Below are 72,089 nucleotides of genomic sequence, written 5' to 3'. Positions count from 1 at the left end.
TTTCACTAGACTCTTCAGAGTTCCTCCTCGAGATAAATCACACCGGATGATTCGACATGTTGATACAAAAATTTCAATGTGATGAATGCATAAAAAAATTTAAATTAATTCAAATTACAAAAATATTAATTAATTGTTTCATGATTAGTGGATAGATTATCTCATTAATAATTATATTTATATTAAATGAGAATTCGAATCGCGTTAATATATAGTTTTACCATAAAACTCTTATATATGCGTGGGGTATTATTACAGATGTGATGGTTTTATAGGATGTTGTGCCATCTTCCTCCCAAGTGTAATGCCTTATTTAAGTTGTGTAATTTGTTGTAGGTGTTAGTTTGCGGATGAATGTAGGATTATAGGTGGAGTTGCTTCTTTTAAATGACATATCCTAGTTTTCTTTTGGAGTATGAAGAGGTGAGTGAGAGTGGAGGTGAGGGTAGGCTTTCCATCTCGATTTGTTATTTCTCAATCACTCAGCTAGCATGTAATTATTACTAGTAAGAAGAGTTGTTGATGAAGAATAGTATTGGTGTTGGTATTTGCATGTAGGTGTGTAGCCTCAGTCTTCTTTTTGATGCGGATTTATGAAGGAACAAAATGAAATACATATATGAACAAAAACATGGAGATACAATGAAAACAAAACTTCAATTAATTAATAAAAAAGTATAAAAAACTATTTACATGTAGAAAGGAAATGAACGGATGATGGTAGCTTATATTTGAAAAGAGATGTGGTGGCTACATGACTTCTGAACTGTGTTACAATTAGGCTTGAAAGAATATTTATTACTGAGAAAAAATGAAAAACCATAAACATCCAAAAACCTAATCCTGGGAGATGAAGTGCCAAAAGTTTGTGGGCCCCATTGGGGTAGATTGGTACATCAACTTCCTACAGTCGTAACGTTGGCATACAATATCTGTTTGATGCATATTATACCTCGTTAGAAAAATCTATCGAAGGACTATAAATTTCTACTATAAAATTGTGATGCAAGCTATGGTTTTCCAGTTTTCCAAAAAACGTCATTTAGGGCCTCAAAACAGCTCTAGAAGTTCATGACCCGAAAAAACTACCAAAAATAGTAAATTGCGCTATAATTAAGGAAACTGAAAGAAACAATGGTGGGGGCCCAAGTGGAATAGGTAGGTGGCCACCAATATCCACTTGGATCTTTCCTCCCCCATTACGATGCAATGATCCCCATTGTGTTGAGTGCCTCCATGAGATGGGGAAACTTTTGCGGAACTTGGTCCCTGGTGAGCCACTTGCCTTGGTGCAACGTTGACAACCCGGTATAGTTGGATCTTCTGCTAGCAAGTGTTCTTGATCTATTTCAACCTGCAATTGACCTTAGAATTTCAACCTTTTCTACAGAAAGACAGACGTTCCACTTGTGCAAACTACAACAGATTAAAGATTCGGTCAATGAGGGAATATTCTCCTTTGTTATGACTTTCCTTCTCTCTCCTTTGATTCGACTTCTTCTTCCTTCACTTGGGTGAAAATGATACTTGTTTTTGTGATGAATGAATGTGCTCCAAGTAGGTCGAATAGGTCTCCAATATATAGTTGTCTATGACGGTTGAATAGGTGCCACTTGGAGGGCTAAACTGACTTCTCCAAAGGGGGCCGACTTGGTCATCTTGTGGACATATAGACTCAAAAATAAAATTCTATTTCTATTTCTTTTAAATGTCCAAATGGGATATGACACAAATTATTTTTCTTTTGACTAAAAATAGATTCTTTTGACTCTAGCATGAAGAACATGTTTGACAAATTATAATAAATTTATCAATAATAAATATATATTATGAAGACCGAACCTAGTTACAATTTCAACAAACTTAGTGATGATCATTAAGGGTATTGAATTTCTTTTAAACATTTTCTTAGCTAAAACCTCTCTTTTGTCATGGAGAAAAATCTAAAATTCCTTATTTTCTGAGTGATAATATTTATTTCATGCAAGGAAATAGATCAATGACCCAAAACCCATAAACATACAACAAAAGTGAAAATCTATTCACCTACCCATTGAGAACCATGGAAAAATAATTTCAAATAACATAATTTTTTTAAAATAATGAAGATGAATCAACATATATATACAAATAATAATTATTAATAATGGTCATTATTATCAATTTCATTTAATTAAAATAAATGCTCTCAGCTTTAAGGAAAAATTTAATTAAAACCATAACAAATCTCAATTTTTGTGAAATAAATACAATTATAATATAATAATGATGATAATTAACATTCACTAAAACCGAAATAATCTTTCAAACTTTGAAAAGTAAAAATGATTTAAATTTCTTTAACATTTTATTCTTATATTAAAAAAAAAATTATCATAATTTTATTAAAAAAAAAATTATAGTGTCACAAATATTTTGAAATATAAATTTAACATGAATATAAACTAAAATAATTTAACTTCAACTTTCTTAATATCATATTTACTCCAATATGATGTATCCCAAATTAAGATGATATATCCCAAATTAATATCTAGTTAAAATATTACATCTATAACATATATTTACTTCAAAATAATATCTATGGCCCACACATACACCTTGATTGACGTTGGCAAAGTACACCCACGTTTTTTCAAATTGTGAGCATTTTTCTTCAGTTTTAGTGTGCATTGGTAATGTATAATGTCAAGCACGCAGCATTTTTTTATAGCGTCCACACCTAATCTCTAAACCATTTTTTGTGCCAAATCTTTCCAAAAAGGTAATCAATATGCGAAAGTTTAGTTTCTACTAATGGTTTAATTGTTCTAGTTTGAGGAACTTTCAATAGTAGTTTATTCTCTATTAATTAAGTTTTAGAATGAAGAATATTAGTCATTCAATTAACTATTGTATTTAAAATGAATTAAATGAAATTGTAATTTTAGTGTAATTAAGAATCAAATGTTGGGTACATATTTTTTTGGTCAATTGTCTACATGTGTAGCAAAGTTGTGATTAGCCTTATTCGCAAGGTGTTAATAATTTTGGTGGTTGAACTATTGTAGTATATAACTTCTACTTGTCTTAATATGTGTGATTATTTTTTATTAATTGGTTATTATTGGTAGAGTTTTAGTCTCCACAAGGGGTATGTTCTTATTAGTTAGGAGGTTGTTGAGGCCTAGTCGGCTGAGTGATCCAGGTGGATATAGGTGGTTGTCCATCTCAATAGTTTTTCTACAATTTTTTGGGTCTTGAACTTTTAGGGCAGTTTTGAGGCCCTAAATGACATTGCTTTTTATGTTGCAAAGCCTTGTCGGAACATCTACCTCTCAATTAGACCTTCCAACAGGTTATTGAGTATACCAAGCAGAGATTCTATGCAAAATATACAATCCTGGGAATTTGATGTACCAACCAACCCCATCGAGGACTAAACCTTCTAGCATTTCATCTCCTAGGGTTAGGTTTTTGGATGTTTAGGGTTTTCTCATTTTTTCTTTATGTTCAAAAGGGCCTTTCAGCCTCATTGTAATTTGCTCTAACGAATGTGCATAGTCATCACATTTCTTCTCAGAGATAAGTTACCACCATTCGAGTGCGTTTGTTTTGTTCTGCATTTTTATAGCTTCAACACATTATTAATAGAAGTTGGTTTTTACTATATCTTTGTGTTTTTATTACAAATCTATATTTCATTTTGTTTCATTCGTAAATATGGGTTAGTGGTATTAGAACGACTTTCTCTTAATATGTTTCTATATGCATGTCCCCAACGAGATCAAGGTACAAGGAGTTCGGACTCAAACCACTTGAGCCTTTCCAATACCATCCTCATTGACCTTGACGAGCTCCCATGGTTGAAGAATAGAAGGACGAGGGAGGAGGAGACAATATTAAACTATTACTTGAGGAAGCTCTCACACAACAAAGGAACAAGATGATGGATCATTTTCCCAGATCCTTCAATGGTTTCCTGCAGTTAATGCATCTTCATCAAGCAACCACTGTGGATGCGCCACCCCTTTCAAGGTACAAGTTAGTTTTGACATTCCTATATTTGAAGGCCAGATAGATGCAAATGCTCTATAAAAATGGTTAAATATGCCAAAAGGGTATTTTTTGATCCACCATTTTTTTGATAGAAAAATATTACTTTTGTGCTCCTTAAGGTTGTACTCCATATTAAGGATTGGTGGGAGACTTACCGTAAGCAAATTGCCATAAAGGAATCTACAAAATTTTATAGTCGTACCCACTTAGGGCTCTTTTAGGTATTTTATTAAGGATCAATATTACCTCGTTGGAAGCTAATCTGATCAATACATGATATGGACAACACTGCAGTAGGAGAGTGACCAAATAATGCGAAATTTCACAAATATCTTCCATACCTTGCACAACAAGTTGGTTATCAAAGGCTTTGAGTGACATTCGGTGCTCAAGTATTACAACGATCAACACAAATACATCTAGACAAAAATGAAGTTTCTGGGCATCTCCTCATTAGGTGTGGTGTACTGATATGTTGTCAAAATCGAGTATAAATTTGAAAAAAAGAAGCAAGAGTTTGGATCTGTGAATTCCTCACAACGGAAGGAAGGCAAAGGTACCCAAACCCGGAGAAACAAAGGACAAAGCCATGATGGACTGCCCCAAGAAAACCCTTCTAAGATGCATATAAAGAAGGGTAATTGGAAGATCAAGAAAGACACAAGAAAGTGGTGTGAATTCTATAAGATCGCTTGGCATAACATCAATGAATTCCACTCAAAGCAATTGCTTATAGTTGAACTAAAAGTATTAGAGTTAGATGCAAGTTTCAAATATGAATCAGATATAGACAAGGGGTAGTGGATATTGATGTAGAAAATAGTTCCATTGTTGCTTCCACCAAGGTCCAACCAAATGAACCAAAATAATTGTAGGAAGGTGAGCACCTTTCTCACTCATAGATCTCAGTGAAGGGTGCTCCACTGCACTTTTTTGTCGATAGGAAAAATCAAAATAACCTCATATTAGTAGAGGTATTTAGTCAGTTGGACGTTTTGATAACACCACACTCACAACCATACACCATCAAGTGGCTCTACTAAAGGAAAGATATTTGCATCACATACCCTATGGAAGCAATCCCTTCAAGGATGAGGTATTGTGTGATATTTCCACCCTTAAAGTTTATGATGTTCTTTTAAGAAAACCATAAGTCTTGTGGAATCATCATATTGTATATGAGCCTATACCTTACAGTGTTATTATTACTTTTAGCAAACAACTGTACAAGATACTAGAGGTATCTCTACCTACCATCAATTTTTTTATCTCCACTAAGCAATGCAGGAAGATCTTCTCTTAGACTGGGAATTTTGTCTTCTTCTTGGTTCACTCTCAAAGCGAGTAGAAGGTTACGAACACATTCATGGCCTGCACATAAGGCATCTCCACGCAACAACAACAAGTGGACAAGGTCATGGAAGAATACAAAGACATCTTTTCCTCCCCCATTGGGGTACCTTTGAACTATCAAGTCAAGCATTTAATTGATCTGACCCTTGGAGCACCTCTACCCAATGAGGCAACCTATCACCACTCTCTTTTAGGAAATGAGGAAATCCATTGTTGAATTCAAGAGATGCTCCAAAAATGGAACATTCACTATGCTTCTCACCTTGTGAAATTCAAATTGTACTTGTGAAAAAGAAATATGGGACCTGGAAACTCTACATTCACTACAGGGCCTTAAACAAAATCATGGTCAGTTATCAATACCCAATTCCCTGAATTGATGACCTTCTTGATCAAATCAAACCTAGGGTTAAGTTCTTTAGTAAGATTGATATGAAGTCTAGCTACCACCAAGTCCCAATAGGAAAAAATGATGTATGGAAGATTGTTTTCAAGTCTAAAGAAGGTAATTTTGAATGGTTGGTTATGCCCTTTTGTTTGACGAATGCCCCAACAAATTTCATGAGGTTGATGGATGATATCTTGCGGCCTTTCACTAATTCTTTTGGAATGGTATATCTAGATGATATCCTCATCTTGAACAATAGTTGGGAAGAACATTTGCAACATATTTTGTTGGTCGTTCACATTATGTGGCAACAAAAGGTATATCCCAACTAAAAAAAATGCTCCTTCAAAATGAACAAAGTCCAATACCTAGGATACACTGTTGATGAGCATGGTGTGCATGTGGATCTAGCCATGGTTCAAGTAATTTGTGATAGGCCATCCACAACCACACTAACTGAGTTTTGGAGTTTCTTTGGCCTTTCTAACTTCTATCATAGGTTCATGTTGGGATTCTCCCATATTGCATGGGACTTTAACAAAGTGACTGAGGGGTCACAACATAAAGCTTTTGATCATCTGAAACATTGCTTGTACTCAACTTGTTGTTGCCACCACAACGCCCTCCAAAACTTCATTACATTCAAATTTCGGAGCTTACCTAACTATCATATCAAGTGTCGCTTTGGTTTTCAAGTGTTGCTTCATGTCATTTTACATGTTTCAAGTGTTCTTGTTCATTCCTAAGTGTCGTCACATTGTTTAGAACATCTATGGTGTACTTCATGGTTATAACAAACTAGTTAGTCATAAAATTACACTTTTGGTCGCAGTTGTACACACTTTGTCTATTGTACTTGGAGAGTGTTTGTAAACTGACATTTTGATGTGTATTTCTCAGTATTTGATCTTGTTTAAGTTTTACTGATGAGTTGGTATGTGTCGCACTTGATTTTATGCCTAACTCATTGTGTTTTCCTCTTGTCTTATCCTTCAGACTTAGACAAATTTTGGTTTTGCACAAGTTGGCCCACCAAGGCTAAGAGGGCGCATAGCACACTCTTAAGGCTTAGTCAAGACATCTTCCTTATTTCAACTGCACCCTATGCCCTCCCAAAGTGCATAGTGCACTTTGAATCAACTACCTTTCCTTCCCTTTCTGAACTGCACCCTAAAGCAAGCCTCTCTCTCAGCCAAGCACATGGCGCATCAACAATCATTAGTCAAGCCTTCCTTCCCTCCTTGATATGTACCCTGCGCCCTCGCCAAACCCTCAGATGAGCGCATGGCGCATCACCAATGAAGACGGATCCTCCTTCAACCTTTAAGCTATACCCTACGCCCTCCTTATGACTTAGGTTTTCCCAGTTGAGTGCATGGCGCACCAAAAAGTAACATTGAGCCCATTTCATCCGTCAGATTGTGCCTTGTGCCCTCCCTCAAGCATGTTCTTCTTAGTTGAGCGTACAATGCATCCTCAAGCCTCAATAACTTAGCCCTTGTCCCTTGGCAGTGCACTTTGCAACCAGAAAGCTTTCTCCTCTCTTCCCAAGTGCACTGATGAACAATGATCACAAAATTTGCATGAAATATGTTAGAATAGGAGGTTTTTGGGCTTCCGTTTGCTTGGAATGAGTGATATTAGCTGTAGGTGTTCCAGAGCAGCATGGAAAGAATGCATGATGATATTTTTCAAAGGGATCATCTTTAGTAATTATTCAAGATCGAAGAACACATAACAAAGAGCATTGGAATCTTGATGACTAAAGCAGCTCATAAAGACTCCATATGACCTAACACCCTTTGGAAGGTAAAAGCAAAAACAACATGAAAATTTCCTACAAGATTGAAGATACAAGTGGCAACATTGTCACCTCTCAAGAAAGTCCATGTCATCAGTCAATATGATTCCAAGTCATCAATGTTAGTGACTTATCATGTTGTCACCTCATGATGATGTGGAAATGATGATGTAATTATGTGATTATTGTAAATAAAAAATTGGAACTCCAAGAGTCATATATGGACAAAAGAGCCATACGAAGAAGTCCAAAAGACACATGTAATTCCAAAATTCATTTAGAAGTTCAAGAGTTGTATAGAATTCCAAAAGCCATGAAGAAGTTGAAAAGTCATATTAGAAACTCAAGAGTCATGAGGATATGAAAGGTTATGCCTCTAGTTATAAAAGAAGCCTCATTACTCAAGAAAAATAATTTTCACCTTGGCTTCTCCTACAAGGAATTAGAGAGATATCGATAGTTCTTTTGGAGAGAAACAATGGCTTTAACACTCCACTATTGGAGCTAGCGGTGTTCATTGAACTCATGTATCTTAGAACTTTTTCTTAATACTTGAAATCATTTAGCCAACATATTTTCATGCATAGATTGTAGATGTTTTGAAACAATTCTTCAAATGTTTCTGGTTTATGTTGCCTTACATATGTACTAAATAAATTGAACTATTTCGATTGTTTGGTTCTTAATTTGTTGGAAATGTGTTGTGATTTTTACAATGATCATGGCATATATGTGAACTATTTTGCTTGATGACTAACGATTCTTCTTTGTCTATGTGTGTGCATATTTACTAGATTATTACTATTACTTTTCTTTTAGAGATTCACTTTTGTTCCCTGCAGTGAAAGAAACTTGATACATTTACAATCGAACATATCATAAGGAACACTCTCTTACTCATTCAGAGGTACATACACATTACTCTCTCATGTTAATTGCTTAAGCCAAGGAAAATCTTTAAGTTAATGGCAATCATGCCATAATTTCGGATGAGACTCTTATACAAAACAGTGTGAGGTCTAATTGGGACTTCATATCAAGGAGATCCCTTATATGTTATTGGGATCCAACACCGTCAACACAACCCTAGTTCTTTCCTTACATGATTTGTAACTACCTTTTAAGATTGAGATAGATGCCTCAAGCTATATTGTGGCTTTAATTCTCACTCAACACAGTCATTTGGTGGCCTACCATAGTGAGACACTATTGAAATTTTTAATCACCTCACCTATGAAAAAGAAATGCATTATATCGTACAATCTTGTTTCCAATGGAAGCATTACGTTCTCAAGAAGGAGATATTCATCCACACTGATCACAAGCCTCTCAAGTTCGTACAAAAAAGGAAATTTGCATAATGAATGCCATCAAAATTGGTCCACATACTTGTATTATTTTCATATCAATATCTAATATATGACTAGGAGAACCTATCACATCGCTAATTGCCTCATTTGACCTCCATTTGTAGCACTAACCATGATTCTCCACTTTTGCAAACATGATTCCTTTGGGTAGCCCCAACTGATCTATGAGTTATCCTAACTTCGCTACCACCTGCTATATGCTAAGTACAAGCACGGTTGTCACTGATTTTTATCTACAAGATGGACCATTATTCCATATGGGTCATCTTTTTGTTTCTTCAACCAAGGATTCAAAACCAATTTGGGAAGTTCACTACAAATGGATGGCAACACACTTTGGTGTGGAAAATACAGTGTATGTGCTACAAAAGTATTTCTATTGGTCGAAACTTCAATAAGATGTCAACAAATATATCAATTCTTGAACTTCTTACATCATTTCCAAACCAACCATTAAGAAGCAAGGTCTACTACCCCTTCTCCTACTCCCACTAGGTGCTACAATCCATCTTGAGGGACTATATGTCTAATATTCCTTCAACCAAGTAGGGAAATGAATGTCTCTTCATGGTTTTCAATCGATTTTCTAAGATGTCCATTCTGAAAACCTGTAAGAATAATATGAAATCGAAGGCCATTGTTAAGCTCTTCTCTGATTGGATGGGGGTACACTTTGGGATACCACATACCATCATATCAAATTAGAATAGTAGGTTCCAAAGCACATTATGGTCAAGCCCCTAGTCATTGTTAAACACCAAGCTCACAAAATCAACTACCTTCCACCCCTAAACTAATGGCCACACATAGGTCGTCAACACGATGATCATGCATATCCTACGTATGTATAACTCCAAGCATACATGTACATAGGATGAAATTCTCCCTTATGTTTAACACAACTATAATAGAACCATCCATAGCTCAATTGGCCACAACCATTTTCAAGTGGCCTTGGGATTTCAATCATCGGGTCCTATTATTGTAGCACTACACCTTATTTATACATAAGGGTAACTTCCCATGCTCACTCTAAGGCTGAAGAATGCCACCAAATTAATTGAATGGATTCAAAACATTTGTTATAGGTCATTTTTTCACATCTATCCAATAGGCCTGAAAACTGGATCAATCAACATCCATGAACACTTTGTCATAATCCCTTTGAAAATCCATAAGCATCATTTCTCCAAAAGTATGAGTTTTTGGGTCTATTTTCTAAAAAAACATGTTTTCAGGCCTAGCGTACTGTGTGTTCTTATCCACTATCATTGGGTGAAAGTTTTATACTTGAGAACTACCTTTGATTAGCGCATGTTGCTCCCTTTTGCAGGTGCGCTGATTCTAGAAATTCAGGAAAATTAAAAAATATTTTCAAAGCCTCTTCTTCCAAAAGCTTCTAAGGTGGTTTTAACTATTTACCATGGATAGAGATCTAAAATTCCTATCTGATCATACTCTAAGGATCCTATCTCTTATTCCTTGATCTTATCCTCCCTCATATGTGGATCTCAAGCATAGATTGGTAAGTCCTAAACTACCACTTTCACCCTATATATTTACTGTCTCCCATAGAGTCTAGGTCGGATTTTGGAGATTGCTTGTGCCCTCTTGCTGCTGCTTTGAGCTTAATGAGTCATCAACCATTTATGCGTTAGGGTTGAGTGTGAAGGTTTTCTCTGTGGCAAGGAAGGATAAGACAATTGGGGAGACATCTACAAATTCACCTTCTATATATGGTTGTAATTCTCTCCTTCATTTATTAATACAAAAAGCACTTTGTTTTCCAATACTTGTGTCACGTTGATGCATATGCATTTTGATGTAATATTGACTCATTGAATAGAGATATTGGATTATGTTATGCAGATTTTGGAGTTCCTTTGCTTGTTTTAGTCATTTGTGCAGGTTATAATTATAACACTTGGAGCTAGAGTTGGAGCCTACAATCAAGTAGAAGAGGAGGAATTACTAGAGATTCAAGGTAGGTCTCTTTTCATATTTCAATCTCTCTAAGGAAAACGTAGATCTTTTTGCTCTATGTTGTTCTAAATCAGACCACTAGATCTAGGGAGTTCATTTTTGTCCACAGAAGTGAATTTTCCATATAACAACATCCATCAATAGCTCCATGCTATTTTACAGAGAGCCAATACTAAGTGCAAGAAGTTCCATGATTAACACCAGGTGCCACACAAATTTTAGGTTGGAGACAAGGTTTGGTTGCATTTGTAGAAAAAGCGCATTACAAGATCCCAACAGAAGCTTCGTATTCTTTCCTATGGATCTCACACTGTCACCAAGGCTATGGGTGAAAATTATTTTGAGCTAGCTATTCCTCCCTTCCTTGGCTTATACCCAATGTTCAATGCAGACCTCCTTTGACCATACTTTCCCCAATTATTGGACACATCAGAGATAACCAATAAGTTTACACTACCAGAGTTGAACCTTGATTACATGGAACAAGAAACCATTGACCAGATCATAGATACACAGGTTAAGGGCTCTCACCAACAAAGGATCCATATTTATTGGGTTGCCAAAATAGGGTAGCTCCTACACAAGGTAAGTGGCACACCTAGGGCCAATTTCAACAAAATTTTACCCATCTAATGAGGACATTCAATGCAATGGGGATCGTTTCTTCCTAAGGGGGGAGGACTAATCCAAGTCGATATGGATGGCCACCCACCTATTCAATTATCTCAAAGTATAATTCTCCATATTGGCAATTTTTCTACATTTTTTGGATCTGTATTGAGGCCTAGTACGAATGTGTACTTCCCAACTAGAAATTTCCAATACGGTACCAAGTGCTCAAAACAAATATCATATGCATATGTTTTTACCCTAGGAAGTTGATATACCAACTAACCCTATTAGGGCCTAAAAATATTTTGGTGTTTCATCTCCTAGGGTTAATTGTTTGTATGTTTATAGTTTTCTCATTGTTGCTTTATGTTAAAAAGGGCATGTCGGCTTCCTTGTAATGCACTATGGAAAATGCAAGTAGTTGTCACATTGCTTCTTAGAGATAAGATACCACCATTCGAGGGAGTTTGTTTCATTCCAACATTTTACAATTTTATCACATTCCATTTATTAATAGAATTCAATTTTTACTGTATCTCTACATTTTCGTTATAAATCTATATTTCATTACATTCCCTTCATAAATATGGATCAATGAGAGATTATCTCCAAGTAGTCTGCTTCCTATATTGGTGTGTCGTTGAGATATTCTCTTAAATAAATGATTGTATGTCCATGGTAGTCTATCTTCTTGAGACATCATTTTTGTATTTATATTTGTACTATTTGTGTTGTTTAATAGAACTCTCCACACATATGTTTGTGCAATAAGTTATACTCTCAAACTTAACATGGTATAAGAGCATGTTTGGACTTGACTCCCCCACAGGAAGGCCCAATATCATGGGAAAGTAGAATAGTTTGTTGATTATTACTATTATGTGTTGTAGCATGAATTTTTATGTGTCCTTGGTTTGTATATATGATGTTCGACCATTATTTTATAAGGTTTTCTGAGAAGTTGCAACAAAATATTGTTGAGATCAATTTGCAAGTATGAGAAACCAAATTATGGGATTGGTGAGACTAAGATTCAACCAATACATGGACAATAAGACATTGATGCCACTAATATGCTATTTTTCAAGAGGAGCAGAGCCATTCTAGAAACCATAGTGGAAGTCGTACCGAAGCATCTAGAGTGATTGCAGGGAAGTGATCATAACCTAATGGTTATTTCGAGATTCATTGGATTGGAGATTAAAGGTATTACATATGATGAAGACTCTAGAGTAAGCGACCATTGGGCTTACGCTGATTGCCAACAACTATCAAACTTTGAGGAGCTTGTATAAGACTTAGATGGTCATGTACAAAGTTATTGTTATAGTCGATTTTAATGATGGTGTCCATTATTTCATTTGATGCTCAAAGTGGCAGTGATAACAAGAGAAGACAGTTTCTTAGGAGGTCAAATGCACAAAGATCACACAGTGATAGAGGTAAGAGGAAAAAAAGTGTATGTGCTCAATGGAGAGGTGGATCCACATGTGCCAATGGACAATTTGATGCATGAATTTGATATAGAAGTTGTGACAAAGTCAAGGAAAAGTAATAAGTTGCGACATGAAATATGCAAGTCACACCCTATAGTGTTGACATGTCAATAGTATGCATCGAGCCAGATAATGGTAGCAAGTGTAGGATTTGGAAAGAGATGTGGTTGATATCTATCATTTACTTAGAGCCTAGATCAAGACCGTGGACTTATAACTATAGTTCGATTATTCATGAAAAATCAAATCCACTATTGTAGTAATAGAGAGGAAAAAGGTAGTTAGATCTAGAGTGGAATCATAATTTGCATATGTAGAAAGAAATATTGAAGAACTTCATTCCAATGTAACTAGCAAGGAGGAGACATTGAGATATTCAAGGTCATGGATGAGGAGGCTAATAGTGAAAATGCTTTCACTAATCATCATCCACGTGAGGTATGTCATGGTTGGGGTACCTTGTGATGAGAAATGTGCATTGATTTATAGTGGAGACCACAACTATTTATGGGATCCTTGATGCTGGTATGAAAAGATGATTCTAGATTGTTGGTTGGTGCATGAGGAGTTTTATGTTAATTTTACTAAATTTTTGAGTAACAAATGTAGTGATGAGTTGGTAAAATTGACAAAGATGCTCATGGATACCATCTACAATGGGATTTGTTCACAAGAATTGGTCTAATGCTTCAAGAAAATGAAATAATTATACGGTATGATGTAATTTGGGCTTAATAGTACCCTTTGGGACTAAGTGTTGATAGGAAATTGATGGGAGCTACATATAGGATTGTCAAGAGATTTGTGGTCATGGAATTTATGGATGTGATGATGTTGGAAGCTTGTAGATTGGTCAATTCATGAGGATAAATTTATCATTGCATGCAATGTAAATGAAATTCTTATTTTAGTGAAGTTGTGGAAGGGATTGGAGCATATTCCTATCTCAATGAAAAACTATTTTAATCCTTGGTAATGGTGATAAATTTTCTTAATTTTGGGTGATTGTATTGAGTCATTATTAGGCTATATAACTCAATATAGGTATAGTTATTTTGTTAGAATCGGATACTCTAACAAATGGCAGGAAAGTAAGGAGATTCAAGACTATCATTCAATTGATATGCCAATTATGAAGGTGTATATGCCCAGTGTGTGAACCATTGTAAAAGAAGATGATATTATTTTCATGTGTGTATATTTTACTAATGTATTTAGTGTTGCAATGTTTGGTGATGTAAAGTCATTCCTGAGTCTACATAATAAGTTTTGAAGTTAGAAATGAGTTCTATCTCTGATCTTTTGCTCCATGAGCTATTTGTATAATGGTTGCATTATAAGTCCTTATTGGCATGTGCATAGAGAGTGTAAAACTAATATGGATACGTCCCGTATATAGACTACATACCTAGAGAATTGGTGAATATAGAAGATGGCACCCATGTATCTCGATAGATGGAAGTAGATCCATAGGTATAGCATGGACACTTTATTATTTCTAAGATGGAAGCAAGAAACATTATTCCCACTTAAGAAATGGATATTTGTTATAGGTTGAAGTTTTGGAGGGGAATGATGATTTTGCAGCAAGGAGGATAGAGAGTTGTTGATGTGTCTTCATGTCTTGTTATGAAACAACAAGCTTTTAGCCAGTCTTAATGTTGCAACTCTTCTTCATGCAAGGACAACAAGGGTCATTTGTTCTTTTGAATGGAGAGAATGAAAGAAATTGCTCAGTTTTATCTTCTCATTGAATATCCTTATGTCTCAGCTTTGTCATATACCAAAAATATCAGTGTTTCCCCACATATCTCCATTATTTCCTTCTTATCATTATCTTCGTTATTCACGTCATATATCTATTTTCCTTTTCATCAGTAAGTATTAATTTCATGCAGAAATACCTTACCTCCACTTCTCCTTTTACATAGTCATTTACCCCCATTTTCTAAATTGTTTAGAAAATTTACCCCACTTCATACACCTCCCACACACTCCTTCCTCCACACATAACCATTTTCAAATATTTGTGGAAGGTTTTCTAGACCACATCCTCCACAAAAACCACAACGCTTTCCTCCACACATCATTACCTCTGCACAACCCTAACTTTCACTTAAACCTTTTCTCTGCACACTTCTCACACTCCATTACTTAGTTGTTTTTACCTTCATTTCTTTTCTCTGCACACAAATTGTTTTATTACTTAGTCAATTTTAACCTTATTTAATTTTCACCTCCACATAAACCACAACCCTTTCCTCTGCACACCATTACCTCTGCACAACCCTAACTTCTACACAAACATTTTCTCCACACACTTCTCGCAATCCATTACTTAGTTGTTTTTACCTTCATTCCTTTTCTCCACACACTTTTTTTATTACTTAGTCAATTTACCTCTGCACAACCCTAACTTCTACACAAACATTTTCTCCACACACTATTTTTATTACTTAGTCAATTTTACCCTTATTTAATTTTCACATCCACAAAAACCACAAACCTTTCCTTCACACACCATTACCACCACAAAAATCTAACGTCAGCACAACAATTTTTTTCTCTAGACACTTCTCACACTTCTCACACTCCATTACTTAGTTGTTTTTACCTTCATTCCTTTTCTTAGCACACTTTTCACACTCCATTACTTGGCTTTTTTCTCATATAATTTCTCTAGACACTTCTCACACTCCATTACTTAGTTGTTTTTACCTTCATTCCTTTTCTCCGCACACTTTTCACACTCCATTACTTGGCTTTTTTCTCATATAATTTCTATCCTAAGTACCTTTGGAATATCTCCTTATGACACATGGAATCGAACTAGACATATCATGGGGTGACACTTGTAAGGAAATAATTGGAAATAGATGGCTAGGAAATTACATAGCACTATAATTGGGCAATGAGACAGAAACCAAAAACTACATCACGTGTGAGCTACACAAGGTCTCATGACTCTTTCTACTTCAAAAAAAAAGTAATATAAGAGCCCATTTCTTTAAAAATAATTATGAATTCCCTCCCATAATTCATGTGGGATCAATAGAGTTGAATTATAAATAAAAAATCCAATATTTATGTGGAGCATATCAATGGTTGTTGAGTCATTTTGTGCAAATCAATAGTGACTCAGTTATGAACTTCCAAAGGTCATATATTGAGTTCCAAGTGTCTATTTCAACAAACGAGAGCTCATTGGAAATCTAAAGAATGAAGAGTGTGATGGGAGTGGTCTCCAAGGAAAAAAAATATAGATATCATCTTGGAAAAGTAAAATAGCATTCATGAAAAGTTATATTCATTTCACCAAATTATTTTTAAAAAATTATTTATAGAAAGGGAAATCTAGAACATTTGAAGTCGGAACTAGATTGGAGAATGAATTCCTAATTGCGTAATTCTAAAAATGGATCTTTATTTAGTTAAAAAAAATGAAAAAAAAACTATAAATTATTTTTTAAAACAAAGAAAAGACTATAAAGAAGATTCCAAGCATAGAAGGGGACGATCAGGGCAAAGGAAAGATTTATTCTCTATTAGGTTGTTGCCAAAGCCATTTTTTCTCTTTCAAAGAGTTTTGTGAATAAAATAGCTTGAGTTTCACTTTAATCATGATGCAGGAGCATCTACCAATTAAAATAATTTTAACTCCCTTAGATCAAAAAACCAATTAACTAAAGGAAGTTGGTTTATTAATTTCATTTTCAATTGTAATATTTTCCTAGTTGTAATGTAAAAGGAATATGAGTTGTTAAGAAGTTAGTATGAGTCTCATTAAAAGGATATATTAAGAACATGTATAGCTAAGATAGGGATTTGCTAGATAATATAGGAAACATATTTCGTTTGCTGAGTTGGTATGAGAACTCTAAGGAAAATAGATTTCTTATGTAATTGGAATGATTAGATTAGGTAATTAGCAAGTGAGAGAGAGGAGTGTGAGGAATATTTAATTAAGGAGGAATACTATGCAATATTATGTAATTTTGATTTGTTCCTTCCATTCTATAATTAATATATGAATTTGTTTATTCTCGGTGCTTACAAAAACCTTTGTGTATGTGTGGGATTTCATGTTGGAATAGCCAAATTGGTTTTATTTGTAGGTTTGAGAGTTGTAGATCCCATATTGAGGTTCATGATCTTGTAACAGAGTGAATCTGGTATTATATGTTGATTTTCTTTGTTGAATGGTGTTAACTTTCATGTGAATTTCTTCATTTAAACTACACCGTTCCAATCTGCGGCAACCAAATAAGATCTGTTAAAAACTATGACATGAAATTATCCATTGACAAAATTTTGTCTATTGGCCTCTCAGGCTTTGGATGCTTTGTATGTAGAGTTTGTAAATCTTTCTCACAAGTTAAATGTTTTGATATGTGAATTTCGACAATACACCGTCAAAAAATGGTGACCTGAAAAATTTTGACACTAAAAGTTCCCATCTATCATCCATCGGCCATCAGTTTGGTGTGTACTATTTGTTGTCAATATGTATCATCCAACTCAAAAATATTATTATGATATGATAGTATATTGGGTGCCTATAGAGGTTATTGTTGAAAGTAGATCTGATATGATCTTTATCGGATCATTGGGTTCCAATAATGCCATAGAATTCTTGATACCTCACAGATGACCTGACATCTGATTTATCAGGATATGTCATCTTCATATGATGGAAAAAGTAAGCGTTAAATATTGTAAAAGTTTGTTAGTAGAAGCATATTAGCCTTAGTTTCATTTTTTCTTTAAATGAGACCTAACACCTCATCAAAAAATTCTTGGTCATCCCTTTGGTTATATGTGTAAAAAATTGAGGTAAGCACCTTGAAATTAAAAATTTGAGGTTTCTCCTATTTGTTATAGTAATTGTGGTGTTTCAATAGAAAGAATTGTTCACACTATCTTAAAAGAACTAGGTTGTTAGCTAATAAAAAACACAAGAATAATAGAAAACTTATATGATCTTTCTTTCGAAGAGATTGAAAGAAGGTCTGATCAAGGGCATATAGAAATTAAGTTGTAGATTTTCAATTTCTCATGAAGTTTAATCAAAATCACAAGAAACAAACCTACTCTACTTCTTTGCAGACATTAATAACAATTTAGAACAGAAATCTCACACATTCAAGAAGCAACAACACACGCAACAAGTATTTTTATCTAGGGAAAGCAATTTGCTAAATACCCGAATGTCTGCTTACATTAATCAAATGAATAAAGATGTATTAGAATTTCTTTGCTCAATTGAGCTCACCCTGCAGGTGCACAACCTATCTCTCTGCACATTAAAGGCCTTTGACCCAGACTTAGTCAATTTTTTTCCTTGTCTTGAGCTCCTATTTCCATGTGATCTTCCTTGACGAATTAGCCCCTATTATTTTGGAAATTCCTCTAATTGAATTGCAAAATTCCTTAGGCTGGTCATCGAACTCCATGCAACACTTGTACACTCAAGACTAGTCTAGAACTGATGTTACACTACCTTGGAATTTTCACCTCAACTGTGTTACACTCCTATACCAATAGGTGTCATATTTCATGATTGACTGGTTAAGCTCTATAATATGTTCATTCCTTTCCTTGTTGCAAAGGTTTTCCATATTTTCAAAAAATCAAAAAATCAAAAAAAGTTAAAAAAATGTAAAGAGAGTATACCCTAAAAGAAAAATAAAAGGGTAAAAAGAATAAAATGGTCAAAAGAAAAAATGAGAAGAAATGAACCCCAAACAAAGAAAGACCAGGAAAGTGTGCAAGTCCAAAATGCCACTACTTTTTCATTTTCTGTAAATAAACATTGTGTGCAGCTTGTTAACTTTTGCCACCAAGGATAATTTTAGGGGCGAATGTTCGCCCTTTGGCGAAATTAAGGGGTTTTAAATTTTTAGTGGGCGAATATTTTGTATCATAGTAAATTTTTACAAATCACCTTAAATAGCCCACCTTATTTTAAGGGAGAGGGTAAAAAAGGTAAATTTAGCCCTTGAAATTAGCACTTACAACCTTCCATTCGCCCATTTTCAAGAATAGGTTTTATTTAAATGAATCCATTCGCCCATTTTCAAGAATAGGTTTTATTTAAGTGAATCCTATGGGTCAAATACCATATTTATAAAAGAGGTATGGTAAATTAATAAAAATATAAATAAATGAGAGGTATGGTAAATAAATAAAACATTTTTTATATTTACTCCATAAGTCACCTTATATACATGTAAGGGTGTAAACAAATAAAAATATTAAGTAAAGTGGAGGTATGGTAAATAAATAAAACGTCTTTTTATACTTACTCAAACGGTATGGTAAATAAATAAAAATATAAATAAACTAGACGTATCGTAAATAAATAAAACCTCTTTTTATATTTAGTCCATAACCCTCGTTCTATTTATGAAGGCTCAAGAAAGAGGTTTTATTTAAGTGAATCCTATGGGCCAAATACCATATTTGTAAAAGAGGTATGGTAAATTAATAAAAATATAAATAAACGAGAGGTATTGTAAACAAATAAAACATTTTTTTATATTTACTCCATAAGTCACCTTATATTTACGAACACTCAAAAAATGGGTTATATTTAGGTGAAACCTATGGCCAAAATACTATGGGACAAATACCATGGACTAGATTGTTATTAATACCATGCAAAACGCCATTATTAACCCTAATATTAGAATTAATAAAAATAAAAATGGCATATGGTATTGACCCATGGTATTCACCAAAATGGCACATGGTATTGACCCATGGTATTCACCTGGAATGTAGCCTATTTAAATGGGGGAATTAAACCAGCATGTAGCCTATGCTAAGATTCACTAGGACTTTACAAAGTTTTATTATTTAGTGAAAGACTCGCCAAGATCTTACAAGATTTTATAATTGAGTAAAATATTCGCCATGCCTGGTGAGAGATTCGCCAAAAAATTATATATACATATTATATTATTGATAAAATCGCCTTCCATTTTTCCTATATACCATGGAGATTTGCCCATTTATTATATTTATAAATTTAGGGGGGGTTCTTAAAATTTTCCCTGTTTGCCACAATTGATTAATGGCCAAACAGCTCAATCTTGGCTAGTTCATGTTTCAATTTCATGTCTTAGAGATAGAGAATAAAATCTGTCCAAATTGTTTAATCTTGGCAGATAAGTAGATAGGTAGAGAAGCAAAGGAGCTCAACAGTTTAATATGAGCCCTTGGAAGTAATAAGTGTAGACTTAGGTAGGCTTCCCATGCAAAAGAAATGAAAAGTTGATGAGGGTTTGCCAGTCCAAGTGCACCCAAGTGAAGAATAAAAAATGCTAGGCAAAGTAGGCAGGGTAAGTAGATTGGTGTTGCAGAATGATACTTGTGATGGATTATGTTTCAAAAAATGTGTGTTAATTTTCACTCCCATCACAAGTGCCAGGCAGATATTTTGATATAGCTCAGGCGAGGTAGATTTCATAACTAATTTCCCTTCAGGTTTTTTCCAAAATCATTTGCTAATTTCCCCCTAAAGTGAAAGCCCTATTTTACTTAGGAAATTGACAAATATTCCTCATAAAACCGCTTTTTTAATCCTAAGCCTAAGATTATAACTTAGCGTTGTCGCTTTCATTTATTTTTTCATATTAACTCTTAACACTATTATATAAATCCCATACACTGATTCCCATCTCGTACTATGTAAAAATATAACAAAAACCCCGCAATATTAAATATCCCCGCCCTGATTAAATTATAACCATAGTCACTGTATAAAGCAAGGGATTAATAGATTTATTTGGAATTTATTAATAACCTCCCCGTGCACTCAAAGGATTAATTAACCCCTGGTTGATTAATAACTAAACCAACCCCGCGACCAATAAAATCACGCCCGACACCATTAAAAGCCTTGGTTTATTGTGCCGGGCCCGCTGCTTAACTCCCTACCATATTCCATGAGCGCCCACCATCTCATCAACCCTCATCCATCTGACGGTCGACGATCATTTCACGACCCCCCTAGGTGCCGAGTGTTAACTCGCGGGGGACTGGTGGTTTTGGCACCGTACCAAGGACATGCGTCGATCTCCCGCTATGCTCGCTCGCCCTCTGCCCGAAACCACCCAACCCCAAAGGTGGTGCGGGCAAAACCACTTACCACTGCCCCCGCTGACGCCAGCTATCACCGCCATGTCACCGCCACATCATCTGTCCCGTACCCCTGCTTACATCATCCTCCCGGTCGAATCAAATTTTCCCGCCAAATCTTCGTTTTTCAAATAAAAAGGGAAAAGGTCATTCTTGCTATGTTTTTTTATTACAGCGCCCCATGCTCTCCTGCAGAATAAAGTCGTTAAGGCCGCATTTCCATGTTTTCTGACTAGAAAGGCTCCATCAGTGAGCTTGCGGCCTCAACCAAGCTGCCAGTTATAGTTTTCTTCCTCTTTAATTCAGTTCGAAACAACACCGAGGGACTTCCAAACTTGCAGAAAAAAGAAATAAAGGGATGAACAGGGATATTTGCTACCCTAACCAGTGAGGCCTTCAGAGCCGCAAATTGCCAGAGGAAGACAAGTTAAAGTGTATCAGTTCAGCATTGAAGGCAAAGTAGATCAACATTAAAGAAATATTAGATCAAAATTAAAGACACATCATATCAGCATTGAAGAGTATCAGATCAGAAGTCAAAGTGTATCAGAGCAATTAAAGTGTATCACATCAGAATTAATGCACAGTTAAGACAGGTAGTCGGCGCAGAGCTACTTCAGAAGGCAGCTGCAAGTCGAACCCTAAAGGTTTGCCTCTAGCACAACATCAGTTATCTTTCTTGAGTCGCTCCTATGTTACTTGTAAACTATTTTAGGCTAAAATGAGATATTATCTCATAGCTATTATGAGATATAGGTTGTACATATTTTGTTGTATAAAGATTCCCTCCATTACAATTTGGGAGGAGTCTGTGGTGTGTGGATTTCCTAGACTGTGCTGTAATACTGAAATTTTGGAATAAATAGCCGTTGGAAACATCTGTTGTCTGGCCTACTAGAAGAAGAATTGAAGTAGAGGACTAGTCACATAATTCTTGAATCAACCTCCGGATCAATAAGTCCCCTATATCTTGTGTTTTACAGTTTTCTGTTTCATTATATCATCTGTGTTTCATAATCTGAATGATAAAGAAAATGGTTAATTCAGAATTTGCTTGATTGCACTCTGTTTTCAGTCTTTATTGCTCTCTGTTTTTTCTTTAGAATTAGAATAAACAATGAACTCTTAATTGCTCATGTTTCCTGATTCTTTCATGTTTTTTATTTGCTAAGGAATTCTTAACTGCTCCTTATCAGTAATCATCCTTTTTCCCTCTTTTAATATGTTGAAGGATTCTTAACTACCCTTCACCCATTTGAGGTCATTCCATCTGTTTCAATCCTTCATTTGTTCCCTGTTTGACTACCTTGCTCTGTGAAGCCATCCTCTGTTAAGAAACCAAATCCAGAAATCCATCTTCTTTGACTCCATCATGCCCAATGGACTGAACTATTCTGTCTTACCTCTTTCTTCTATGGAATCTCACCACCCAAACTCAAAACAAAACCCTTGAACTTCATAATTATCCTAATACCTTTCAAAAACAAAGCTAAATCATAAAGAGAGAGCCCTCTCTGGATACAGATTGGCTAGATTCTGTATCTAAAAGATTGGTCTGTGGTTACATTGGCAGTATTCCCTTTCTTACAACTTTGGGGAAAAACCTGAGTGATAACAAACTAGGTAACTTGAATTATATGCATTCACTAGCTATTTTGGGTCAATTGATTAGTTAACTAGATGATCATTGAGTTTGACTGAAGTCCCATTGATTAACTGACCTTCCACTAGTTCCTCCAAAAGTTGGAACTAGTTTAACTAAAAACAACCTGAGATAACTGAACTTGATTGCTACAAATTAGAAATCACACATGCTGAACTGAACTCTAACTCCTCTAACTTGAATTTACTAAGTAAACTGGGTGACACAAGCCATGTCACACAAGTTAACATTTTCCAAGTTGTCTGTTGATTTTGAAATTAGAATTTTCTCAATTTAATCAAGGTAAAATCAAATTGATAATTTCTTGCTACATTTTTCAACACTCCCTCTCAGCAAGAAAGGGATTATCAACCACCCCAATCCTACACCTGTGGAACTCGAACTTCCCTCTTGACAAGGCCTTTGTCAAAATGTCAGCATCTTGTTCCTCTGTTGGAATGTACTACAACAATATTATTTGCCTTTATACACAATCCTATAAATGGTGATACCAGATATCTATATGCTTGGATGAATCGTGAAAAATAGGAATTTCATAGATCTTGATGCAAATATGATTATCATAGTGGATCAAAATTGGATCCATCATCTAACCAAACAATCCAACAAGTATATTTCTCATCCAAAGTTCCTCACTTGTTGCTTGACTGGCATCCATGTATTCTGCTTCTACCAAGCTGAGTGTCATAGATCTTTGCTTCCTACTGTACCAAGAAACCATTGTGGACCCAACATTGAAAATTCCACCTGATGTACTCTTTTGGTTTGTTGGAATCCCCACCCAATCTACATATATGAAGCCACATAGCTTCACTCTCTGCATCTATATGTACCATAGTCCAAACTGGCTAGTGTGTCTGAGGTACCTTAGAACATGCTTAGCTGCCCTTCAAAATAATTTGGTTGGCCTAACCATATATTGGCTCAGCTGGTTGAATGCATAGCACATGTTTGGTCATGTGTTCACAAGATACATTAGTGAACCCACCAACTACCGGTAAATAGTAGCATCAACTTCCTCACCTGAAGTGGCATCCACCTTCTTCTAGTTGGTCGCTAGAGGTGTCTCCATGGGTTTGAAACTGTCCATGCATAACCTTTGAAGTTTCTCACTAGCATACTTTCCCTGACAGACAAACAGTTCCCCATCACCTTGCCATACTTCCAATCCGAAGAAGTAGTGCATGAAACCCATGTCCTTCATTTCAAACTCTTGCAAGATTTGATCAACTTCCCATTACTAGTTAAAATAAAGTAATCAACATGTAAGACAATAATCAACAATTTACCTTGTACCAATATATGATAGAGGTTTTCATCCGATTCACTTTTGGTGAAGCCCGAATTGATGAGATAGATTTTGATCCTAGTGTACCAAGCATGACATTCTTACTTGAGACCATAAAATTCTCACTGGAGTCTGCACACATAAGACTCCTGATCAAAAGTATTTAAGACTTATGGTTGTTCTCTATGCACCTCCTCCTTAATAACTTCATTGAGGAATGTTTTTTTTACATCCATATGGTGGATCTTCCACCCCATCTATGAAGGCAGAGCAAGAATTGATCTAATGGATGAGTACCTTGCTATAGGAGAAAAGGTCTCCTCATAGTCAATACCCTCAACTTTAGAGTACCCCTTGGCCACAAATCTGGCCTTTTACTTCTCTATTCTTCCATCTTCTACATGATTTACCTTAAATATCCATCTCTAACCCACAACTGATTTTTCTTCTAGTTTCAGGATCACTTCCCAAACATTGTTCTTTACAATGGATTCATATTCCTCCACCATTGCATCAACCCATACAGGTTTCTCTACTACTTCCTCGAAAGAAGATGGCTCAGCCTCTACAAGCTCAGTCATTAGAGCCATGTAGCCATTGTATCGATATGGTGACATTCTCTTCCTACATCGTTTTAAGGAAGAACGCGCATTATCCCTCGCATCTTGCATAAGTATCTCAGATTCCTGGGTCCTTTTCATGCCTGCTCTAGATGGTTATGCTTGAGTGGTTGTCTCCACTCTCTTCTCCTCAATTTGTGTCTACTCCACAACTTCTTGAGGCTCCTCCTTTGGAGCTAAAAGCTCCTCTTCTAATGGGATCTGAAGCTCCCTCTCAAGAGAGCACCACATCGATTTATCTTCATCAAATTTTACATCCATTTGTAAAACTATCATTCTGAGGGATGGAAAGTACACACGGTAGTTGTGGGGAGTTTTTCTGTAACCCACAAATACCCCCAATTCTACTGTCAGCTCTAACTTATTTCTTGATTCTTTGGAGACATGGCGATAAACAGAGGCTCTAAAAATCCTAAAGTGTGACACATCTGAATTTTTCCCTAAGAAAGCCTCCTTTGGTGTAATCATGCCCAGAATCCGATGAGAAATCTGGTTCTGTAAATTGACTATTGTGTTGCATGCCTCGACCCATAAATGTAGAGGTAGGTCTTGATCATGCAACATCTTCCTCATTTCTACCACAATGCTATGATTCTTCCTCTCAGCCACCCCATTCTTCTGTGGGTCGTGGGTTGTTGTAAAAAATTGTCAAATGCCTTCTTTTGCACATAAATTTTTAAATTAATTCGACATGTACTCACCTCCATTATCACTCCTTAGAGCCTTCACCTTCTTATTGTTTTTTCTCTCGACCAGTGCCTTGAATTCTATGAACCTGGAGAATGTCTCATATTTCTTCCACATGAAGAAGATCCAACACTTCAGTGAGAAGTCATCAATAAAAATGACAAAATATTTGTGTCTGGAAGTGGAGGCTGTTGAGAAAGGTCCAAAAACATAAGAGTGGATCCTTAAAAGCACTGCATGTGCTTTGCTATCCCGATCATGGAAAGTGGATTTTGTGTACTTCCCCAAGGTACGTCCTTTGCATATATCATACTACTCAAGTGCTCCTGGGGAGGCCTATGGCTATTTGTTGCATAATCTTCAGTTCCCCATGATGAAAATGGCTTAGTCTTTTCTGCCAAAGTTCATCGACATCGTGGTTCTACACGTTCTCCGTATTTGTGCTAAATGCAGCACAATCTTCCACATCTAGCTTATACAGGTTCTTCACATGAAATGTGATTTGCTTCACTTATCCTGTGGCTACGTATCTTAGGAATTCCTTTCCTTCATTGAAGATCACTTCATAACCATAGTATTCCAAAACTGCAACCGAGATCACTAGATGTAACAGCCTTGGTGAAAAATTCATGTAATAAAGGTTAATAAAGGAAAAATAAGACCATAGTTAAGGGACACTTATTCAAAGCTCAGTTTTGGGAAAGTATATTCTATTGGGGATCACTAGATGTGTGTTTTGGCTAAGGAAAATTGTCAAAGGCTAAGGCAAAGGCATTAAAAGGAAAAAAGACATTTTTGGAAAATTTATTTATGAAAATAAAGGAAATTAGGAGAAAAGTAAGGTGAATGGTCACAGGTTGCATGTGAGGAGGAAATTGAAGAAAAATGATGGAAAATTAAGAAATTAGAGGCCTCATGCATAAAAATGCTTCTAAGGATCAATTGGTAACCTTTTGTCAGTTCAATTTTGGAACTCTCTCATTATTCTCTCTCTCTCTCTCACTCTTGGTCACTTGGAGTTTTCTTGGAGCACTCTAGCTTTGTATTAAGGAAGGAAAAGCAATCAAAGGGAAAGGAAGGAAAGCAAGGATCAAGGAATGAAAGCCAGATCAAGCAGCTTTAACAGGAATACTCGCAAGTAACCTTTTGCATGTGTGATTTCCTAGTTGGTTTGGACATGCATGGCTTTGCATGCTAGTGTATGGTTCTCTTAATATCAGTGGCATGGTTTTTTTGGGTTATGGCAGTGGTCTTTAGCCTAGCCTTGCTTTTTTCTGGATACCATGGTGTTGGGATATTTATTTCGGTTTTGAGCTTTGGTTTAGCAGATGGATTTTGGAATCTGGGACGGAGGGGGTCTCGAGGTTCATTACCAAAAGCCTAACAATCCCTTGAGCAGTTTTGGTGGGATACAACGTAAAGCCTTATGGAGAAGTATTAGTTTAGGGCCTAGTGTACTGGGTTTGGATTGTGGTAAAGCCTGAGAGACAAGGAGACGAAAAATTACTCAAGGATAGTGATGGATTCTCGATGGCATTCCAAGTTATGTTCGGTTGTGATCAAAGCATCGATTTTGGTGTGAGAATGGTTTGATGAGGGTGGAGGTGGTTTAACCTCTGAATTCCCTTAGCTATTCTTGGATTGGTTGTTCTGTGAGACCCCACATTCATGCTTGGAATATGGCACAAGGGTGACTGGTTGAAAGAGAGATTTGGTTCAACCATGTCTATGGTAAGGTGGTATGTGGAAGTCCCGAACTTGGTTAGATTTTCCTATGATTAATAAAATATAAGTTCTCTTACTTTTGCATTGATTTATATGTGGATTTAATGGTTTTCTTATCTATGATATTTACATGGTTTTATGCTGGTTATAAGCATGGTTAAATGATTGGTTCATGTCATGGTTATTTCATGTATTTACTTGTAATTGTTAAATGGATGGATGCAAGACCTAATTGATGATGTAGTAGTTCAATGGAGAAGAAGGTGATCCTTCTGGTTATGTTTCATAAGTTGTTTAAGTCATTTATGCTATGTCTTGTATCCTATACCTATAGGTTGCATTGATGCCAAGTGTTTGACAGAATGTTAGTCCCAATTGGGGATGCTCAGGCCTAGTCCTGAGGTTGATTTTGATTGATCAACATTGTTATTATGTCTTTAATGAATTCTGAAGGTTGTAGCAAGTTTTCGGAAGAGGTTGAGATTCTAGGCTAGAAAAGTGGCTTAAATCCTAGGGTCGGTGGTAGAGAACTAGAAATTTTGGTCCATAATCACTGGCAAGCAGGCTTGTGAGAGCGAGTTTAGGTTTTTGGTCGCTTCCTTGCCCATAACATGAGAACAATTATGGCCTAAGAGATCCAAAATAGCAGTGGGACCTAGGGACAGGCTGTCTGAGTGACTAAATTGTCTCCTGAGGGTTTTGTTTATGATGTTGGATGATTGTGCATGATGTTCCATTGATTCCACTTCCTTAAGGTCACATAGGAGGCCAAATCTGATCATAGTATCCTCTCGTCTCATGTTTACCCCAGTTATCATGGTTACTTTGGGTAGACCTGGGAGGGGGTGTTACAAATTGGTATCAGAGTATGGTTCACCCCTCAGACTAGATGGGCAGTGTGCATTAGTCATGCATGAATGTCAGTTTCATGTGTGTGTCCTACACTTGTGTTCCATGTGCTTGTTCCATTGAATCATGTTGATCATGGTTGTAGTAAGTTTATCATGAGGAATTTGATGTGATTTTGTGGAATGTAATGTGAGAAGTATATGAATGGTTAATTGATTATATGTAGCTTATATGCAACTTGATTATATGCATCTTGATTACATTCTTGTATGTTGGGTTGCACTCTTGATTGTTTTATTACATGTAGCCATCTTATAGGTTGGTTACAAGAATTGATTTCTTATGCTTGACTACATGTGGTTATGCATATGTGTAGTTGATTAGGCATTGCTTATGCATGTTGACGGTTGCATGTGGCAATGTGTACAATAAAATAATGGTTGTTGTCATGCATCAGGTCATAGCATGAACTATTGATATGGCCTTGCATTGATGACTAGACCCTACCTAGAAGGATGTTTATGTGTTGATGCATTTATTCGATATATGTCTATATGCTATTATGATTATGGTATATATGTATCAAGCTAATTTGATGATATTGCAGGCAAGGCATCCTCCTCGAATTGTGCTAAGGTACGTCAGTTTATTGTAATTGGTTTAGATGACCTAGTATGCCTTGCAGGAAAGAGATCAAATGGATAGCAAGGTGGTAGACTACATAGAATCTCCCTATGCATTAGATGAGAAGCATGGTGTGGGGCATTCTTCTGATTTGGCAAACACATTAAGAATCTTGCGGGAAGAAATAAGGAGTTGCAAAGCAGACAATGATAAAATCAAGTAGGCATAAGAGACACAAGTAGAGGTGAATGTAATACTACTTCAGAGTTTGTCATAATTCTAGTGACAGGGGCCACTTCAGATCAACCATGGGAAAGAGGATAGAACTAATGGGGTATATGACTGTACGTATCCTAGTAAACATGGGTAGTATGGTGGGCATAGGAAAGATATCTGACATGATCAGAGATGATAGGTTGTTGGACACTTTGGATAGGAGAGGTACTAGACACAGGTATTATTCTAGTTCTAGTTCTGACAGGCATCATGATAGTCATCGTTATCATCCTTATAGGAGGAGTGATAGGGGATACTTTCTGGATGAGTTCAAGAAAGCAAAGCCACCTACATTTGATGGAGAGATGAAGAAATCACAGGATGCAGAGGCATGGTTGCTTGGTATGAGGAAATTATTTAGATTGCATGAGTATTCAAAAAACATGAAAGCAAGGATAGCCATTTTCAGTCTCAAAGGTAAAGAAGATATTTGGTGGGAAGATGTGAAGAATGTTAAAGGTATTGATGAAGATGATTTGAATTGGCATGCATTTGAAAGGCTATTTAAGAAAAAGTACTTGTCGGAGAGGTACTATGATGACATAAATAAGGAGTTTTATGAGTTGCAGATGGGTTCTATGACAAATGAGGAGTATTCTAGCAGGTTTTTGGAGCTGTTGAGATATGTGCCTCACCTAAAGGAGGAGAAGGACAAGGTTCAAGGATTCATCAGTGGACTGCCAATAACATACAGAGACCAGATTGAGTTCGATGAGCCCAGATCGTTGGAGGAGGCCATCTGAAAGTTGAAGAATTGTTATGAGCAGTAGAAGTGCAAAATTGAGTCGAAGCATGACTTGAAAGGAAATGAGAAATCTAAAGGAAAATGGCCACCAAACATAGGAAGACCTCAAGAAGGAGATGAGAAATAAAATGCAGTTCCTTACAAGAGATTCAATACAACTGACAAAGGACATGGAGAGAAGTAGGCTAGAGGTGGTGGTATCGAAGAATTCTAGTGTTGGATATGTGGTAAGGATCATCGTAAGAGGGATTGTCTGCAATATTAGAGTGGTGGTAGACCCTAAATCTACAGTTCTCAGGAGGCACATATAGTGGGTGATGTTGGTCATAAAATTCCTTGGATCTATGTAGGGATGGACAATAAGCAGGTAGATCATAAAGCATCGATCATTGAAATGGACAGTAAGCTTTATGATCAAGTTGTTTCTATTTTGATTGATCATGGATCTAACTATAATTATATTAATCCTGACCTGGTGGATAAGTGTGGGTTGAGAAAAGAAGTGCATGCAAAATCTTGGTTGGTATAGTTGGCTATAGGTAAAAGGAAGGGAGTTCACCATTGGGTAAGAGCTTGTTCATTCCAGTTAAATGGTATGCCTACAGGAACACACTTGAATGTGTTACCATTGGGATTGTATAGCATGATTTTGGGTATGGATTGGTTATAACTTCATAGAACCAAAGTGGATTGATTTGACAAGGCCATTGAGTGTGTGGATGATAGTGGGGAGAAGAGGACTTTGCAAGGAAAGAAGAAGCCTACATCAGTGAGGATAGTTACCACTATGTAGGCTAAGCATAGTTGCAAAAAAGGTTGTCTGATGTTTGCAGTGCACATTTCCAGTGACAAGGGTAAGGAGGTTGAGGATGCAAATGTGTTGAGAAGGTATCCAATTTTGTAATAGTTTCAGGATGTATTCCCTGAGGACATTATAGAGTTTCCACCTCATAGGGAAGTAGATTTCTCTATTGAGTTAATGCCAGGTGCAACTCCAGCATCGAAAGAACCTTATAAGATGAGGACACCTGAGTTGGTAGAGTTGAAGTTGTAGCTAAAGGAGATGTTGGACAAAGGATAAATCGGACCCAATGTATCACCTTGGGGCACACCAGTGTTGTTCATAAAGAAGAAAGATGGTACTCTTATATTATGCATTGATTATAGGCAGTTGAACAAGGTAACGATCAAGGATAGGTACCCTTTGCTGAGGATTGATTATTTGTTTGACCAATTAAAGGGAGCAACAATATTCTCTAATATTGGCTTGAGATTGCGATACCATCAGGTACGCATCAAGGAAGAGGATATCTTCAAGACTACATTCAGGACCAGGTATGGGCATTATGAGTTTATAGTTGTTCCATTTGGTTTGAGTAATTCTCCAGCTACATTTATGTGTTTGATGAATAGTGTGTTGTGTCCTAGACTGGACAAGTTTTTTATTGTATTCCTTGATGACATACTGATATATTCTAAGAATGAGGAGGAACATGCTAAGAATTTAGCAGCAATGTTGAGGTTGCTACGAGAGAATTAGTGGTATGCTAATCTTAATAAGTTCATCTTCATTCAAACTGAGGTACACTACTTAGGACATGTTGTCTCCAAGGAAGGCGTTGCAGTAGATCCAGAAAATATAAGGTCCATCATGGAGCGGGCATCTCCTAAGGATGTATATGAGGTAAGATCATTTATGGGATTGGTAGGTTACTACATGAGGTTCATCAGGAAATTCTCACGCATTTCATATCCTATCACATCATTGCAGAGGAAAGTAAGAAGTTTGAATGGACAAAGGAATGTGAGGCTAGTTTTGAACAACTTAAGCAGTTGTTGACACATGCCCCAGTGCTGAATATTGTGGATCTGGACAAGGAGTTTGTAGTGTGTACAGATGCTTTCAAGAGAGGACTTGGTGGATTTCTCATGCAAGAAAGATAGATAGTGCGATATGAGTCATGAAAAAGGAATGAGCATGAGTAGAACTACCCAACACGTGATCTTGAGTTGGAAGCGATGATACATGCATTGAAGTTGTGGAGACACTATATTCCGGGCAGACAGTTTATTCTGATGAGAGATCATAGTGGGTTGAGGTATTTGTTTGACCAACCAAATCTAAATTCCAGGAAATCTAGATGGTTGGCTACCCTTAGCGAGTTTGACTTTGAGATCAGATATATCCAAGGGAAGGAGAATCAGGTTGCAAATGCTCTTAGTAGGAAGGTACAGGTAAATCATATAGAAGCTATAATATCTTATGGGACAGAGTTACATGATAGAATATTGCAGGAAGGAAAGAGGGATGACAAATACATGGATATCATGCACAGGTTACAGTAGAGTACAGGTACAGGTGATTAGGATGTAGACTATCGTCTCACGGTAGATGGTTTGGTGAGATTCAGGGATAGGATCTATGTTCTGAATTGCAGTGAGCTCAAGAAGCTTATCTTGAGGGAGTTTCATGTAAATCCATACTCGGGTCATCCAGGATATCAGAAGATGTTGACCACAATAAAGAAGTTTTACTATTGGTCGAATTTGAAGAAGGAAGTGGCAGAGTTCATGGCTAGATGTTTAGATTATCAGTAGGTAAAGATAGAATGCAAGAATCTAGGTGGTTTACTACAACCTATTTCGATTCTAGAATGGAAATGGGAGGTCATTTCCATGGATTTCATTATAGGTCTTCTGAGGAAAGTGAAGTAGCATGATTCTATTATGGTCATGGTTAACAGGTTGAGCAAGGTAGCTCACTTAATTCCAATAAAAATTACATATTCAGCCAGTGAGGTAGCACAGGTGTTCATCGGAGAGATAGAGAGACTGTATGGTGTTCCAAAGAATATTGTTTCAGACAAGGGTGCAAAGTTCACTTTCGAGTTTTGGAAGGAGTTATTTGTAGGCTTGGGCATAGAGTTGGCCTTCAGCACAACTTATCATCCGCAAACAGATAGAGAGACAGAGAGGGTTAATAGGATTTTGGAGGATATGCTGAGGATGTACATGATGCAATAGCAGAAGAAATGGGAGGAGTATATTCCATTGGTTGAGTTTGCATACAAAAATGGTTATCACGTTTCATTTAGGATGAGTCCTTTTGAGGCATTGTATGGGCGGAGTTGTAATACTCCTATCAGCTAGAGTGATATAGTGAAAAGGGTACTTATTGGACCGAATATGTTGGTAGATATGGAGCAGGAAATATAGGTTATAAAGAGGAATCTAAATGCAACACAGGATAGGAAGAAGAGCTATGAAAATAGGAACAGGTTGTTCAAGGAGTTTCAGGTTGGGGAGCATGTGTATTTTTTCATCAAGCCCAAGAAAATCTCTTTGAGGATTGGTTCATGTGTGAAGTTGGCACCATGGCATTGCAGGCCTTTCAAGATCCTTGAGAGGATTGGACCAGTGGCATATAAACTTGCACTGCCTCCAACAGTGAAATTCCATGATGTTTTCCATATTTTATTGCTTAAGTATATAAAGGATGTTGATCATGTTAGTGATTGCTCTATATTGCAGGTGGAGCAAGAAGGAGAGTTCCAGCCAGAGCCTCAGTGCATATTGCAGAGAAAGCATCTCATGCTTAGGAACAAAGCCATAGAGCAAGTTAAAGTGCAGTGGAAGCACTTTGGGCCTAAAGAAGCTACATGGGAGATGGCGGATCAGGTGTGGGCCCTATATCCTTCATTGTTTGCTAGTTGAGAAAAATCAATTTTGGTTTGATGTTTGGTATATCATTGGCATATGTTTTGTTGATGTTTTATATTTGTATTTTTATATGTATATGGATGTAAATACCCCCATGAGCTAAGTTACAAAGCTCCAATAAGCGGTATGGTTGTTATCTTGTCATGTTGTCATGATGTTTTGTTTTGGAGAAGGTCTTTCATTGTAGATACTGCACAGAGCTAAGTGTAAAGCTCCATAGCAAGTATGTTTTCATTTTAGCGGTTTTACTGAGATCATGGTGTGGTTTAACACTAAGGACAGTTTTCGCCCAAGGGGGAGGGTTCTGTAATAGCCATGGTGAAAATTTCATGTAATAAAGTTTAATAAAGGAAAAATAAGACCACGGTTAAGGGACACTTATTCCAAGCTAAGTGTTGGGAAAATATATCCTAGTGGGCATCACTGGATGTGTGCTTTGGCTAAGGAAAATTGGCAAAGGAATAGGCAAAGGAATTAGAAGGCAAAAATGCATTTTTGGCACATTTATTTATGAAAATAAAGGAACTTAGGAGAAAAGTAAGGTGAAAGGTCATAGGTTGCATGTGAGGAGAAAATTGAAGGAAAATAATGGAAAATGAATAAATTAGAGGCGTCATGTATAAAAAGGCTTCTGAGAATCAGTTAGTAACCTTTTGTCAGTTTAAGTTTGGAGCTCTCTCATTATTCTCTCTCTCTCTCTCTCTCTCACTCTTGGTCACTTAGATTTTTCTTGGAGCACTCTAGCTTTGGATCAAGGAAGGAAAAACAAGGAAAGGGAAAGGAAGGAAAGCAAGGATCAAGGGAGGAATGCGGGATCAAGAAGCTTCAGCATGAATACTTATAGGTGGCCTTTTGTATGTGTAATCTCCTAGTTGGTTTGGACATGCATGACTTTCCATGCTAGTGTATGTTTCTCTTGTTTTCGGTGGGATGGTTTTGCCGGGTTATGACAGTGGTCTTCAGCTTAGCCTTGCCTTTTTCCAGATGCCATGGTGTTGGGATGTTTATAGTGGTTTTGAGCTTTGGTTTTCCATATGGATTTCAGAATCCGGCGTGGAGGTGGTCTCATGGTTCATTCCCAAAGGCCTAGGAATCCCTTGACCGGTTTTGGCGGGATACACGGTAAACCTTGAGGGAGAAGTGTCAGTTTAGGGCCTAGTGATACAAGATTGAATTGCGGTAAATCCCAAGAGATTGGTATCGATTTAGGGTCCAGTTTTTTGGGTTTGGAATGCAGTAAAGCCTGAGAGACAAGGAGATGGAAAATGCGTCAAGGATAGTGATGGATTCTGGATTGCATTCCAAGTTTTGTTCGGTTATGATCAGAGCACCAGTTTTGGTGTGATCACAGTTTGATGAGGGTGGAGGTTGTTTAACCTTTTGATTCCCTTGGTTGTTCTATGAGATCCCAAATTCATGCTTGGAATATGGCACAAGGGTGAATGTCTGAAAGAGAGATCTGGTTCAGCCATGTCTATGGTTGGGTGGTACGTGGAAGTCTCAAACCTAATTGGATTTCCCTATGATTAAGCTAAGTTCTCTTACTTTTGCACTAATTTATATGTGGATTTAATGGTTGTCTTCTCTCTGATATTTACATGGTTTTATGATGGTTATAAGAATGGTTAAATGACTAGTTCATGTCATGGTTATTTCATGTATTTACTTGTAACTGTTAAATGGATGGATGCAAGACCTAATTGATGATGTAGTAGTTCAATGGAGAATGAGGTGATCCTTCTGGTTATGTTTCATAAGTTGTTTCAGTCATTTATGCTCTGTCTTGTATCCTAGACCTATAGGTTGCATTGATGCCAAGTGTTTGATAGAATGTCAGTCCCAATTGGGGATGCTTAGGCCTAGTCCTGAGGTTGATTTTGATTTATCAACATTTTTATCATGTCTTTAATGAATTCTGAAGGTTGTAGCAAGTTATGGGCAGAGGTTGAGATTTTGGGCTAGAAAAGTCGCTTAAATCCTAGGGTCACTAGCACATAACTTGCAATTTGGTCCACAATCGCTGGCAGACAATCCTGTGAGATAGACTTTAGGTTTCTAGTCACTCCCTTGCTCATATCCTGAGAGAGACTATGGCCTAAGAGATCCAAAACAATAGCGGGACCCAGGGATAGGCTGTCTGAGTGGTTGAATTATCTCTTGAGAGTTCTATTGATGATGTTGGATGATTTTGCATGATGTTCCATCGATTCCACTTCCTTAAGGCCACATAGGAGGTCAAATATGACCATAGTAGCCTCTCGTCTCATGTTTTCCCTGATGTTCATGGTTACTTTGGGTAGACCTGGGAGGGGGTGTTACACCAGGTAGAGGAGGCCACCAAATAGGTACACTAACTACATGGCTCTGATGAGGAGGTCGCCAAATCGGTACACTGGCTACATGGCTCTGATGAGTGAGAGTATAGACATTGAGCCATACTCATTTGAGGAAGCAGTGAAACAACCAGTATGGGTTGATTCCATGGTAGAGAAGTATGTATCCATTATTAGAACAATGTTTGAGAGGTGGCCCCAAGACTAGCAGACAAGTTAGTGGTGAGTTCCAGATAGATGGGATGGAATATACATCAAATGGATGTGAAGACAACCTTCCTCAACAGATTGATTGAGGAAGAGATGTACATTGATTAGTCGGAAGGATTTGAGACCTTCAACAAAGAGTCGCATGTGTGCAGACTCAAGCGAGCGTTATATGGATTGAAATAAGCACCCCATGCTTGGTACACCAGGATTAACAACTATTTCACTAGGTTGGGTTTCACCAAAAGTGAAGAAGATGCAAACATTTACCATATTGTGGTTGAAGGTAAATTATTTATTATAGTGTTATATGTTGATTATTTAATTCTATCAAGTGACGAGAATCTGGTAAAATCTTGCAAAGGTGATCTTGAAAGAGAATTCTAAATGAAGGACCTGGGGCACATGCATTATTTCCTTGGTATGGAAGTATGACAAGGAGATGAGGAATTGCTTGTCTCTCAAGGAAAGTATGCAAAAGTATAGTAAAGAAGTTCCACATGGAGAGAAACAAACCCAAAGAGACTCCTCTAGCAGGAAATTGGAGGAAGGAAAATGTTGTTTCAGGTGAAGTAGTGGAGGCTACTATTTACAGGAAACTTGTGGGTTCGCTAATGTATTTGGTGAACACACAATAAGACATATGTTTTGTAGTTAACCAACTTATTCAAGAAATGGTTAAGCCAACTAAAATCTATTGGAATGTATCTAAACATGTGTTGAGATAACTAAAAGGCACCACTCAGTTTGGTCTTTGGTACATATGGATAGAGGGAGTGAAGCTTTAAGGCTTGAAAAATGAATATTGGGTAGGGAGTCCATCCGACAGGAAGAGAACATTAGGGGGAATCTTCAGTATTGGGTCAACAATAGTTTCTTGGTACAACAGGAAGTAGCGATTAGTTGCACTTAGTTCGTTAGAAGCAAAGTACATGGCTACTAGTCAAGCAGCTTGTGAGGCTATCTAGATGAGGAAGATCCTTTTTGGGTTATTTGTTCAAAAAATGGATCCCACAATGATTTAGTGTGACAATCATAGTTGTATCAGGCTCTCTCAGAATCCATTTTTTTATGATCGTTCCAAGCATATCAACATCTAGTATCACCATCTATGAGATTGTGTGTAGAGGAGGATCATGTTTATGGAGTACATTACTACATAGGAATAAGATGCAGATATTTTGACAAAGGCATTGTCAAGATGCAAATTAGAGTTTCATAGAGGGATGATCGGGGTAGCATATAATCCATTTCTTGTTGAGAGGGAGTTTTGAAAATGCATCAAGAAAATACTAATTTAATTTTGTCCTTAAGTTAATTTGGGAATAAAATTTTAATTCCGCATCACATGACAAATTCTATTAGCTAACTAAGTTAATTTGAATTAATTGGCTCAGCTAATTTGAGGTGAGGTTCTAACTTGAGTCATGTAGAGTGTCTCCTACATTATAGGAGCCCTAGTTGAGTTTATTTTGAGCTTAATTAATTAATTTAGTTTAATTGAGTTAAAGTTAGTTAAACTAGTTCCATCTATTAGAGGAACTAGTGGGAGATATAGTAGTATGGTGCTGCCTGAAGTGATCAACAAATTAATTGATGGTTCGCTCATAAATAATTCATGCATGTCAGACCCGAGAGTTACCCAGTTGAGATTCGAGTTCAGGGACAGTGTAGTATCATTTGTATAATCATCCAAATTGTACAGGTGGTGCATGCAGGCAAAGGAAGGCCTATGAGGATTGCATAATTCTAATTGAGGAATTTTCTTAAATTGAAAGCATAAATTATCGACCAGAGTTGGTAAACTTGTTAAGTGTAGGTGCACTATATATGCTAGAAGCCTATTATTTTGTTTAGTAAGATGATGGTTATGTTTAGTTTGAGATTTTTGTTGTTTATCTAGATTTTCATTAGAGTTAGATTTCTACAACTTAATACTTGAAAGTTAAGCTATTGTTAGAATGAATGGGAGTTATGATATTGTTAGATCAATATATCAAATTATATCTAATTAATTATCATCCAGAAAATGTCTTATGTTATTCATCCTAAATTTATGAATCTATATAAACACTTTGCTGCTATGAAAATAGAGTATTAAAATCCAAAAACTTGCCTATGAAATATATACAATTCTGAGTTTAAAGAGCATGAAGGAAGTTTCTAATTACAAATTGCAGAATGATATAAATTCTAACTCTAAAAAGAATGAAGAGAATGAATGTAATGAAGCAAAAATAATTGAAGGACTAGACTATGTGAAAGATTGTAACTATAAATGAAATGCGAAATAATAACGAGATAACTGAGTCTATACGAAATAACGAAAGAAGTGAAGTAATTAAACTAGAATGCAGTGATAACAGAAAGCATTTAAATGAAAGAAATTACAAAGAAATGAAATAAAAATAAACTAAAACCTTGACTGTCTGTAGGGGCCCTCCGCATCCAGTAGGTATAATTCACAATCATATACGCATTATATCGGCAAAGTAAATTCACATTAATGCAAAAGAGAAAGTTTGGTTCACAATTTCTTCAACAATTAACTTAATACTTCCTCCCCGTTATCATTTATAGAGAATACATATTTATATAAAATCTGTGCTCAATCTGTTGAGACTTTCATGCCTACAGATTTGATGTTTAATCCTAATTCAAATATGAAACTTAAATAGGAAAATCGTTATTCGTCGATTTTCTATTTGGAAAAAAAATCGAGAAAACGTGTTGTGTCTGGACTCCTTGCTGCTATGTGTTGACCTGTATCTTTGATCGTGTTGTTGTGTGATCCTTTTGATGAATTGGCTCGAGAAAATAGGAGGATATCCATGAGGGGATCAATCCTCAACTACCCATATTCTTAGTTGTTTCATTAGCACACCAGAACCCTGCGAACCATGGAGGTAGCTGCAGATTTAGAAACTAGCTGTAGAATCATGTTAATTCTATAGCTAATGCTCTCTTTAATATAACAATAAGGAACATTAATGCATATGAGAAATAAGACATGTAAGAGTTATTACCTTATTAAAATCTATGATTTATTGCCTTTATTGAGTTGATAGTGATGATAAAAAGGAGGAAAATGGTGGAAAAATGGTGTCCAAACAAAATAGTTATAGAATTCTACATTCCCCCACATTGAATATTTTGTATGTCCTCATACAAACTGCAAAATTGATATCTTGAACTACTGCATTTGCTTGGATACTTCTTCCAATACATCCAACTTTATCTTTTTCACTTTCTTTCTAGTAATTGTCATCCTTGGTTTCCTCATGAGGATCTTGTATTTCAAGTTTACAACCTGTTTATGTAAAGACTTGTTTTTCTTCTTTAGTTTCTTGTTCTTATTAAACCACAGAATTAGATGTAAGAGGAGATTATCACTCTTATCTATTTGAATTTCGTTTTGTGCTTTCAAGGCTTGATTTTCATTTTTGATATACCTGTTTAATGTCTCCAGTTCAAATATTTCTTATTTCAATATGTTGACTACTGGAGGTTCTTGTGGTTCATTAAACTAATTTTTGTCTTCCTCTTTAATTGGAATTGATGTTCTTGCTGCGTCCCTTTTCTCCAAGGACTCTATATAATCACAAATCTCCTGCGGAAACGGATTGATCTATGGTGTTCTTCGTCTTGGACTCTAAGGAGGCGATGTGAAAGTTGGTGATGAAACCCTCAGTGGTGAAACCTTTGGAGATGAAACTCTTGAATTTTCTTCTTCGGCTTCTGAGTTTTCTTCTATTTCTATACTGACATGCTCTATGCTCTTTGAGGGTAGTCCTTTTGCTGAGTTGAGTCTGGTACTCCTTCTCAAGGCTATGACATGAGTCTTTTGAATTTTCTTCTTTTCTGTTTTAGGCTTCTCTTCTTGTGATGGAATCTCTATTTATTTTCTGGCTTTCCTTCTTCTAACATTTCCTTTGTTAATTTTCTCTAAAACTTCTGTAAGTGCAATGTCATCTTTTGATAGGTTTTGTGGTTGATGTGGCTATTGTTCTTGTGTCTTATCAATTTTTCTTTTCCTCCCCCTTTTAGGTCTGCTACTATTTCGTTGTCCATGAGTTTCTTCCTTAAAGTGATTTCTAACTAAAAATCTCTCCCAATTATCACCTATGTTTTGGAGATGAAATTCAACAAGTATTTTTACCAAACCATGGTGATACACTATATTATCTATAAACTGAATTCTTCTTTGTACATTTCCTGACATCTTCCTAAGACTATTCAACAAGAAATATGGAAGGTTTATTTCATTTTCTTCAAGGATATTCATTAGCAGTCGAATATGATAGAAGAACATACACCAAAACCTTCCTTCACAGGTATTGAATTATTAGAAGTAGGTTTCTCCACTTACTTTTCAGTGTTGTGCTTGGGATGCCCTTCTTGAAAATGGTGGTATCCATGCTTGGTTTCTTCAGGAAAACCTTCCAATCCTCTATTTATATTCATATGTTCTTGAACCTTTTTTCTCCAATTCATGGCAGTCCAGTGGCTTCAGCCATAAATGATTCTATCGCTGTGAATTTGATGTCCCCTATCTCCACTTCGACTCCATCAAAGGCCCTGGCGAAAGATTTAGTCACTTCTTTATGGAAACCATCGATTTTTTCTACAAATTCGAGCCATTTTTCTTTCTGCAGTAATTATTTCGTTTGAGGATATTCCTCCAAGAATTTCTTGCCTGTTGGCTCTGTTTTGAATATCACACCCATGGCCAAGAAGATTTGTTTCACAACTATTTTGTTTGACATGGTAGAATTGCTTAGTAGGGTTGGATAGATTGGTAGGTTTTTTAGAGCAGAGAGGTTGAGAGTATGAGTGATGGAACAATGAAAGTGTAACTCGTGAGGATATAATGCAATGAAGCATAATCTAACTATTAAAATTATATATGCTTGTGTTTTTGGCGGCTAATTCAATGGATCGAGATATGAGCGATGATGACTGTAAGTGAATGACGGATTATGCAAGACTTGACATGACACAACCAACTCTTTGCAATAATGATTTTGATTTTTTGTAGTACTATGTCTTATAATTCATATATGTAATGTTTTAATCCCTATTATTAAATTAAAGCAATGCATACCTTTGAGTTATTTGCTTGCTAACCTTTGGTTTCTTTTTATGTTGTCTTCAGGTACCTTTGCAGTGGAGGGAGTCAATCATTCCTTCAATTGCATGATCAGAGGTGTCTATCACATAGGCTGCAGATAGTCATCAAAGATGTAGAAAACTAATGATTCTATAGCTATTTTTTTTTTTTTTTTTGAAAAAGAGAGGGATAAAAGAAAATGGGATTCTAGAAAATGGAATACAAAGAAAATTTAAGATGCCAAGAATTCTTGGTTTTCATCTTGAATTTTCTGCATAAACATGCCAACAATTTGTTGGTTTTCATGTTTATACATATTTATTATTATTATTATTATTTATTTTTTTAATGAAAAAGAAAAATTCTAAGGTGGAGAAGAAGAAGAGTTCTTCTTAACCAACTTCAAATCAGAGTTGTCTTGGAAAATATTTACAAATTCCTCTTTTGTCATTGGCTTGTGATAGATCTTGAGTCGATGCCCATTCACTAGGAGAGGAACTTTTTCTTCATCAATAGTCCTAATTATGACTGCTCCATTATCAAAAACATTTTCAAAATCATAAGGCCCAAGCCAGTGAGTTTGAAATTTTCCTTGGATATTTTTGAACTTTGAATCAAAGAGTGATGCCCAGTCTCCTGGCTGAAATTTTATTTCTTTGATGTACTTATCATGCCATCTAGATCTTTGTTGCTGAACTACACTAGTCTTTTGGATAGCATTTTTCCTTATTTCATCAAGCTCATTGAGTTGTCCCATTCTTTGTTTTTGTGCTTTTGCTAAGTCAAGTCCCAACTTGACTATTGTCTTGTAGGTCTAAATCTGGAACTCAATTGGAAATAGGAACTGCTTCCCATAAACAAGTTCATAGGGAGTATGTCTTATAGTGTTTCTCCATGTGGTACGGTAGGCCCATAAAGCTTCTGGAAGATTTTTGGCCCAGTCCCTTCTTTGCAAGTGAACTGTCTTGGTAAGGATTTCTTCAATCACTTTGTTGGTAGATTCTACTTGTCCATTTTCTTGTGGATGGTATGGAGTAGACTTTCAATGCTTGATTTTATATTCTTCCACTATATTTTGCACTACTCTGGATGTAAATTGCTTTCCTTGATCTGTTACAATTTCTCTTGGGACACCAAAATGAGTAAAAATATCCTCAAAAAGAAATGAAACTACAAAATTTTCAGTAGCAAAATAAAGTTCTTCAGTTTCTATCCATTTAGTAACATAATCAATGCATTCAAGAATATATTTTTTTTGTTTTGAAGATGGATTAATTGGTCCAACAAAATCCAAAGCCCATTTTTCAAAAGGTTCGATGAGTACCTAAGGTTGTACTTACATTTTGTCTGAATGAATAGGTTTCCCCATTATTTGACAACTATCACACCTCTTAACATATTCCTTGGCATCCTTAAAAGGGAAAGGCCAATAATATCCTAAGAGAAGGACTTTATAAGAAATTCTTTTGTCAGTTAAATGACAACCACATGGTTCATCATGGCATGCTTTAAGTATTTCAAGTATTTCATCTTATCTTACACATCTTCAGATGATGAGATCTGGTCTTGTCTTGTATAATTCCTCATTTATCCATGAATAAGATGCACTTGATTGGATTATTCTTCTCCTTTCTCTAGGAAACAAATAGGAAGGTAACTTTCCTGAAACTAAATAATTGGCAATATCTGCAAACCAAGGTGATTTAGTAGACACTACAAAAAGATATTCATCATGAAACTTATCTTCTACAGGTATATCATTGTTATCATTTTGAATTCTAGATAAAAAGTCAACAATTTTGTTTTGTTTTCCAGGTCAGTCTAGAATGGTGATATTGAATTCTTGTGACAGTAATAGCCATCTTGTTACTCTACAATCCATAACTGGTTTGTTCATTAAATATCTAATGGCAGAATGATCTGTATGAATGAAAGTTTCATAGCCAGTAATTTCATGTCTAAATTTATTAATGGCATGAATGACAACTAAAAACTCCTTCTTGGTTACAATATAATTTAGCTCTGTAGGAGTTAAATTTTTACTAGTATAATAAATGGCATAAGGAGTAAGGTCTTTTTGTCCTAACACAACTTCTAGAGTTGTATCTGAAGCATTAGTTAATATATGAAAAGGAAATTTCCAATTGGGTCCTTTTAAGATAGGTGCTTCAGAGATATTTTTTTTCAAAGTTTCAAAAGCCTACTGACAATCAAAGTTCCAACTAAATTCATAGTCCTTGGTGAGTAAGTTGAAGAGTGGAGATGCAATCTTTGTGAAGTTTTCTATGAATCTTCTATAATATCCAGTAAAACCAAGAAAACTTCTAACATCTTGTTGACAACTAGGGATTGATAATTTGGAAATAACTTCTACCTTAGATGAGTCTACCTTAATTTCGTCTCCTAAAATATGTGACCTAAAACAATTCCTTCATTAAACATCATAAAACACTTTTCATGACTTAATGAAAGATTTTCTTCTTTACATCTTAGGAGAACTTTTTCTAAATTTTCAAGTGCTTCTTCAAAAGAATTTCCATGAACTGTGAAGTCATCCATATATACTTCCACACAATCATGAATAAGATTAGAGAAAATTCCTAGTACTTCCCTTTGAAATGTTGCTAGAGCATTGCATAGTCCAAAAGGAAGACTCGGTAAGCATAAGTCCCCCATGGACAAGTGAATGTGGTTTTGTCTTGATCTTGAAGTGCTACCTAAATCTAATTATACCCACTAAAACCATCCAAAAATTAGAAATATTTTTTTCCTTCTAATGTATCTAAAACTTGATCTATGAAAGGAAGTGGAAAGTGTTTTTTCAAAATTTATTTATCAGTTCCCTATAATCAATGCATACTCTCCATTTTCCATTTTTCTTAGGAATGATTACTAGGGGTGAAACCCATTGAATGTCTGATATTGGATAGATGAAATTTACATTTAACAGTTTCTGCAATTCTTCCTTAACAATTTCTTTGAAGTTTGGATTCATTCTTTGTTAGGCCCCTCTACTACTAGTGTAACCCCTTATTGTTATTAGTACAACCCCCTTATTATATTGCTGTATCCATGTAGTCCCCATATTGTTACTATTGTGCCCCATATAAGCCCACTATTGTTATTATTGTGCGCTTACATTATTATTGTTATGTCGGCTCTGATTATATTATGACCCCTTAGACTCCTATATATAGAAAGGAGGTATTGTCATTTGTATCATCCAAGAATTTTTCATTTGTGTAATGTAAAGGAGGTTTCCCCCTTGAAGAGGCTGAATTCTAAGGCGTTTATCTCTCTTTTCTATCTTTTGTGAGCTGGTTTCATAACATTTGGTATCAGAGCTTTGGATTTTAGGGTTTCGCTGCTCCAAATAGGTCATCGCGGAATTTTCACTATAATGTTTTTGCTACGAAGTTTCAGATGCTACAAAAAAACCCATTTGAGAAGTAATATTTCTGAACAGCGTGTCCGAATTTCAGATCTTGTCTTGCTATAGTTGCAGAGATATGATATGAGGAAGTTAGGGTTTTTAGAAGCTCCAGAATTTCATCTAAAACAGGTCATCGTGGTATTTGAACTATAACCTTTTTGCTACAAATTTTTAGAAGCCAAATAAAAAACCCATTTGAGAATAAATCATTCTGAATCTTGGGTCCAAATTTTAGATATTGTCTTGCTATATTTTCGGATATATGATCTGAGGAAGTTAGGGTTTTGCAAACTCCAGAATTTCAACTAAAATAGGTCATGGTGGGATGTTTGCTATAACACTTTCCCTACGAAGTTTCAGAAGCTAAAACAAAAACCCATTTTAGAAGAGATTGGTCTAAACCTTGGCTCCGAATTTCAAATCCCGTCTCGTTATATTTTCAGAGATATAGTCTGAGGAAGTTAGGGTTTTTGCAGACCCTTGAATTACATTCCAAACAGGTCACCTAGGGAAAATCATCATAACTTTCTGTTTGAGAAACAAATTAAAATTTCATAAGAAGTTGTAGAAAGAGGATGGACTGTACTTTTCTGTGCATATTTTTCCAATCCGAAGTTCGAAACAGTGATACGTGGCACGTCATACAAGTTCACTCTATTGAAACATTATATAATAAGGTCATCTTAGGAGGTTGGGCATAACTATTTCTTTGAGAATCAAATTCTGATCAGACTTGCGGGGTTAGAAAGAGGACTCATAGGGCTACGGTAGGAGAAAATTTCAGAACTTTGAGATCTGAAAGTATAGAGTTACAGTCATTTCAAGATCAAGCTCCTGAAATCAAGAAGAGGCCATATGAGGAAGTTTGATGGAAAAGATCTAGTAAATTAGGTACTACAGATGGAGCAATATTTTGATCAACATGGTGTACCACTATTACAAAAGGTATGTATTGCATCTTCATATTTAGAACCGGATCAATTTTTATAGTATAAAGGGCTTTGTTCTCATAAAAAACTTGTTACGTGGTCAATTTTCACATAGGAAATTATAGAATATTATGAGGATACAAAGAGCAACACCTTCTTTAGAGCAACACCACAACAATTGGAAGAAAAAAGAGAAAAAAGGGCTTTGTTACATTTGTGATAAAAAATTCACTAAAGGTCATAAGTGTGCTGAGAAGAAATTATTTTACATAGAGTATGAAGAGGAGGAAGAAAAGGATCAAGAAACATCAAAAGAAGAGGATATATGCCAGGACCCAACCCTAGAGAAAGAAGAAATGAATCTGACCATATCTTGTAAAGCATTGGCAAGAATTACCACTCCTCAAACTCTTAAGATAGAAGGACATATCAAGGAGAAAAAGGTTCAGGAAGTGAAAGATCACAACAAGAAAGAAGAAATGAATCCAACCATATCTTGTAATGCATTGGCCGGAATTACCACTCCTCAAACTATCAAGATAGAAGGACATTTCAAGAAGAAAAATGTTCAAGAAGTGAAAGATCACATTGAGCATCAAGAAATGAATCCGACCATATCTTGTAAAGCATTGGAAGAAATTACCACTCCTCAAAGTATCAATAGAGAAGGACATATCAAGAAGAAAAAGGTTCAAGCAGTGAAAGATCACATTGAGCATCACAAGGATAACACCACTTTGGTGCAGAATCGAATGAATCAATAGGTAGATGAACATCTTAGTGAAAAAAGTTTTGATGTAGGTGATTGGGTATTTTTACGGCTACATCTAAAGCAAGCTATTTATGAGAAGGAAATGTTGGCAATACTACATGCACTTAGGAAATGGCGACCTTACCCAATGGGAAGACACTTCAAGGTAAAAATGGACCATGATAGTCTTAAATACATTTTAGAAAAAATATTATCTTTAGAAGAACAGAAAAAATGGGTCACAAATATGTTGGGTTATGACTTTGAAATCATCTACAGAAAAGGGAAGAAATTTTTTGTTGCATATGCACTCTCAAGAAAGGATGAGGATGTGGAAACATTGTTTTGTGTTATTTCTATTATCCAACCAGATTGGATAAACAAAGCAAGGGATGAATGGAAGAAGGATGAAGAAGTGTGGCCACTCATTCAAAAGTTGCAGAAGATCCCTCTTCAAACAATATTGCCAGAACTTAAAGAGGAAGCAAAAATCATATTGGAACCTGGAGCAGTCATAGAAACAAGAACTCAACAGCTACAAAATCGATCAATTTCAGAGTATCTCATCAAGTGGAAGAACTTACCTGCTGAATATTCCACATGGGAGGACAAGAATTTTATACAGAAGGATCAAGAACTACTCAAGCGTTGAGGACAACACTTTTTGAAGGAGAGGGGCATGTTAGGCCCCTATACTACTAGTGTAACCTATTATTGTTATTAGTACAACCCCCTTATTATATTGTTACTATTGTGCCCCATATAAGCCCACTATTGTTATTATTGCGTGCTTACATTATTATTGTTATGTCAGCTCTGATTATATTATGACCCCTTAGACTCCTATATATAGAAAGGAGGTCTTGTCATTTGTATCATCCAAGAATTGTTCATTTGTGTAATGTAAAGGAGGTTTCCCCTCGAAGAGGCTGAATTCTAAGGCATTTATCTCTCTTTTCTATCTTTTGTGCGCTGGTTTCATAACATTCTTCTTTGCGGTTGTCAAACTGGTCTAACATTCTCTAAGGGATCAATTCCTTTCATATCAATATATTCCCATGCATATGTAGAAGAGTGTTTTTGTAATATTTCTACCTGTTTCTTTTTCTATAATTCTTCTAGGTTTTCATTGATATTCAAGGTTTTTCCTGGAAAAATTTCTATTGAAGAATTTCCAAATTTCTCCATAGAATGTAAAGACATTTGTCTAGATGATAGATATTTGATATTACATTGTTCTTGAAAATCTTGACTATCATCACAATATAAAGAGGGTTCATGATTTTCTATTGAATTTAAAATTTGATCCTCCTCATTTATTTGTACAATAGTGAAAATTGGTTGTATATCGTTATCTTCATCCATCCATTGTTCATTTTCTATTTCTATCATTGTTTTTGTAGGTGGGTACAATGTAAATTTCTTTGTCAAGCTTCCATTTGAGATAAACATTTCTCCTAATCTACAACTGATAAAGGCCTCGACTGTAGCTAACCATGGTCTTCCTAAAATTAATGGATGTCCTCCTAAATTATTCTTGGGGGTTAAAACCATGAAATGAACAGGATACTCCCAAGAATCTAGGAATACATATATATGTTCTAACACACCATCGGGTTTAATTATAGATTTGTATGCTAATTGTAATAATGTTGGTGTGTATTAAAGATTAGGAAGCTTTAATTTATCCATAGTTTGTTTGCTCATTATGTTTATGGCTGCTCCTAGATCAACCAGAGTGTTTGGTATTTCGGTTCCATTGATGTGCATTTTTACAATGGGGCTTCTTGGATCTAAATATTTATGGATTTTTGTCTTCCCCATCATAATTTATGCAATTTTCCCGACTAATTGAATTCTTTTATTTCTTTTCTTTTTCTTCTTGATCCTTTAGTACTCAATTCCTTAATTGTTTTTGCAAAAATTGATATTTCTTTTATTGCTTGTAATAAAGGAATTTTTATATAGACATTTTTCAATTCATCTAGCATATCATAATGGGGTAGTATAATTTTCTTTTCTACTCCTTTATCAAATTTAAACCTTTCACGAAAGGGTGGTTTTGAGATAGATACTGGAGGTTGTTCTATAATAGGAGTATTATTAGAATATGTGGGACTTTTTTCTGTTTCAATATTTTATTTTTGAGGAAGGGAATCTTCTTCTTTAGAGTTATTATTATCTTTTTGAGAATTCTTTTCTGTTTCCTGAATAACAACAGATGGTTTCTTCTTTTCTAATACTCTATTAGACCTTAATTGAACATTATTAATATCTAATGGAGTTATCATATAAGTTCGAGGATTTTGTCCTTCTAAGTTGTAAACAGGTTGTGAAGTTTTATTGTTTGGATTTGGAAGTGGCTGAATGAGTAATTGATTTGGTCTTGGTGTAAATGGCAAATAAAGTTGTGGATTCACATTTTGAGCTTGAGCTTGAGGTAACTAGTTGGTTTGAGGGAAGTATTGTGGTGGAAAATTTGGATAAGTGGTAGATATTGTTGATATTGAGAATATCTTCCATAAGGATTTTCCATCCTTGATTCCAAGATTGTGGTGGTTGAGCCCAAGGTTGCCATTGCATAGGTGGATTCCAAGTGTTTTGTGAAGATTGTGCAAATTGTTGAGGATTAAAACCTTGATTTTTATTTGTTTGAGGATTTTTCCATGGTCTTTTGGCAATAAAGTAAAGGGGGTCTACCAGATTTGGCATTCCTTCTTCACTAAATACAACCTTAAGACCTGGTATAGAGGGACATTCTTTTGTATCGTGATTTTATGCACATATAACATAGGTTTCTATGCTTTTTAAATCCAAAGGAAATTCTCGTAGAGCATGTTTCTTTCTACACCTAGGACAAAAGATGGATAATGCAACATTTTCAGATTTCTGCTTGTTTTTATTTTAAGGGCATTAATTTGTTCACTGATATTCCCTAAAATATATGTTTTAAATTTATCATGTAAACTACCTAATTATGCCCTACTTACTGTCCCGGCTATAGATTTATTTGCTCTAGATAAAAGAGGATCCCTTGAACTTTTTCATGTTCTTTCTTTACCTCTTGAAATATGTACACATAGATCACAGATATCTGCAAAGGGTAACTGAGAAATATCTCCTTTTCCCATTAGATTGAGAATATCTATCCATTCATCTTTAATGGATTTGAGTAAGAGAGCTTTCAAAGTTTCCTCATCCAGATTGTTCATTTTTTCCCTTTTGATATTATAAACAAATCTCTTGACAAAGTCTTCAAGATTCTCATCTTCTTTTTGTACCATTTTGAAGACTACATCTTTAATACTATGAGGCATACAATAATCCTTATATTTCTCTAAGAATGCATCTTTCATTTGTGCCCATGTCCTTATAGAATTTGTTTCTAGACTCATAAACCATTTTAATGCTGCATCCTTTAAGGTGGCAAGGAACAATTTTAGTTTTTGAGCATCATGCAGATAGTCATATGACCTACATAATACCTCAAATTCAAAGAGAAATGTCTCTGGGTCTTCACTTCTTATTCCATGAAAATTGGGGAGAATAGAGGGTGAGATATTCTTCATTGTTAATGTTGTATCCTCATCAAGGATAGGGAATCCAAAAGGTTCTGGATCTCCTCTATTTCCTCTACCTCTACCACCCCCTCTTCCACCTCCTCTGTTTCCTCCTCCTCCTCCTCCAATCCTATGTTGTTCACCATTGGCATTGTGTACTTCTCCTTCTCCTTCTTCAACGTTGATGGATTTTTTAGAAGAGATATTTGGTTCTTCAACAGGGTTATCTAGTTTCTCTTCGAGTTCTTATGGTTCCTCTATCAATGGTTTGAAGTAAATTTCTTTTTCTTCTTCTTCAGAAGGAGATTATAACTCTTGATCTAGAAGTTGTTCTCTAGTTTAAGATAGAAAAATTATTCCAGTTGTTGGAGATGTAGGATTTTCTTCTATTACAGCCTCTGTTGATGAGGTTGGTGAACCTTTAGATTGGATTTCAGATCTTAAGACTTCAGGAAGTCTATATTGGCCTGCTATGGATGGAATTCGAGTTTGTGTGGCTAGTGTGGCACTACGAGGTCATGGTGGAGTGAGTGATGATGTAGGAATTAAAATTCTTCATTGACCTACAAACCTACATCTAGAGTCTCTTTCCCTATGCATGTCATGTTTTTATTTGATTTTTTTTAAGACTTCTATTTACACTTCCTCAGAAATGGTGCCAAAATTTTTGGTCAAATTAATGTTCTTAAATTGCAAGCATAAATTATCAACCAGAGTTGGTAAACTTGTGAAGTGCATGTGCACTATATATGCTAGAAGCCTATTATTTCATTTAGTAAGATGATGGTTATGTTTAGTTTGAGATTTTTGTTGTTTATCTATATTTTCATTAGAGTTAGATTTCTACAACTTAATACTTGAAAGTTAAGCTATTGTTAGAATGAATGAGAGTTAGGATATTTTTAGATCAATCTATCAAATTATATCTAATTAATTATCATCTAGAAAATGTCTTATGTTATTCATCCTAAATTTATGAATCTATATAAACACTTTGCTGCTATGAGAATAGAGTATTAAAATCGAAAAAATTTCTTATGAAATATATACAATTCTGAGTTTAAAGAGCATGAAGGAAGTTTCTTATTACAAATTGCAGAATTATAAATTTTGACTCTAAAAAGAATGAAGAGAATGAAGGTAATGAAGAGAAAATAATTGAAGGACTAGACTATGTGAAAGATTGTAACTATAAATGAAATGCGAAATAATAACGAGATAATTGATTCTATAGGAAATAACGAAAGCAATGAAGTAATTAAACTGGAATGCATTGATAACAATGTTAGGGCCTAAATCTACCTCAGGCTGAAAAAGGCAAGATCTAGGGTAACATCAAACCATGCTTAACCTGGTAGCTAGTCCTACCAGATCGGGTGAGGGCTCTCTCCTTATCAATCTCAGAAGAATATGATCAATAGAGCTCAAGATGACTAATGTAAAGATTGATTTTAGGCTAGGTATGTGCTCAGAGGAGTTTGATTGAATTTAATTTTAATTTGTTGGCTCAAATGTGAAAGGCAGATTTGGGTCCGGGGAATGGACACTGTCTTGCAGAGATCTCTATGGGGCGAGGTAGGCAAATGGTTTAGTACTTCAAATTAAGTGATATGGAGAGGTTTTAGACTGGTGAGGAGTTGGAGAGGGCATGAAAGTCTCAAGGATCATCTTCAAATAGTTGAAAACATAAATAACTAAACAAACCCTAGGTAGAGCACTACAACATCAATGAATTCTACCTTTATTCTTGTTTCATTTAGTTAAGATGAACAAAGAGAGATGATGGCATACATAAAAACATGTATACTTGTAATTACAGAAAGAAAAAAAAATACCAAATCAAGTTGCCACAAGAATCCCACAAAGTGTTGCAAATCCTGGTTTATTCCTTTGCCAAACTGCATAGATGAATGTACAATAATGCTCAAAGCATTCACAAGAGTCCAACCTTTACCAATGACTGAAAACTACTACATATAGGCAACCAACAACTCATGCTAGGCTTTAGGGGTCAAATTCATGAGTTTAGGATCTGTTTCAGCAAGATCTAAACTAAGAACTGAAAAGTAGGCGGTGGAACAGCTTGCCTCTAAAACCTAGGAAACAGATTCATTCAGTTGCAAACTACCTTTTCATGATGTATCTACCCCCATGAGTGAAATTTTAGCATATTTACATCAAAATCCATCCAGTTACATCAAATTACATCATGATTTTGACTATGAGAGAGAGAAAAGTCAAAATGAGAAAAAACTAGGCGAAAAATAGAGTTTTTTGGCAAAAATAACAAATTTTCATCCTATGTGCCACGCTCCTATCCCTGTGCACCGCGCTACTTTGCAAGCTGATTTTGGAGGCCTTCCCATGCACCAAATTTGATCCAAGTGGGCTTGTTGAAAGGGTTTGTCTGTCTAATTTCTAGAAAAAGTGGAATTTCTAAATTTGGTGTCCATTTTCCCCTCCAAAAATGAGTTCTCCCAACACTGCTTCCTATGTGGCCAAAAAGGGGCAGAAAGGGCATTTTTGAGGTGTTTTTGACCCTTTTGGAAGCTCAAAACTTGACAAAATTTCTTGGCCATGTGTGAGAATTCATATTTTTGCCTGAGGAATCCAAAAATGTTGAGTTTTCCTTCAAAGGAGGTCCCTAGCAAAAGCGCGCGCCAGGTGGCGCAGTGCACCATGCAGAAAAACCTGTTTTTTACTCCAAAAATTGAAAATTGACCAAAAGTGTCCCAAATTTCTTGAAATTTGGGCTGAGCATCCTGCATTAAGTTTTGTGTTGGGCTAAGGAAGCCTCAACCAATATCTGGAGTTTGTCTTGCTCTTTTCTCTTCCTCAATGCTTTCTTCAACTTGGCCTTCAAAGTCCTAATTCTCACTTTGCAAACTTTATTTCTCGCCAAATAGTGATAGGCCATGTGCCTCAACATCTTTTTCTCTTTGTTTTCCTTCCCCAACATCTTTTCCAAGTGCATGTTTGTCCTCTCAAGCCAAGATTCACGATCAGCTTCAATTTCTTGTTCAAGTGGGGTCAACTTGACTTTCTTCCTCTTGGCAGCTTGCCAATTTTCTCTTATGTTTTGGAGCTCCATGATGGTTTGCTGATCCTCTAACTATTTTTTCCTCTACTCAAGATAATTGATTATCCACTTGGCCCTTTCCAGGTTGAGAGACAAGTGATGAATGTCATCTTGCTATTCCCGGATGATCTCCTTGAGCTTTTAGTTTTGGGAGCCCAAATAAGTGTCATCCTTCTGAATGAGAATGAAATTTGCCTCTTGATCTTCTGAAGGTCCCTCATCATGTAATGGTTTATTACCCTTGTCCTGTACCTGCTTTTCTATTGAAGGAGACGAGACCCCTTCCACCCCGAGTGGAGATAGTACTCATTTTCTGCTGCAAACAATCGTCTAGTGCCCTTTTGGTAAGTGACAAACACTGGCACACTAGTGGTTTGAGTCTCATGCACCTCTTGCTGATGTGAAGGCTCTCCTGCCTCATGAAAAACTGATGGGGGCACTTGAGGACCTGTGAAGACCTCATGTGAAATGAAATCCTCCAATGAAACATTCAATAAACTAAGCTGATGCAAAACGACAATCTTGATTAATGCAAAGTGATAGATGATGTTATACTGCTGATGAGCAGGTTTCCTTTGCACCAATGTGGTCATATTCTCAATATTCCGGCAAATGAAATAGGGAGGTTCATCATCCTCACCCTAGTAAAATGCATCAACAGTCTAATATGATAGGTGTATAGGCGAGAAAATCTGCCTTCATAGCTGAAATATTTGATTATGAGTTTCGTAAGGGGAGCATATGTGTCTTGTAGGTAGCTGAAAGGGAAGACCCTACTGACCTGCCTCTGAAAACCAGCCTTGATATAAGGCTCATAATAATCTCTATCCACCAGTTGTCCCTTATTCCACTACTCACCTACATTCCGAATACTGGTTGCTTGAGCTATAGTCTTAGGTGTCAAAGTGAATGTCACACCTGCCAAATTGACCTGGCCATTGTGAAGATGGAGCACAAAAAGTCTAGCAAGCTCATGGTGGTATTTGACTCTTTCCACCATCTCACAAAATTGATAACAAGATTGATGTTGGAAGCATGTTACAACAAGAGGGCAAGCCAACAGCTCAGTAAGTGTAGTAGGCTCCTCCCGGTTATGTTTTCCAATCTTGTGAGGTCTCATTGGTGCATGAATTTCTTTGGAGGAGTCACTGACGGTTTCCTCATTTCTATCATAAGAAGAATTTGACTCCATGTTTGCCAATGATTGGTTTTTTTTAGATGAGTATGAAGAGATTTTATAGTGTCAATAGGTATTTGCTGCTAAACAACAGGGATTTGATAAGGATTGTGAAGGGACTGTGAATAAGGGGTTTGGTATGCTGCTTGTAGGGTTATTTTGGAATTGCAGGTTTTGAGAAATGATGTTTAGGGTTTTGGGATATCAATTTAGGGTTTGGGGTAATGGGATTAGGGATTAGGGTTATTAGTTTTAGGGATAGGGGGAATAGGTAAGTGTGAGTGAAAAAGGGAAGGAGAAAAGAGGTGAATGAAATGTAGTGAGGGAGTGAAAATGATAGGATGGGATTTAGACAACAAAAATCGTAATTTGTAAACCCTAGGTAGTTTTCTCAATACAGATGTGAAAGGAACTAGGGTTTAGTTTTTTCCCTATTGAATCACCATAAACACTGATGGAAACTCATACATTGGCAATATGGGGATGTTAACTTACTTGTGGAATGAGGAATTTGCGATTATGAAGCTTTGGAGGAAGATTTGGATGAATTTCAGGCCTTGAAGACTGGTGCGCCACGCCCAATAACAGGTGTGCTGCGCCTCTCTAGTGCATCGCGTCAGTTAGAAACTCAGTGCAAATTTTTCTCTGTGTGCGCCACGCAGGCCAGGTGCATTGCGCCTCCAAATTTTCACTGTTTGAATGCAAAATCGCTCCTTAGGCTTGAAAACACGGTTTGCACTTGCTCTCTTCTCCTTTGGCATACAAATGAGCTTCCTTTGACATGAAAAGACTTTATATACCAATGATTTTTATTTTTCACTTATGAAAACCCACTTTCCTAATGTTTGACTTTCACTTGCTTTTTAAAACTCTGTTTTGGGCAGTTTGTCTTACTTTTTGCCTTTGGTGGACTAAATACTTTGAAATTTTGTTTCTTTTGTAGGAACTAGAGTGTAGAGGCTTGGCAAGGTGACCAGGGCTTCATCTCGAAATTATTACATATAGAAAAATTGAAATTACATGAAATTTGGTACATAAAACATAAAAGCATGTGATTATTGAAATTTTTGTTGCTGAGACTTTATTTGACCTCCTCATGTGACTGTTGACCATTTGAGCCTTTGCAAGGCCTTATTGACAAAACCCTAGACCTAATGAAACCTAAAACCCTAAAAATGACTTTTGCAGATTTAAAGACAAAAAATGACTGCAAATGACCTAAATGTATGAAAATGGGCCAGTAGATAAAGATCATGAGGGAAAATTTATAATATTCCACTACCATCAGATGATCCATGACCCTAATGGAATGCAGCTGATCGGATGAGACACCTAACATGCAATGCAACAAGAGAATTTGATCACGGATGGAGGGATGAAGATATCGACACTAACAAACAAAAAGCATTTAAATGAAAGAAATTACAAAGAAACGAAATAAAAATAAATTAAAACCTTGACTGTTTGTAGGGGACCTCCGCATCCAATAGGTATAATTCATAATCACATACACGTCGTATCAGTAAAGTAACTTCCCATTAATGCAAAAGAGAAAGTCTGGTTCACAATTTCTTCAACAATTAACTTAATACTTCCTCCTTGTTATCATTTATAGAGAATACATATTTATATAAAATTCGTGCTCAATCTATTGAGACTTTCATGCCTACGGATCTGATGTTTAATCCTAATTCAAATATGAAACTTAAACAGGAAAATTGTTATTCGTCGATTTGCTATTTGGAAAGCAAATCGAGAAAATGTGTTGTGTTTGGACTCCTTACTGCTACATGTTGACCTATATCTGTGACCGTGCTACTATGTTGATAATCTGGATCGAGCGAATAGGGGGAGATTCATGAGGGGATCAATCCTCAACTACCCATAAGCTTAGTTGTTTTATTAGCGCACCAGAACCCCGCGAACCATGGAGGTGGCTATAGATTTACAAAATGGCTGAATAATCATGTTAATTCTGTAGCTAATGGAGTCTTTAATATAACAATAAGAAACATTAACATATATGAGAAATAAGACATGTAATATTTATTACCTTATCAAGTCTATGATTTATTTTCTTTATTGAGTTGATAGTGATGATGAAAAAGAGGAAAATAGTGGAAAAATGGTGTCAAAACAAAACAGTTGTGGAACTCTACATTGTGGTTAAAGGTAAATTTTTTATCATAGTGTTATATGTCGATGATTTAATTCTAACAGGTGATGAGAATCTAGTAAAATCTTGCAAAGAGGATATTGAAAGAGAATTCTAGATGAAGGACCTAGGACTCATGCATTATTTCCTTGGTATGGAAGTAGGACAAGGAGATGAGGAATTGTTTGTCTCTCAGGCAAAGTATGCCAATGAGATATATACCGACATCTGGTATCACCATCTATGAGATTGTGTGCAGAGGAGAATCATGTTTATGGAGTACATTCCTATAGAGGAATAGGATGCAGATATTTTGACAAAGGCTTTGTCAAGATGAAAATTCAAGTTTCATAGAGGAATGGTCGGGGTAGAAGATAACCCCTTTCTTGTTGAAAGGGAGTGTTGAAAATGCATCAAGAAAATACTAATTTATTTTTTTCCTTAATTTAATTTGGGAATAAAATTTTAATTCCACATCACATGACAACTTCTATTAGTTAACTAAGTTAATTTGAATTAGTTGGTTCAGTTAATTTGAGGTGAGTTTCTAACTTGAGTTATGTAGAGTGTCTCCTACATTATAGGAGCCCTGGTTGAGTTTATTTGAGTGTAAATAATTAATTCAGCTTAATTGAGTTAAAGTCAATTAAACTAGTTCCAACTATTAGAGGAACTAGTGGGAGGTCTAGTAGTATGGTGCTGCCTATAGTGATCAACAATTTAACTGATGGTTCCCTCATAAATAATTCATGCATGTCAAATCTGAGAGTTACCCAGTTGAGATTCGAGTTCAGTGATAGTGTACTATCAATTGTATAATCATCCAAACTGTACAGGTGGTGCATGTAGTCAAAGGAAGGCCTATGAGGATTGCATAATTCCAATTGAGGAATTTACCTAATAAATAGTGGGCTAATTCCAAAGGAAGCAACACAACTTGGGAAAGCGAGAAATTGGTTAAGTATTGGTCTAGGTTCATCTAGGAAACTATGAGATAGATAGAGATATTGCAGAGGTTGCTCAGGCTTGAGCAAAGGATTGTAATCTTCTCATATTTTCTGACTAATGCAATATATAGGTAGGAGGGGTTCTTAGCTGTGAATTTCCCTAGTAAATCGTTGTGTAAGGTGTTGATTGAATTCTTTCTCTTTCATGCTTCATGATTTCGTGATCATTTAATTGTTTCCGCTGATGAGTAGAGTAGATTCAAGTCTATTGTTTTAGTAAATTATAATTAGTAGTTTGAATCTACGAGGAATTTCTGCAGGATGAAGTACAAGTAGAATGAAATAGGAAAGGAAAATATATAATCAAATATTGGGAAAAAATAGTGGAATTTTTTAAAGGTAAGTTTATACCAATGGATTATCAACTAAATCTTTTCAGACAATTGAAAAAAGACATAAATCTATGTAGTTAAAGAGTAAACCAAACAAATTTATAGGTTGAATATTAGAGTTGGTCATGTAGAAGAATTATCTAAGAAGGTTGAAATATATATAATGATCTAAGATATTATATTCAAGATGAGATCAAGCTCTTATCCTTGAGGAAAATTTAGGATGCCTATCAATATGCTTTCAAAGAAAAAGAAAAGATCACTAGGAAATAGAGTTAAAAGAACAAAGGAAGAAGTCTTGCAAGAGGAAAAAGACAAGTAGGTAGTAGAGGGAGATTTCAATGTCTAAGAGAAGAGAGTAGAAGTTAAAGTAGCCAATCATCTAGAGAAGGTTATTACCGAGGAAAAATACTTTTTTCAAGAGGTAGAGGAAGAGGTAGAGATTACCAACCTAGGAGTTACAAATGTGGAATTTTGGGACATATTTCCTGGGAATGCCAAAAAATTAATCCAACAGTTTATATGGGTGCACATGTTATAAAAACCAAAGAAGAAGGTGAAAATGTAATAGAAAATGAATAATTTCTAGAATTAGGAGAATCATTGCTGATGAAAATAGTTTTAATGCAGTAAAAAAAAAGAAGCCAAGGAGCTAGCTTAGAGAAAATGCTTGTTTAAGACAACATGCAAGTAAAAAAGTAAGTATTGTAAGGTTGTGAGTGATAATGGTATTATAGCTAATATTGTTTCTATAGAGGTGGTAGAGAAACTATATTTAAAAAATAAAACACATCCAACTCCTTATAAGCTTCCATGGTTGAAAAAGGGCCATCAAATCTTAGTGCATGAACAGTGTAAGGTAGAATTTCAAATTGGGAGATATAAAGATGAAATACTATGTGATGTAATGTCCATGTATGTGTACCATATACTATTGAAATACCATGGAAGTTTGATTGGAAAGATATCCATGGTGGCAGAAGAAACACATATACTCTTGAAAAAGATGATTAAAAACATATGTTATTACATTTGGAAGATGGATTCAAAGAGGAAGCTAGTCCTAGAGTTTTTTTTTGTAAGTGGTAAGGAGCTGCTACAAGAGGTCATGAAGGAGGAATTACATTTTTCCTTGATTGGTAAACCCAAATTAATTATCACTAGCCCAAGTTTTTATGATTTGTGTGAAGAAATCAATGTTATGTTGGATGATTTTGTTGATGAATTACCAAGCAATTAACCTCCTATTTGAAGCATCAATCATCATATAGATTTAATTCCAAGAGAATGTCTTCCAAACAAGGCAGCCTATAGGATGACTCCTCAATAAAATGAGAAGATGAAAAAAATAAGCACAAGAGCCCTTAGAAAAGGGTCTTATCAGGGAAAGTCCGAGTCCATGATTTGTCTCTACAATTCTTAGTTTGAGGAAGGATGGTGGATGGAGAATGTGTACTGATTCAAGAGCCATCAAAAAAATAACAATTAGGTACATATTTACTCTTCCACACATTGATGACTTGATTGATTTCCTGACCGGTGCTAAATATTCATCTAAAATTGATTTAAAGAATGGGTACTACCAAATTTGAATTAGAGAAGGGGATTAGTTTAAAATACCCTTTAATACAAACCATGGATTGTATGAGTGGCTGGCGATGCCTTTTGTCCTCACTAATGCACCCAACACTCCAATGAGGCTAATAATTGAGGTCTTGAAGGAGTTTATAGAAAAGGTTTTCATTGTTTATGTGAATGACATTTTAGTGTATAGCCAAACTAGAGAGGAGCAACTAAGACATCTTAGGCTAGTTTTAAAAACCTGCAAAATGAAAAGGTGTTGATTAATTTGAGGAATTGTACTTTTATGAAAAGGGAATTAGTGTACTTGGTTTTTATAATTTATAAATATGGTTTAAAAATGAGTCCAAAAAAAGTTAAAGCAATTATTGATTGGCTTATTCCAAAGAATATTTTTGGAGTTAAGAGCTTTCACAACCTCGCAAACGTTTATAGAAAATTTGTTCAAAATTTTAGCATCCTTTGTGGATGCATTGTGGAAACCATCGAAAAAAGTAACTAACTATTCAAGTATATTATAGTAGAAGATAGTAAATTTAAATTGATGAAGCAAAATATCACAGAACAACTTGTTTTGGCCCCACCATATTTCATTATATTCTTTTAGGTTGAAACAAATGCAAGTGGAGCTATTATTGGAGAAATTTTAAATTAGGAAGGGCAACCAAATGCTAATTTTAGTGAGAAATTAAATAAAGAAAAATAGAAATAATATTCCTATGATAAATAATGTTTTTATATAGTTTAGGTTTTAAAAAAACGGAGACATTATCTTATGCCTAAGGAATTTTCTTTTTATAATGATAAGCATGCCTTGTGGTTTATTAGCAACCAACCAAGTTGAATCAAAGGCATGTGAAATGAGTTGAATTTCTATAGAAATTTACTTTCGTTATTAAACATAACAATGGTTCATTAAATAAAGTAGTTGATACCCTAAGTAGAACTAATTAAATTCTAGAGTAATTCCAAGAGAACGTTTTAGGCTTTGATGAACTAGAGGAAATGTACAAAGATGGTATGGTATTCAAGGAACCATATGCAATCTATAAGAACTCAATCCACATGAAAAAATCCCAATGGTCAAGATTTATGATTTAGGAAGGCTTTTGGTTTAAACATAGTAAGATTTTCATACTCAAATGTTCAATGAGAAATAATTTGATAAAGAAGAAACATAGTGGGGGATTATTGATCTGTAAACTGCCGTAGATATTCTACTAGACATTTCATCACAACATATCTAATAATAATATATTAAAACTATGAAAATTCTACACTATTATAGTTTATTAAACTTTAAGATCTATGGATTTAACCATCATTGGTGCATGCATGTGAATGGAAATTATGCAGAAAAGTAGAGAATGGAAAAACAAGTTCACACGCACACAAGACACATGATATGATATCTAGGAAACCATTTCATGAGAAAACCAGCTGGAAGGTGAAGTCACCTCACTCTCTTCTTGTAGGTTTTAACCCTGTACAAAAATTACCTACAAACGAATTCTTAAAAAATAGAAAATATACAATGGCTAGAAACACAAAACAAATACACAGAGATTTCCCCTAGATCCCAAAACAGGGACCACCAGATTAATTTTTTCTTATTATCTTCCTTTCAATGTCACAATACATATATATACATGCCAACGCATTCATAAGTCCCAATCCATTAACCTTGGATTAGAACATAACCATAGTGCCCTTAACTGGATCTACAAGATACCATGGGCAGAAAATAATCATGCCCAAAACCATGTGCAAAGCCCATGCACAAAACCATCAGTAGGTCTGTCCACCTAATATAGGTTCCTAAAAAAATATTCTCGGGGCGCTGCCTCCAAGGAAAATTTTAGTGGCTAATATTCGCAGGTGGGCTAATTTTCCATGAAAATGATTCACCAATTTCCATTTCTTTCTTAAAATGATTCGCCCAAATTTTATAGTATAAGATTATTATACCTTAACAATCGCCATAATTTTACATCTAGTAATATAAAAGCATTGGAAATCTAAATATTTCTAGAAAAATATCACCAAGCATTTCACAATTTTCACATTATGGACTACTGATATTCGCCAAGGTTTCTAAACTTTAAGATAAACTTCCATCCTTAAAATTTTCCTTGGCTGCCTCAAACCCCGTGCAAGAGGGCTGCCTCCCCCCTGATGCGCCCGATGCAACAAAGGGGATGCTACCGCCCCCCATCTAACCCCCTGCTTCACGTGTGGTGCTAGTCGTGGAAAGAATATGACACACACCCAATATTTCTCTGTTTGGAAATATGGCTTCAGGTACAAAGAAGTAATTCTTGTGGCTCGTGGGCTGCTACAACACACAAATCCTCTCTATGTGATTTACTTTCTATCTCTCCTAGTTATATTTTCTCATTTATGGAACACAATTCTCTCGAAAGAATGGAATGCCTCTTCCTCCTAGAGGCCCAGTTATAACACATCCCGATAGACTAATAGTGGTTAATTTTTACTACATCAACTCTTAACTAGAGTTACAATATAGACTATTCTAGAGTATTTTATATCACCAACACGTGGCTAGCCCCTTTTACATGAATAACAGGGGTTGAAGTAACATCCTCTGTTAGGCCCCTATACTACTAGTGTAACCCCTTATTGTTATTAGTATAACCCACTTATTATATTTATGTACCCATGTAGTGCCCATATTGTTACTATTGTGCCCCATAGAAGCCCACTATTTTTATTATTGTGCCCTTACATTATTATTGTTATGTCGGCTCTGATTATGTTATGACCCCTTAGACTCCTATATATAGAAAGGAGGTCTTTTCATTTGTATCATCCAAGAACTGTTCATTTATGTAATGTAAAGGAGGTTGCCCCCTCGAAGAGGCTGAATTCTAAGGCGTTGATCTATATTTTCTATCTTTTCTTGAGCTAGTTTCATAACATTTGGTATCAGAGCTTTGGATTCTAGGGTTTCGCTGCTCCAAACAGGTCATCATGGAATTTTCACTATAACTTTGTTTCTGTGACGTTTCGGAAGTCGCAAAAAAAACCCATTTGAGAAGAAATCGTGCTGAACCTTGGGTCCAAATTTCAGATCTTTTCACGCGATATTTGTGGAGATATGATCTGAGGAAGTTGGTCTTTTTGCAGACTCCTGAATTACATTCCAAACAGGTGACCTGGGGAAAATCGTCATAACTTTCTTTTTGAGCATCGGATTGAAATTTCACAAGAAGGTACAGAAAGAGGATAGACTGTAGTTTTATTTTATATATTTTTCAGAGTCAAATCTTGAAACAGTGACACGTGGCACTTCATACAAGTTCGCTCTACGGAACTAGTCTACAATAAGGTCACTGCGGGAGATTCTGCATAACTCTTTCTGGGAGAATCCAATTTGGATCAGACTAGTGGCATTGGAAAGAGGGCATAGAAGGCTACTACAGGTTGCAATTTCAGAACTTAAATATCCAAAAGTATAGAGTTACAGTCGTTTCAAGGTCGAGCTCCTAAAATCAAGAAAAAGCAAGATGAGGAAGTTTGATGGCAAGGATCCGGTAAATTGGATACTTCAGATGGAGAAATATTTTGATCTACATGGTGTACAACTGTTACAAAAGGTATGTATTGCATCTTCATATTTAGAACCAGATCAATTTTTATGGTACAAAGGGCTTTGTTCTCGTAAACAACTTGTTACATGGTCAATTTTCACGGAGGAAATGATAGCACATTATGAGGATACAAAGAGCAACACCTTCTTTAGAGCAACACCACAACAATTGGAAAGAGTAAAAGGGCTTTGTGACATAGTGAAAAGGAAAATTATGGAAACCAGAAAGCGTACCCCTCACAACTATAAAGATGGAAGTGTTGTTTCTCCTAGCCTTCCACAACCTACAAGGGTTACACCACAACAATTGGAAGAAAAAAGAGAAAAAGGGCTTTGTTACAATTGTGATAGCAAATGCACTAAAGGTCATAAGTGTGCTAAGAAGAAATTATTTTACATAGAATATGAAGAGGAGGAAGAAAAGGATCAAGAAACATCAAAAGAAGAAGATATACACCAGGACCCCACCCCAAAGAAAGAAGAAACGAATCAGACCATATCTTGTAAAGCATTGGCAAGAATTACCACTCCTCAAACTCTCAAGATAGAAGGACATATCAAGAAGAAAAAGGTGCAAGAAGTGAAAGATCACATTGAGAAAGAAGAAATGAATCCAACCATATCTTGTAATTCATTGTTCGAAACACTCCTCAAACTATCAAGATAGAAGGACATATCAAGAAGAAAAATGTTCAAGAAGTGAAAGATCACATCGAGCATCAAGAAATGAATTTGACCATATCTTGTAAAGGATTGGAAGAAATTACCACTCCTCAACCTCTAGAGATAGAAGGACATATCAAGAAAAAAAAGGTTCAAGCAGTTAAAGATCACATCAAGCATCAACAACAAGTTCTCCAACTTTTAAAGGATAACACCACTTCGGTGCAAAATCAAACGAAGCAACAGGTAGATCAACATCATAGTGAAAAATGTTTTGATGTAGGTGATTGGTTATTTTTACCGCTACATCTCAAGCAAGCTATTTATGAGAAGGAAATGTTGGCAATACTACATGCACTTAAAAAATGGCAACCTTACCGAATGGGAAGACTCTTCAAGGATGAGGATGTGGAAGCATTGTTTTGTGCTATTTATATTATCCAACCAGATTGGATAAATGAAGCAAGGGATTAATGGAAGAAGGACGAAGAAGTATGGCCACTTATTCAAAAGTTGCAAAAGATCCCAACTCAAACAATATTGCCAGAAATTGAAGAGGAAGGAAAAATCATATTGGAACCTGGAGCAGTCACAGAAACAAGAACCCAACAGCTACGAAATCGATCAATTTCAGAGTATCTCATCAAGTGGAAGAACTTACCCGCTGAATATTCCACATGGGAGGACAAGAATTTTATATAGAAGCATTAAGAACTACTAAAGCGTTGAGGACAACACTTTTTGAAGGAGAGGGGCATGTTAGGCCCCTATACTACTAGTGTAACCCCTTATTGTTATTAGTATAACCCACTTATTATATTTATGTACCCATGTAGTGCCCATATTGTTACTATTGTGCCCCATAGAAGCCCACTATTGTTATTATTGTGCCCTTACATTATTATTGTTATGTCAGCTTTGATTATGTTATGACCCCTTAGACTCCTATATATAGAAAGGAGGTCTTTTCATTTGTATCATCCAAGAACTGTTCATTTATGTAATGTAAAGGAGGTTGCCCCCTCGAAGAGGCTGAATTCTAAGGCGTTGATCTATCTTTTCTATCTTTTCTTGAGCTGGTTTCATAACATCCTCCCAAATTATAGGTGTGAAAAAAAGAAGGTCAACCTCTGAGTGCCATAAATTTTGCATACAGACTCCGATTGATGCGCTTCTAGGACTCACCACTGACTTGTCTATTGGTCTTGGGACCACTTCCCAAACACTGTTTCAGATAATGGAGACATACTCTTCTACCATGGCATCAACCCATACTAGTTGTTTCACTGCTCCCTCAAATGAGGATAACTCAATCTGTACACTCTCTCTCATTAAAGTCATGTAGCTAGTGTACCGATGTGGTATCAATCTGGTCACCATGCATAAAGTAGTTATCCATGTGCATGGATTACAACATTGGATCAAAGAGTTTGTTTAAAGTCACAGGAACATGCATGCTGCGATTACCCATGTGCAAGAGTTAGAAATGTGGTAAAAAGGGGCCCCACTTCACTTGTCAAAGATGATGAAGCCTCAGGCAGAGCTGGAGAAAGCAAAGGTATGGATGTTGATCCAGAACTATGAAAAGCTCAGCCCATTCATTAGTAGTATACTTACATCATATGCACAGTTGTACAAGAGTTTGTAAGTCATGGTCAGAACACATAGGATCATGTGAATAGGTTCCCTCACCAAAACTAAACACAAGAACCAAGTCTAGCTAGTGATCCAGGTGGCTCCAGAGATACACAGAGGACAAAGATGGCTTATGAAAGCTTGAAAATCAAATTGATCAGAATGATTTTGAACTAGGACTAAAGTGCAGATCTCGTCGTCCTGATCGAAGCGATGCGAACAGTTTGTCAATCCGAGTCTCGATGAGGAAGATGGCAGTCAAAGTTTGGTTGACTTTTGCTGACTAGGCAGGCTTAAGGAGGTAACATTTTGGACAAAATCTGGCAACTAGATTCCGGCCAACCTCAGCGAAATTCTAGGAAAATTTGTGGCCTATTTAATTTGACTCCTTCGGCCAAATTTTGAAATTTTCGAAAATGAACTATTATTATTAAAAATTAAAAAAATATAAAAAGGGGGGGTGGTAGGCCACCACCCCCAACACCCGATGCCTCCCCATAAAACCCCAACACATGCCATGAAATATCAAAAGGGGATGGTGGGAGTTGAACCCCTAGCCGACGGGAGGGCTGGCCCTGCCCACGCGATGGCCCCACGTTGACCCATTAAACGTACCATGTACAACAAACAAAACAACGACCCAACAAAACATGCGCCCTCGTACCAATATAACGCGCCAACAAAACATTTAATGTGCCAACCTTATATGCTTGTGGTTGCGGGAGTTAAGGGTCGGGCCACCCAATGCAGACCCAACCCCACCTAATAAAAGATAATATATGTTAATTCGGGAGGGGTGGGATTTGATCCCCCGACCCCTCCTCAACAAATTTCTTTATTAACCACTGTGCCAAATGAATTCCTTGGTTAATTCGCCTAAGAATTTATATAAACCTTCATTTCACGAGTGCACCCAGGTGGCATGGAGGAACCAAGAGCGCACATGGAAATTGAGACAATTTTTTTTTAATTAATTTATTTGCAAGGTGGAACCATGATGGAGCAGAATTTCTAGGAGGGTGAAATTTTTGCAGTGTCCAAATTGGACAAATTTTATGTCGATCTTACACCTCTTGGCAACACAAACCCGATGGCATAGTCAGTTTCCTGATCTGAGTAGCCAATTTTCAGAGGACCCGGAGGAGGGAATCTTTGAGGAATCTAGGCGGAATCTAAAAGATTCCTTGAGGCCCATATTTTCATTTTCTTAGAATTCAGAAATTTGATAGTCGATTTTGCACTACTCGACACCACAAATTTGATGGTGCATTCAGATTTTCCATTTGCTCATTTCATATTTTGGCCACTTTTCTAAGTGGAGTTTAGGTGCCAGCATTTATGTGCGAGCATCCATTTCCATGCGATTTGATTATGTGAGATCGATGGTACGAACAACTTCAGCAGTTTGACATCCTCTTCTTCAGATGGCCTCAAGATGTGAGGTATATGTAGTGTATTCATGTACTTCTTTTGCTATGCATTATGCTGCACAGATCCCTGTTTGATGTTTGATGGGGATCTTGTTTCTTACTTGTTTTCATGATTCCTACTTGATGTGATGCAGAATCATTTGAGTGATGTACTTGTTGTTATGATTCATAATGTTCATTTGAGATCCCTTTTTTGTCATGTTGATGGGATACTCATGTTGTCGCCATGTATGTTTGCATTGAGATCCCTTTTATGCCATGTTCGTGGGATGCTTATCATGCATGAGTTTATGTCATACTGATAGGAGTCATATTTGACTGAGAGTTCCTATAGAGGAACATCTCTTGGATCCACTCCTACATGAGGCCATTTTCCTTGTATGATTTCAACATCACCTTTTATGTACATCATCACTATTGACAACACTTAATGCAGCGACCTACACCATCTTGACATCAGAGCCTGGAGACGTAGTCCCTCCTGGACGAACTCCATTATCAACGACTTATGTTTTCATGTGTTGATGAATGTCATGTTCCTCTTCTTTACAGCATGCATATGTATTCATTTATGTTCTTTTAAAAATGCAATTTAACACATCACGAAAGTAAAAGGTCCTGGAAGGGTCCTTTGTCACACCCAGACTTGGATCAAGTGGTATCAGAGCGGTCTTTGTGTAGAGGTGAATTGCAAGCATGAACAATGGAACATGCAGAAATAGAGGATGAAAAGCGATGTACGAGACCATGCTCAAAATTTCCAAAAGGGTGGAAATAATGTATGAAACTCTACAGACAGAGATAAAGGAAAAGGAGTGATTGTAGCTTCAATTGCAAGCCACGGAAGAGGCCCTGGAAGAACTGAAGCACAACAAGAAAAATATTCAAATAGAGAATGCTGAATTGAAGATGCTTCTACATGAAGAGAAAGAGGAGAAACATAGTTTGCTACATTAGCTCCAAGCAAAGGACGAGGCCTTGGAAAAGCTACAGCGTTACCCATGTGAGGTAAAAAGTAGTTCTCTGAATTCATGTATGTGTCCTGATGATGATTTCTCTATTTTTGAAAATCATACCATAGGAATTGGCTCCAAATTGTTAAGAAAAATGGGGTATGAAGGAAAAGGCTTGGGCATTAATGGCCAAGGCATTGTCAACCCCATTAAAGTAGAAGAATTTCCCTATTGAACATGACTTGGGTATGTCAAAAAGAAAGTTGGGGAATGCATTGAGATAGCAAGCGAACCACCAACAACAAATGATAAGAAGCCCTCATCAGTTCCTTCCAAATCAACAGAGGAGGTAAAAGATGTTGATTTCCTTTTGGTTTCATCTTCACATAGTATGATTTTTGTTTGAGATTTGGAGATCATAATTACAGGGACAAACATGACGCTCCTTACCAAGACGAGGCACGAAGAGGGAAAAGAACTTGGCAGTAATAACCAAGGCATAACTCAACCATTGGAGGTTGTGTAGAGACCTCAATTTGTAGGCTTGAGATACACCGAGGGAGAATGCTATAAGGTGTCAGATGCTTCCGTGACATCGTCAAAGTCATCGAGGAAAGAAAATGATGGGAACACATTCCCATCATCCCATGGTAGTGCCGATGGTAGGGAAAGAGTTGAGACAAGCTCTCATTGCCATACTTACACCAGAGACAGCAAGGAAAGGTATAACCAATCTAGACATTCGAATGTTCATTTCAATTATAATTGTGTGGTTAATGATGGACGTAAAACATGGAATGGAAAAATATTTACCTTTTGTGGATTACATAACCATACATTTTCTAAGTGTTGGAAAAGAATGGAAGCACAAAAAAAGAAGAGGCGTGGAATACCCTCTCAACAGCAGGTAAAGAAACATGGTAAGAAGACTTGGAGGAAGAAAACCTATTGCAGTCATTGTGACAGAAGTAGTCATCAAAGAGCCACTTGTTGGAGGCTCCATCTAGAGCAACGCCTTAAAGGCAAAGTGTCGATGCATGAATCTGATGAAGCAGTTGTTCGACAAGGAAAACTGCCACAAGGAGATGACCCATTCACATTGATAAGTGAAAAATGTTTTCTAGATATGTTAGCACATCATGGTCGTGCTTTTGTAAATCATTTGTTGCATTTTAAAATGTAAAAGTGATGATGTGTTTTCCATCACTTGTTTATCAACAATGATGTCTCGTCTTATTTTGAGTTTCATGATAAACTGTGAAAGTGATGTCATATTTCCATCACTTGTCAAAACAAAATAGTGTTTGGCCTTATTGTTGTAAATCATGTGTTGCAGTGATGATGTGTTTCCCATCACTTGTTGAAGCAACAATGATATTTAGGCCTTGTTGTTGTAGGTGGGGTATTGTGTCCATCTTGATGTAAACTTGACTAGTGAGTATGTGTTATAAACTCGTGGCAAGTATGGGATGCTTGGGTCATTAGTTGGTCTTGAAAGTCAAGCATGTAATTTGCAAAAAAATGTACTACATGTTGCAAAGATTGCAGGTGTCGGCTCATCGCTTAACGCTTTGAAGAAGAAAGGTGAAGGAGATGGAAGTGAGACCTTTCAAGACACTTGTGGTGCAGACAAGGTACAGAGAAGTTGAAGATTAATTTTCATGCTTTTGGAGGACCAAAAGCTCCTCAGTGGGGAGGATTGATCTAGGTGGCTCTAGAGACACACACAGGACAAAGAGGGCTTATGAAAGCTCAAAAATTAAAGTGATCAAAATGATTTCGAACTAGGACCAGAGCGCATATCTCTTTGTCCTGATCACAATGGTGTGAATGGTTTGTCAATCCGAGTCCAGATGAGGAAGATAGAGGCAGTCAAAGTTTGGTTGACTTTTGTTGAATAGACAGGCTTAAGGAGGCAGCATTTTGGAAAAAATCCAGCAACTAGATTCCAACCAACCTGGGCTAGATTCCGAGTGAATTTGTGGCATATTTAATTTGACTCCTTCGGCCAAATTCTGAAATTTTCAAAATTGCACTATTATTATTAAAAATAAAAATAAAATATAAAAAGCGGGGTGGTGGGCCACCACCCCACGCCTCTCCATAAAACCCCAACACATGCCACGACATATCAAAAGGGGCCAGTGGAAGTTGAACCCACAGCCGGCGGGAGGGCCAGCCCCGCCCATGCGGCGACCCCACGTTGACCCATGAAACATACCATGTACAACAAACAAAACAACGGCCCAACAAAACATGTGCCCTCATACCAATATAACGCCCAACAAAAACATTTAATGTGCCAACCTTATACTCCTATGGTTGCGGGAGTTAACGGGTGGACTGCCCAATGCGGACCCGACCCCACCTTATAAAAAATAATATATGTTAATTCGGGAGGGGTGGGATTTGATCCCCTGACCCCTCCTCAACAAATTTCCTTATTAACCAATGTGCCAAAAGAATTCCTTGGTTAATCCACTTGAGAATTGATATAAAACTTCATTTCACCAGTGCACCCAGGCAGCAAGGAGGAACCAGGAGCGCGCATGGAAACCGAGTTGGTAATTTTTTAATTAATTTATTTGCAGGGTGGAACCATGATGGAGAAAAATTCCCAGGAGGGTGAAATTTTTGCGGTGTCCAAATTGGATAGCTTTTATGTCGATATTACACCTATTGGCGACATGAACCCGATGGTGCAGTTAGTTTCCTGCTCTGAGCAACCGATTTGTAGAGGACCCGGAGGAGGGAATCTTTGAGGAATCTAGGGCAAATCTAAAAGATTCCTTGAGCCCCCTATTTTCATTTTCTCAGAATTCAGAAATTTGACAATCGATTTTGCACCACTTGACACCACAAATCTGATGGTGTATTCAAATTTTCCATTTGCTCATTTCATAATTCGACCACTTTTCTAAGTGGAGTCCAGGTGTCAGCATTTATGTGCGAGTAGCCATTTCCATGCGATTTGACGTCGTGAGATCGATGGTACGAACAAATTTGGCATTTTGACATCTTCTTCTTCAGATGGCCTCAGGATGTGAGGTATATGCAGTGTATTCATGTACTTCTTTTGCTATGCCTTGTGCTACACAGATCCCTGTTTGAAGTTTGATGTGGGATCTTGTTTCTTACTCATTTTCATGGTTCTTGCTTGATGTGATGCGAAATCATTTGAGTGATGTACTTGTTGTCATGATTCGTCATGTTTCGTTTGAGATCCCTTTGTCGTCATGTTGATGGAATACTCGTGTTGTTGCCATGTATTTTTTCATTGAGATCCCTTTTATGCCTTGTGCTGCAGAAATTCCTGTTTGATGTTTGATGTAGGATCTTTTTTCTTACTCATTTTCATGATTCCTGCTTGATGTGATGCGGAATCATTTGAGTGATGTACTTTTTGTCATGATTCATCATGTTTTGTTTGAGATCCCTTTGTCGTCATGTTGATGGGATACTCATGTTGTCACCATGTATGTTTGCATTGAGATCCCTTTTATTCCATGTTGGTGGGATGCTCATCACGAATGAGTTTATGTCATACTAATAGGAGTCATTTTTGACTGAGGGTTCCTGTAGAGGAACATCTCTTGGAGCCACTCTTACATGAGGGCATTTTCCTTGTATGATAGGGACATCACCTCTTATGTACATCATCACTATTGACAACGCTTAATGTAGCAGCCTACACCATCTTGACATTGGGGTTCGGAGATGTGGTCCCTCCTTAACGAACTCCATTATCAATGGCTTATGTTTTCATGTGTTGATGAATGTCATGTTCCTCTTCTTTACAACATGCAGATGTATTTGTTTATGTTCTTTTAAAAATGCAATTTAACACATCACGAAAGTAAAAGGTCTTGGAAGGGTCCTTTGTCACACCTGAACCTGGAGCAGCTAGAGATTGACAGGTACATGGAGCAGCTAAGGCAAGAGGGCACCAGGGATGACTTGGAGCTGAGTGCATAAGACATGGAGAAGTACAATGGTGGTCCCATCATGGTCAACACCATGTTGCACATGCTTCAAGACAAGTTGGATACAGGTTCCAAGACCATATACCCAAATGCTAAGGAGGCAAGAGTTCGCTATGAGAAAGATACCATCAAGCAGTTTGGGGACATAATCACACAATGCCAAGCTTGGCATCAGTACGTGATCGAGAAGCACCATGTGGAGGTTGCCGAGTTGGTATTGCCCTATACTTCACAGTCATAGTGTTTTTTTTTTTTTGTTAGGCTCTCTCTAGCTTATTTTGTCTCACATGGGTACACGTGGAAAATGTAATATTATTTGTAAATATGTTGTAAGTGAAATTCCAAGTGTCATTAGTGAAATGTGAAAGGTCATCATCTTATGTAATAATTTATTTGTAAATAAGTTGAAGAGTCATGAGGGTAGTGAAAGAGTCACAAAGGGGAATTTCAAGGGTCGTCCCACCCTTTGTTATAAATAGAACCTCATAACTTATAGAACATGTTTTTGGGAGCCAAGCTTTTGGCTAGGCTTAGGCTTAGAAAAGGCTTGGGAGTATTGTGACGAGCCTTGGCTTATCCATAGTGTAGAATGAGTATACTTCTTTGGAGGAACAAGTGTTCTTAACTGTAATGTTCCACTATTGGAGCTAGTGGTTTTAAATGGTGTATGTATGGATGAAACTTTCACTTATAATAATAATATCATAGCCAACACACTTTCATGCATATGCTGTTATTGTAGTTGGACTATTTTGGTTTCTTTAGCAATGTATTTTGTTTA

The sequence above is a fragment of the Pinus tabuliformis genome, chromosome J (genome assembly GCF_031772625.1).
Source record: "Pinus tabuliformis cultivar Carrire ecotype Pingquan chromosome J, CPIR1, whole genome shotgun sequence".
Taxonomy (NCBI): Eukaryota; Viridiplantae; Streptophyta; class Pinopsida; order Pinales; family Pinaceae; genus Pinus; species Pinus tabuliformis.
Note: the sequence above shows the minus strand (reverse complement) of the source record.